General features: G+C 39.9%; 1 long non-coding RNA gene across 1 annotated transcript; it reads left to right on the top strand.

Annotated features, from left to right (window-relative positions):
* The first annotated feature begins 13955 nt into the window (after window positions 1-13955).
* Window positions 13956-37285, top strand: LOC138894990 (uncharacterized). Its single transcript, XR_011409176.1, has 2 exons — window positions 13956-14163; window positions 36931-37285. It is a non-coding gene; the product is annotated as an uncharacterized lncRNA (long non-coding RNA).
* Window positions 37286-72089: the final 34804 nt, after the last annotated feature.

Raw genomic sequence — 72089 nt, forward strand, 5'->3', positions numbered from 1 at the left:
TCTTTATCACATGCATGCAAGATGAACCACTCTCATACCCATGAAGTATTGCCCTAGTAACCCCATTATAGCTATGTTTGAAATTAAGAGCTGGGGTGATGAAATCTCACCTTTTTGGATGAAGAATTTGGTACTCTACTTGAGTATTTCCAAGCCTTGAGTGATTGTTGAAGATCAATTGATGAAAATTAGGCCCTCCCTCTTGAACCCTCTCTCTCTCACACTAGAAATATGAGAAATGAGCTTCAAAATGGACTAAATGGGTGTTTTAACGGAATGGGGGTCGGGTTTTAAATTAAGAAAAATTGTGCCCCGACACAGGTATGTGGTCGCATATGCGACCGCATAAAGGTTATGCGGTTCGCAAAGTGACCGCAGAAATGGCCCTTAGGGGCCTGGACTTACGGCCAAGGTATGCGACCAGTATGCGGTCCGCATACTAGTTCTGCGATCACATAATGCACCACAGAACTCCCTCCGCAAAAACTCAAGAGGGAATATGCGATCGAGATGCGGTCCGCATATCGATTATGGGGTCACATAATCGACCGCAAAACTGACCTCAAGTTGGCCAAACTTACTGCTTCACTCTGCGGCCATTATACGGTTCGCAGAGTGATTATGCGGCTGCATAATGGGCCGCAGATATGCGTTCTTCTGGTTAAAACTTTTACAGGTCCTTACATCCTCCCCCACTTAAGATCATTCGTCCTCGAATGAAGATCAAGGTATACTTAACACAGTTTCAGTTATGCCATATACCATCAGCCCCAAATTTGCCTAACTTCCTAACTTCGTAAAAATTTCGCCAGAGTTTTCCTTGTATTTAGGCCTATCCACATGCCAGAGAGCCACCAAAGCACACCTAAGCAACATATATAGAATTAAATGACACAAAAAAATGCAAAATAACACCAACCGAAGCCTCATGGGGGACATATAGCTAGAAAGGAGTGTCTTTATATTAGCCGAACAAGCAATACAAACTTTAGGGGAAACAACTTCATAGAACTATTACACGGCTTTTCAAACAAATAAGGGTACTTTTCTTTCATTTCATTCTCGGCTTCCCAAGTAGCTTCTTCGACTTGTTGGTTTCTCCATAACACCTTCACGGATGCAATTTCTTTATTTCTTAACTTTCGGACCTGCCTATCAAGAATAGCAACCGGAATTTCTTGATATGACAATTCTTCACTAACCTCGATGGTCTCAACCGACACAATAGCGGACGGATCTCCAACTACCTTCTTCAACATGGACACATGGAATACAGGGTGTACTAATGACATCTCAGGTGGTAGTTCAAGCTTGTACGCCACCTGACCTATCATTTGAATGATTTTATACGGCCCGACATACCTCGGACTTAATTTCCTTTTCTTTCCAAACCACACGATCCCCTTCATGGGAGATATCTTCAAGAACACCCAATCATCTTCTTTGAACTCTAAGTCTCTGTGACGAACATCCGAGTAGGATTTTTGACGACTCTGTCAGCTTCTCCAACCTCGAACCACCTAACCGGCGATCTACATCTTCTACCATACAAGGCCTCAAACGGCGCCATCTGAATACTAGCATGGAAGCTGTTGTTATAAGAAAATTCTATGAGGTGCAAATGATCATCCCAGCTACCTTTGAAGTTAAGCACACACCCACGCAACATGTCCTCTAGCGTCTGAATAGTCTGCTCTGCTTGCCCGTCAGTTTGTGGATGGAAGGTTGTGCTAAGATTTACCTGCGTACCCAAACCTTGCTAAAATTTCTTCCAGAAATTAGTTGTGAATTGGGCCCCTCGATCGGAAATGATAGAATCGGGAGTGCCATGAAGCCTGACTATTTCCTTGATATACTATTGAGCATATTGGTCTGCAGTGTCGGTGGATTTAACAGGCAAGAAGTGTGCTGATTTCGTGAGTCGATCCACGATCACCCAAATTGAGTCAAAATTATGCGGAGTGCATGGTAACCCTACCACAAAATCCATATTGATCATTTCCTATTTCCACATTGGAATTTCTATACTCTGTGCTAACCCACCGGGCCTTTGATGCCCGGCCTTCACTTGTTAACAATTTGAACATTTTGCCACAAAGTCTGCCACACTCCTCTTCATGTCATTCCACCAGTAAACTTCCTTGATATCATGATACATTTTTGTAGAACCTGGGTGCATAGAATATCTAGAAGTATGAGCTTCTTCCATGATTCTTTCCCGAAGACCATCTACGTTTGGAACACATAGTCGTCCTTGGTACCGTAATGTACCGTCATCCATGCCAAGAGAAAAATCTGTAGTCTTATGCTTATGAATCCCTTCCTTCATCTACACCAACACTGGATCAATGTATTGCTTCTCCTTGATCTCCGTCACAAGCGATGATTCTGCCCTATTCCGCACAATCACTCCCCCTTCACTAGAGTCCGTAAGACGAACTCCCAAATCGGCCAACTGGTGAACCTCCCGGGCCAAGGGCCTTTGACATGCCTCCAAGTGAGCCAAACTACCCATATATTTCTGACAAAGAGCATCCGCCACCACATTAGCTTTCCCTGGATGATACAAAATATTGATGTCATAATCTTTGAGCAACTCAAGCCACCTTCTCTGCCTTAAGTTCAATTCCTTCTGCTTGAAAATGTATTGAAGACTCTTATGGTGCATGAATACATCTACATGAACTCCATACAAATAATGACGCCAAAGTTTTAATGCAAAAACCACCGCCGCAAGCTCTAAATCATGAGTTGGATAGTTCTTTTCAGGATTATTAAGTTGCCTTGAAGCATATGTTATTGCCTTACCATGTTGCATTAATACACACCCAAGACCGATCCTTGAAGCATCATAATACACCACAAACCCCTCGGTACCCTCTTGTAGGGTCAATACCGGAGCCGAAGTCAATCTTGATTTCAATTCCTGGAAACTCCTTTCACAAGCATCGGACCACTGGAACTTAACCTCCTTCTGCGTTAATTTAGTCAATGGAAAGGCAAGAGTGGAGAACCCCTCCACGAACCTCCTATAATACCCGGCCAAACCCAAGAAACTGCGAATCTCTGTTGGACTAGTAGGTCTAGGCCAATCCTTCACCGCTGTAATCTTTTGAGGATCAACCTTAATTCCTTCTCCGGAGACGACATGACTCAGGAATGTGATAGATTCAAGCCAAAATTTACATTTCAAGAACTTTGCATACAAATGGTGTTGGTGAAGAGTTTGCAGAACTCCCCTGAGGTGATCGGCGTGATCCTCTTGACTTCGTGAATACACAAGGATGTCATCAATGAATACTATCACAAAGGAGTCGAGGAATGGCTTGAAGACTCGATTCATAAGATTCATGAAAGCTGCCGGGGCATTTGTTAGCCCGAAAGATATTACCAAAAATTCAAAGTGTCCATACCGGGTTCTAAAAACTATTTTTGGAATATTCTGTTCCCTCACCTTGAATTGATGGTACCCAGACTGCAAATCAATTTTGGAGAAGAACTTAGCACCTTGTAATTGATCAAACAAATCATCTATTCTAGGCAATGGGTACTTGTTTTTGATTGTGACTTTGTTGAGTTGCCGGTAATCAATACACATCCGCAGCGATCCATCTTTCTGACAAAGAGAACCAGTGCGACCCAAGGTGACACACTCAATTGGATGAAACCTTTCTCTAGCAAATCCCTTAATCGTTCCTTTAACTCTTTTAATTCTACCGACGCCATTCTATAAGGTGGAATGGATATAGGTTGCATGCCTGGCATCACATCAATCCCAAAATCAATCTCCCTATCTGGAGGAATTACAGGGAGCTCATCCGGAAAGACATCGGGGAATTCATTCACAATTGGTACAGATTCAAGGGTAGGCACCTCAACAGTGGTGTCAGTAACTCGGACCAAATGATAAATATACCCCTTCATGCTCATCTCTGTGGCCTTAAAGTAAGAAATAAACCTACCTTTAGGAATAACATTATTCCCCTCCCACTCAACAGCTGGCTCATTAGGAAACTCAAGTCTCATGATTCTGGCTCGGCAATCGAGTTTGGCAAAACATGAATAAAGCCAATCCATTACCATTATTACATCAAAATCAATCATCCCTAGTTTAATAAGATCGGCCATGGTATCCCGACCATGCACCGTGACAACACAATCTCTATAAACCCGCGCGACCGTAATTTTAGGGTAGATACAGAGAACGGGTCATGAAGTTGTTCTGGTTCTACCTCGAAGCTCGTAGCAACATAAGGAGTAACAAAGGACAAAGAAGATCCGGGATCAATAAGGGCATACACATCATGAGATTTAACGGTCAATATACCTGTGATGACATCTGGGGAAGCCTCCGCACTCTGTCGACCACTCATAGCATAGAATCGGCTGGGTCCTCCCGAACTCTGTTCACCACCCCTAGCTGTACCACGCCCTGCGGGTGCTGAAGAGCCTTGAGCTGGAGGGTGTGCTGAAGATGTGGCAGCTGTAGGACTGGATGACTGAGTTGTGCCCCTGCCTGTACCCTGGCGAGATGCACGACACTCCCTCTGAATATGACCTATCATTCTGCATCCGTAACATACTGGCATGTCTAGGTAGCAGACTCCCGAATGTATCCTCCCATACTTAGGGCATGGGGCCCTCTGCTGCTGCTGGAATCTCCCTCCTGATCGGGCCTGATGGTGGGACCCCCTGCTGCCCTGACCGGGCCTAAAGCGACTCTACTGCTGCTGACCGTGCCCCGATGGTGGGGCACTAGCTGAAGACTGAGCATAAGACTGGAACGGCCCTAATGATCCTCCCCGAAAAGCTGATCTCCCACCTCTGAATGAATTCCCAAGGTTGCCTGCTGATCAGGCCCTACTACTACTTTCCTGTTCCATCCTGAGCTTTAAATTTCAAGCCTCCGTAGCTTGGGAAAATTCCACCATACTCCGATAGTTCATGTCAGAATTTAGAGCAGCTGTGGCAGCCTCATTAATAACCAAAGGGCTAAGGCCCTACACAAATCGATGCACTCTTGCCTCCATAGTCAACATCATATGAACAGCATACTTCGACAGGCGCATGAACTCCATGTGATACTCCCACACATTCCTACTACCCTATTTAAGGGTCTCAAACTCCACAGCACGGTCTGCCTTAGTCTCGGCAGGCAAGAAATGGTCTATGAAGGCATCCGCGAACTCACTCCATCTCGCCGGAGGGCTCCCCTCCTCACGGGAATCTTCCCACATCTCAAACCAGGAATATGCCACCCCTTTCAGACGATAAGAGGCCAACTCTACTCCTTCTGTCTCCGTAGCACGCATAACTTGGAGAGTCTTATGCATCTCATCAATAAAATCATGAGGGTCTGCCTCGGGATCAGTACCTGTGAACACTGGAGGGTCTAACTGAAGGAACCTGTTTACCCAGGAACCAAAAGAATCCTTTTGCGAGCTAAATAAGGTGGGTGCAACATTTGACCTCTGGGCCTGAGAAGCTACTAATTGAGTCGGCATCTGAATAGCTCCCCATCAGAAATACCGGGACCTGGAGCTGGGGCTGGAGGTGGAACAGGTAAATCGGCGGGAGGGATTGTGGCATCCTTCGCGGGTGTAGGAACCACGGCAGTATGTTCTAGAATAGACAAATCAGGCAGTGTGATAGAAGGGGGATTATCCTCACCCGCATTATCAAGTAAGGGATCAACAACCACTCTTGGGGTGGTATTGGCTTCTTGGCCAACTCTCGCTCTCTTCTTAGGTACAATTTACTGAAAGTAAGAACAATGTACGAGTTAGGGGAAAACAACCTCATGTTCCGCTCTATCGCACGATATAGAACAACAATGAAGGGTATCATTCTTAGATGTCCAAGTAGCCCCCTAATTATAGATGTGGTCGACAACACACCGATAAGAAGGGCTCTACTAGACACGGCTCCGAGACATCCTAGGACACTTTAAAATCTTAGGCTCTGATACTAAGTTTGTCATGCCCCAACCTCGGGGAGTGCGATCGGTGCTCAACCGAGTAAACCCGGTCGAGCAAGCCTATTAAACCTTTCCTACCCGACTCATTCATAATCCAAAAAGGGATCGCATCACCATTTGTAAAACAGGGGGGATCAGTTATATAAATATATAAATGTTGCTAGTTTATTTTTCCTTATATACATTATGCCATAGTTGAGTTCCCAAAATACAACTCGATCCAACGACCACCCCAACATACATACATGACCCACATAAACGTCTACAAAGCCTCTAAGAGTACAAAAGAGCAACATGACAATGCCGACAACAAGGCCCCGGTTAAACCTCAAAATATGAAAACTTATACAAAAGAAGGACTACATGACCCCTGGGAGAAATGGGGCTCACCAAGACTGCTGTGAGGAGAGAAGGAGAGCACCACCTATCTGCGATCGACAATATTTGCAATGGAACCACCTATATCCATTCAAAGATGTAGCGCCCCCGGCAAAAGGGATGTTAGTACTGTCGAATAGTACTAGTATGTATGGCAAACACCAATCTTAGCAGAATGAATAGTGAAAGAAAGAGAAGGCAGTCATAATAATCAATAAGAGTTTCATAGAAATACAAAGAAAACACCAAGTAAGGGTCACATAGTTTCCAATTCAATCTTTCCATCTTCTTAGATTAATAATTTTTAGTGCCAAAGCCACAACTCACAATGCCACTGTGTTTTTACACAAAGTCCGGTCTCGGCCCGACCGGCTAAGCCATCTCAAGTGAGACATATCCATATCCACAATGTAATTCAATAATCCCAATACAAATGCCACCATGTGTACAGCATGGCATCCGATCTCGGCCTGATCGGCTAAGCCATCTCACTTGAGACATAACCTCTTTCAACTGTCCACTCAATTAACATCTCTTTCCCATCTTTTATTACATGGCACAAACAGCCTCATTTATTAAATAGTTCTTGACACTTGGGCACATTTTACAATTCAAGTCTTTCCCTTTTTATTCGTTCAAATAACGTCATCATTCATGTCGATAAGCACCATCACATAAGGCATTGCACACATAAGGGAAGGAGCTTGGAAAAATCATAGTTACGTTCTCAAATAGCATGATGTCATGGTAAATATCTAAAACAATTAGGGAACATGAATCTTTCAACCCAACACACTAAGGCAAACAATTCTAGTAAGATCAAGTTAGAAATTGCACCAATTATTCGGACACCAGGAGTTCGATTCTAGGAAGAAAAGAGTTAGCCATACATACCTCAATTGTGCTTCTTTAGACTCTACAATTATCCGGAACCTTTAGCAACCACAATCTATTTTAGCAATATACAAATTGAACCCAAAATTAGGAAAATATTCATAGTTCTAGTTCACTCTTTATTTTTCCCACACTCTTTATCACATGCATGCAAGATGAACCACTCTCATACCCATGAAGTATTGCCCTAGTACCCCATTATAGCTACGTTTGAAATTAAGAGTTGCGGTGATGAAATCTTACCTTTTTGGATGAAGAATTCGGTGCTCTACTTGAGTATTTCCAAGCCTTGAGTGATGGTTGAAGATCAATTGATGAAAATTAGGCCCTCCCTCTAGAACCCTCTCTCTCTCACATTAGAAATATTAGAAATGAGCTTCAAAATGGACTAAATGGGTGTTTTAACGGAATGGGGGTCGGGTTTTAAATTAAGACAAATGGTGCCCAGACAAATGCGACCGCATAATGGTTATGCAGTCCACAAAGTGGCTGCAGAAATGGCCCTCAGGGGCCTGGACTTACGGCCCAGGTATGCGACAAGTATGCAGTCTGCATACGCGCTCTGCAATCGCATAATGCACCGCAGAACTCCCTCCGCAAAAACTCAAGAGGGATTATGCGATCGAGATGTGGTCCACATATCGATTATGCAGTCACATAATCGACCGCAAAACTGACCTCAAGTTGGCCAAACTTACTGCTTCACTCTGTGGCCATTATGTGGTCCGCAGAGTGATTATGCGGCCACATAATGGGCTGCAGAAATGCGTTCTTCTGTAATCTATCTTGGCACCACGAAACCCGAGTATTTTGGTTACAATTTTCATGGGTCCTTACACTATCCCCAACCAGATCCTGATAACTCGTCCTTCTCTTAAACTATGTCTGTTAGCTCCCATAGGGCATAACTGAGATCGGTGTGGCCAATTGTACATACATTTGTCACTGTTGAAGGTAACTCAAAATACTTATAACTCCCTTCCTGAATGGTAAATAATAATAATCTTTATTAACTGGATACCTCGTACCCTTTTTCATCTTGCTTCTTTCACTTCTTGAAGTTTGTATTTATCTTCTGAATCTCTCATTGTCTTTCACCATAAAGATGGATAAATGTTCTTGCCTTAAGGTTCCTTATGAAGAGGCTTACACATCTTAGTGTACACATGATCTGCTGAATACCTCATATTTATCCATCATAAGAATGATGCAAAAATTGAGTTCCTCTGACCTGACTCTTTCATAGCTATATCTCTTACCAACTGTCTTTCTGGATGTAGGCATCGTTGTATTACGAATAAGATAAGAGTTTAAGAAATTGAGTTCTTACAACTGAGCTTTACCACACGATCTAGAGTAGGAAGAAAGGGTGACAATCCTAAATGCCCTGTAGCCTCCTGCTTTTAAGTGTGGTGCATGACACACCAATAAACAAGACTCTACTAGACACAGCTTGTAGACTCACTAGGACAGAACTGCTCTGATACCACTTTTCTCATGACCCAAACCGATGGGCCACGACGGACACCTGGTACCTTACTCAACCGAGTACAACCATAACGTATCTTTCTTATTACATCATCATATACATGTGACATACGGGCCTAATAGGCCAACATGATCATTTATAAACTCAAAACATAGGGCGATAAGGCCGTACAACCTTGCACGTACATGACATGTATCTACAAGCCTCTAAGAATACATAAATGTCATAAAGGTCGGGACAGGGCCCCGCCATACTAATCAGTACATGTCCTAATCATACTGACCACATAAGCAACTTCGCAGCAAATGGAGTGCACCAACACCTTCCGCTGAGCTGATAGCCTACTTGGAGGACTCTCAATCTGTCTATCAGGACCTGCGGGCATGAAACGTAGCATCCCCAGGCAAAAGAGACGTTAGTACGAATAATGTAACGAGTATGTAAGGCACATAAATAATTATATAATAGACATGAAAGAAATATAGAGTAAATGACTCAACCTATAAGTCTGGATAACTCTGTAAATAATGAAATAATTATAGTGTCATGCATATGCTTATGAATGTCTTGTCGTGCAGAGGTACATGTTTCATAACATCATCAGGCCTCTGAGGGCATCCCATCATATCATCTCGGCCACTATGGGCAAAATTATCAACGTATACCAGCTGATCAGGTGGTGGTACGTATATAAGGCCGTAACCTTTTCCCATATCCCATATCCACATAATATACATATATATGCGTATATAACACCATCTGGTCATGGGTTAATGTACATGTATAAATGCATAAGAAATACGTTAATAAAATTTTCTTGGAATGCCATAATTCAATATACCTTTCAGCTAAACTTTTTCAAATACGTATTTTTCTAAGACCCATAAACAGAAGATATAATAATAATTCACATATAGAATCAAAAATATAGACACCCCTAGTATTTCTATGAATAGATTTATGAAAGTTGCGTATTTTGCTCATTTCATTTATATTATTTGGATCATGCCCAAAAAAAAGAAGGGATAGCCTTAACATACCTGGAGTAGGGAAAATTCCGTATGATATTCTTGAAAAAGGTTGCACCGTACTCCTTTAGAACCGTAAAATTTTACGTTGCTACGGTTCTAACAATTCTCGTTGGAATTGTTTGGTTGCAAGAAGTTTGGTTGAAATCTCGTAAGAATTGCTTGAAAGAATTACCTTGTTAAGGTAATGTTTTAGAATCTGATTTTAGAGTTTTGGCAAGGAATTTTGTAGGAATCTGATGTAGTATTTTGAGAATGAAAATGTTGTTTTTGTTATTCAAAATCCAAGAATGAAATGTGTCTTGAACTCAATGTATTAAGTTGCCACCTAATCCAAAATAACCAAGAGTCATTGGTTTGGTTAGGGTCTTGCTGCCACGTGTGGGTGGGGTGGGAAATTTTAATCTTTATCTACTTATTAGATAATTAGGTAATGTCCCGTTATCCGATAATTAACTAATTACCCGCATAATTAAGAAATATCTCAAATTACTTAAAGTTCTACTTATTTTTAATAAACTTTTATACATCATACTATCATGGTCATATGTTACCTTATATGGTACTAGTCCATAAATACCAGGTATTTTAGCTCAAGCCGTATTTTATCCCAAAATATCGAACTTCGACGAAATTCAATTTCTTTGATTTGCTTACCCTTTCTCCTTCACGAACTTACTCATCATGTGTTTAAAATAGCATAATGCTTATAATCTCAAAATAATCTTATTCCCGTACTTATGTTGATTAACTTATGACAAAACTTTAACGTACGAAAATGCGGGATGTAATATCTCATTTCCAAGCTTTCATCAATTTACTATGGCGTATTTTTACGTACGAAAACATAGGGTGTAACACCTTTCTTCTTAGTTTCTTGTTGCAGTTTCTTTTCTCATCTCATCTCTATTTCCCTCAGTGTTGTTTGCTATTGTTCTGTGGACATTTGGTTATTGTAATTCTGTTTTGTGAGTTAATACAATCAGTTGGTTCGGGTGTAAACTTTAGTTCCTTATATTGGTGCTTTCATTGATTCAGACTCCAATGACAGTATTATTAGATCGATTCAGCGGTGGTGACCCAACGGGTTGGTTTTATTGGGCCGAGTGGTACTTCAATTTTTGTTGCTTCTCAAAGAAGGATTGGTTATCTCTAGCTTACCTCTACCTTGATGGCGTTGCACTTTTTTGGTTTGATTGGTTGTATCGAAACAACTAGTTTTGGGATTGGAAGCATTTTATAGAGAAATTAGTAATGCGCTTCCAGAAATAGACCATTGCCAATTCAGTGGAGCGTCTAGCCTATGTTTCACAGACTCGTTTGCAATATGTACGTTTCGAGACTAGGGTTCCTCTTACACCTCAGGGCCCTATCGTTGCTCCTATACATAATAGCTTCAATTATTCTGATTTGGACGATGGAGTAGATACGGATGCTTTGGAAGCCAAGTTGCAGGGGTCCCAGACAGATACATCTTTGGGATCGAAGGATGAGTTTTTAGCGAAGGATAAAGAGGACTCTAAGTTGTCTATAACAGCCAAATCCGCTCCTATCTATCAAGATGTCGTTTCAGAGTCTAACGAGTTTGTTAAGAGCTCGTCAGTAACTTTTGTGATGACCTAAAATGTCATCTTTAATTAAACATTCATTTTTTTGCTCTAAGACCTCAAAAAGTACTATTTATGATTCCTCGACTTATGGGCGCAGTTCGTAAATTTTTCGGTAAAGTTTTTATGTGAAATGGAGCTTCAAAACTCATTTGAGTTGACTTCGGTCAATGTTTTGCGCAAACGCACCCGGATCAGTATTTTGACACTTTCGGTAGGTCCGTATCGTGATTTGGAACTTGGGTATATGCCCGAAATCAAATTCGGAGGTCCCTACCTCGAATTATCGCCATTTAACGGAAACTAGAAATCTAAAGGCTAAAGATTTCCAAAGTTTGACTGTGAATTTGACCTTATCAATATCGGACTCGGGTTGAGATTTTGAGAGTTGGAATAGCTCCGTTATGTCATTTATGACTTGTGCGCCAAATTTGAAATCATTCCGGATTCATTTAATACGTTTCGGCACGGGTTTAGTAATGTGAAAAGTTTGAAACTCATAAGTCTGAATCGAAGAGTGAATTATAATTTTGACGTTATTTGACATGATCTGAGACCCTGAGTAAGTATGTATTATGTTAGGGACTTGTTGGGATATTTGGTTGGAGCCATAGCAAAAAGAATAGTCGAATTCGGACATCGTATGAGAGAGTTATGCCCATTTCCGTGTCAGAAAATATTTTCCGTCGTCGTCACCGTGCAGGGTAGCGTGGGGCACTATCCCTGGGGCTGGGACTGCTGGAGGTACTGGAAACGGCACCACAGGCAGCACACTAGGCCACCTGTGGTGCCACGGACATAAAAACCCCATAAAACAGGAAGTTTTGCCATTTTTACTCATTTTTGAGTTTGGGGAGCTCGGTTTAGGCAATTTTTGGGCGATTTTCACGGAAAATATTGGGGTAAGTGTTCCTTATCCTATATTGATTATATTTCATTATTCCATACTCATTTACATCATGAATCCGTGAATTTATGGAAGAAAAATTAGATTCTTATAAAATCTTCCAAAAATGTAAAATGAAGATTTGAAGGTCAATCCAATGTCGGAATTCGATAATTTTTCTACGGTTGAACTCGTATCGGAATGGGTGTTAGGATTTCATGAGTTTTTCCGTGATTCGAGACATGGGTCCCACTGTTAAATTTTAAAATAAATTTCATATTTTAACCCGAAAAATTAGTAAATTCATATGGAATTAATTCCTACGATTCGTGTTGAGTATATTGAATTGTTTGTGACTAGATTTGAAGCTTTCATACACGAATTTGCGAGGCAAAGGTTTATTGGAATCTTGAAATTGGTTGCGAAATGAGGTAAGTATCGTGGTTAACCTTGACTTGAGGGAATAGAACCCTTGAATTAATTGTTATGTGACTTTCATGTGAATGATGAATAGGCGAGGTGACGAGTATCTATACGTTATCAAATTAATTATTTGCATAATTATTTAAAAATCATAAATTATTTTAAATCATGAACTAATTATTATATTAATTATTTCTCTCATATTCCTTGTCTCATATTATGTCTTGAATCCATGCTATAATTGTTACATGTTTATTTGAATTATGTGTCTTAATTGCTACTTGATATTTAGCACAAAAAATATTAAATTGCCTATTTTCTCCCTGATTTCGATAATTAATTGCTACTTGTCATTACTTGTTTCCCAAATAAATTATAAACATTGTATGTCTTGTTGCCTAATAATTTCTTATTTAATGTGATATTTATCGGAATATTTAATTTACATTTAAGAATTTTTAAATTATATTTTTGGAGTTGGTTGCACGCCGCAATAGATCTATTTTAAGTTTATATTGTTGGAGCGGGTTGCACGCCGCAACGGATTTATTGAAAGTTTATATTGTTGGAGCGGGTTGCACGCCGCAATGGAATTTAATTGAAAGATTATATTGTTGGATCGGGTTGCACGCTGCAACGGAATTTATGTTAAGTTTATATTATTGGAGCGGGTTACACGCCGCAACGGATTTATTGAAAGTTTATATTATTGGAGCGGGTTGCACGCCGCAACGGAATTTAATTGAAAGATTATATTGTCGGATCGGGTTGCACGCCGTAACAGAATTTATGTTAAGTTTATATTGTTGGAGCGGGTTGCACGCCACAACTAATTTATTGAAAGTTTATATTGTTGGAGCGGGTTGCACGCCGCAACAAAATTTAATTGAAAGATTATATTGTCGGATCGGGTTGCATGCCGCAACAGAATTTATGTTACGTTTATATTGTTAGAGTGGATTGCACGCTGCAACGGGAATTAACTGAGGAACTATGACTGCTGAATTGACTTCAATTATTGATATGATTTAATAGTCTTACTTCTATTCATGTTATTATTATTATTATTATTATTATTATTATTATTATTATTATTATTATTATTATTATTATTATTATTATTGCGTACAGGTTGATGTAAGTGAATTGCCTTAGTCTTGTCACTACTTCGTCGAGGTTAGGCTCGGCACTTACTGGGTACATGGGGTTGGTTGTACTCATACTACACTCTGATATTGTTCCTAAAGGTTTTGCACTTACTCTGATATGAAGCTAAGCAATAAAGATGAACCCAAGCCTAAAATCCAAGCTACCAACCAAATTTTGATATTGTTCCTAAAGGTTTTTGCCTATCGGAGCCCGTGTGTTTATAATACTCTAAATTGCCCAACGAGATTTACTTTCTTGAACCTTGAGGACAAGGTTCTTTTTGAGGGCAGGAGTGTTGTTGTGAACCAAGTTGATTCCATAAGAGCATATATGTCACTGCCCCAAATTTTCTCCGTAGGAGGTCGTGATGGCACCTAGTCTCTAAGACTAGGTAAGTCTATCAATGCGGAATAATCATAAATATTTGAAATAAATAAACTACAATTCAAATAATTACAACTTCCAAAACCCGGTAGAAATAAGTCATTAAACTTCTAAAAATTTATTCTCAATGTTTCTATGTATCAAGGTCTAAAAAAAAAAGGAAGCAACATATAAATGATAGAAGGGGACTCCGGAGTCTGCGGACGCTGGCATATATACCTCGAAGCCTCTGTGCGCAGGTAAGTCACTGGCGTCTAGACTGGTAAGATGTACCTGGATCTGCACAAAATATATGAAGAAGCATAGTATGAGTACACCACAGCGGTACCCAGTAAGTGTCAAGCCTAACATCGTTAGAGTAGTGACGAGGTCAGGTTAGGCCCTACTAGAGAATAGATAATGAGATAGAAAAATGTTTAAACAATTTAATAAGATAAAATGACTATGTAAATGAATCAAATAGTATGTCATATTTAATGACACCAAATAATTGAAAATAATATCTCGTGGAATCAAAACAGAATTCCTTTCAACTTTATGAAAATCACAACAATTAATAGAAGGAAACTATGGCCATAATCAATATCAACAAGGGAACTACCGAAGTACCGCCTCGTAGTCCCAAATCATAAATAAATTCACAATATCTCATTTCCTTATCTCACCGCGGGAGCCTTCACAATTTATTTGAAAGAAAATATTTTTCTCGAAAAAGCATCCCGCATTTTAGCCATCCTTATCATACTGCATGACTTCTAGTAGTTCCACCTACTAGCCACGCGTATCAAGCCACCCTTATCTCACCGCATGCGTTTTAATACCCAGACCTTATACCACCGCATGCGTATCAATATCACAACATATCACAATTTGCACCTCAAGTGCTCAAATAATGTAACTTGCCAAAATAATTCAATAACAATATTTTTCCACAATAAAGAGCCCTCGGCTCATGCCAAAATAAATCATCAATAATAGTTTTCCACAATAAAGAGCTCACGGCTCCATCACAATGAGTACAAAAATCTTACAAAATATTCAAGAATAAATAATTCAGGAAAATAATATTTCAAAATCTTTAATACATTGTATCAATATCAAATTTAAAATGTCAAATACTTCATATTAATAATATTTAATTTAAAGAAAATCACCCTTCAAATAATGCACAGAATAAAAGAAACCAAGTTTCAACTAAACAGGTATAACAATTAGTAGGAAAAGGTCAAACAAATTTAAGGTATATATCTCAAATCAATGATGAAGAATATAACAAGATAAAATAATTTAATAAATGCGCAACAATGATCTAGACAATATTTAAAAAATATAGTCTTTCACATTTAGCTCGTGTACACACTCGTCACCTCGTATACATGACTTTCAACATATTTCAATAATCACATTAATATCAATTCTAGGGAAAATTTTCCCACAAATTTCCCCCACACAAGGTTAGACAAGTCACTTATCTCGACTTGCTCCAATTTAACCAAGTATTATGCTTTTTCCTCGATTTTTCGATTCCGACCGACTCGTATCTATTCATAATTAATTCGATACAGTCAACAAAAATTATACAATCAATTCCATAAGAAAATACTATATTTTTCAATAAAATTTGAAATTAACTCAAAAATGGCATGTGGGGCCCACGTCTCGGAATCCGGTGAAAGTTACGAAATATGAACGCCCATTCAACTACGAGTCCAACCATACCATTTTTACAAAAATGCGACATCAACTTGACCTCCAAATCTTAAATTCTCATTTTGAAATCCCTAGGCCCAAATCCTCAAATTTCACCTCAAAAACATGTAATCTATTCGAAATATTCAATGATAATCCAATATAATTGACTAACAATGATCACGTGTGACTTATCTCAAGTTTTCCCGTGAATTCTCTCTGAAAAATTGCCCAAAACCGTGTTGAAATTGTCCAAATGACAAAAATATCGGAACCCCTCTGTTTTTGTAATCTGGTCAGTGCTTTCGCACCTGCGGACAAAATTCTCGCACCTGCGGTCCCGCATCAGCGGTGAAATACCTTATCTGCAGAAATTGCTCAGCCCAGCTGCCTTCGCTTCTGCGAGCTTTGGACCGCATCTGCGCCTTCGCAGGTGCGGAAAATTCCATCGCACCTGCGGAACCTGCCCGCACCTGCGCCCTTCCTCTCGCTTCTGCGCAACATGAGCCGCATCTGTGGCTCCAACTGGGCAGCCCTTTGTCCGTTTCTGCGAGCCACAGCTCGCTTGTGTGAGTCCGCACCTGCGGTCAGTCCCTCCGCAGGTGCGATAACACCAAAAGCTGCAAATTTCAGAATTTGCCTAAGTCCAAAAATTGATCCGATTTCGATCCGGATCGCACTCGGGGTACTCGGGACCCCGTCCGAAAATACCAACAAATCCTAAATTATCATACGAACTTAGTCGAGTCTTCAAATCATATCCAACAACAATAAAACACGAATCACACATGGATTCAAGCCTAATGAACTTTGAAATTTCTAATTTCTACAAATGACTCCGGAACCTATCAATTCATGTCCGATTTACCTCGAATTTTACACACAAGTCATAAATGACATAACGAAGGTGCTCAAATTTTCAGAATCGGATTTTGACCCCGATATCAAAAAGTCAACCCCTCGGTCAAACATCCCAAAAATTTAACTTTCGGCATTTCCAGCCTAATTAACCTACGGACTTCCAAATACAATTCCGATCACGCTCCTAAGTCCAAAATCACCATACGGAGCTGTTGGGATCATCAAAATTCTATTCCGGGGTCGTTTGCACATAATTTGACATCCGGTCACTATTTGAACTTAAACTTTTAATTTTTCATCAAAATTCCATATCTCGGGCTAGGGACCTCGGAATTTGATTTCGGGCATATGCCCAAGTCCCAATTCATAATACGGACCTACCGAAACTGTCAAAATATTGATCCGAGTCCGTTTGCTCAAATGTTGACCAAAGTCAACTCAGTTGAGTTTTAAAGCTCTAATTCATATTTTAATCCATTTTTCACATAATAACTTTCCATAAAATTTTACGGACTGCTCACGCAAGTTGAGGAATGATAAATAGTACTTTTCGAGGTCTTAGAGCACATAATTAATTATTAAATTTAAAGATGATATTTTGGGTCATCATATTCTCCATCTCTAAAACAAATGTTCGTCCTCGAACGGAGTTAAAAAAAGTACCTGAGCTGGTGAATAAGTGTGGGTAACGGCTGCGTATATCATGCTCGGTCTCCCAAGTCACCTCCTCGACCGGATGACCCCTCCACTGAACCTTCACGGAAGCATTGTTCTTTGACCTCAGCTTTCGAACCTGCTTATCTAAAATAGCCACTGGTTCCTCAACATAAGATAGATCCTTGTCCAACTGAACCGAACTGAATTCTAACACATGAGATAGATCGCCGTGATATTTTTGAAGCATAGAAACATGGAATACCTGATGAACCGCAGAAATACTAGGTGGCAGTGCAAGTCTGTAAGTCACCTCTCCAACTCTCTCAAGAATCTCAAAAGGCCCAATATACCTAGGGCTCAACTTGCCCTTCTTCCTGAACCTCATCACACCCTTCATAGGCGAAACCCGGAGCAATACCCGCTCACCAGCCATGAATGCAATATCACGAACCTTTCGATCCGCATAACTCTTCTATCTGGATTGGGCTGTACGAAGTTGATCCTGAATCAACTTAACATTTTCCAAGGCATCCTGAACCAAGTCTGTACCCAATAGCCTAGCCTCGCCTGGTTCGAATCAACCCACTGGAAACCGGCACCGCCTACCATACAAGGCCTCATACGGAGCCATCTAAATGCTCGACTGATAACTGTTATTGTAAGCAAACTCCGCAAGTGGTAAGAACTAATCCCAAGCACCCCCAAAATCTATCACACACACACACACGAAGCATATCCTCCAGTATCTGAATAGTGCATTCGGACTGCCCGTCCATCTGAGGGTGAAATGTTGTACTCAACTCTACCCGAGTACCCAACTCACGTTGTACTGCCCTCCCAAACCGTGAGGTAAACTGTGTACCCTGGTCAGAGATGATAGATACCGGTACACTGTGAAGTCTGACAATCTCGCGAATATATACCTGAGCCAGCTGCACTGAAAGGTAAGTAGTAATCACAGGAATGAAATGAGTTGATTTGGTCAGCCTATCCAGAATCACCCAAACTGTATCAACCTTCTGCTGAGTCCGTGGGAGCCTAACAACGAAATCCATAGTGATCCGCTCCCATTTTCATTCTGGAATCTCTAACTTCTAAAGTAATCCACTCGGTCACTGATGCTCATATTTCACCTGTTGACAATTTAGACACCGAGATACATACCTCACTATGTCTTTCTTCATCCGCCTCCACCAATAGTGCTGTCTCAAGTCCTGATACATCATAGCAGCACCAGGATGAATGGAGTACCGCGAACTGTGAGCCTCCTGGAGAATCAACTCACGCAAACTGTCCACATTAGGCACACATATCCTACCCTACATCTGTAATACATCGTTATCTCCAATAGTGACTTCCTTGGTATCACCGTGCTGAACTGTATCCTTAAGGACAAGCATATGGGGGTCATCATACTGACGTTCCCTGATACGATCATAAAGAGAAGACTGAGAAACCACGCAAGCCAAAACTCGACGGCTCGAAAACATCCAATCTAACAAATTGGTTGGCCAAGGCCTGAACATCTAAGGCTAAAGGCATCTCTGCTACCGGTAAATATGCTAAGCTACCTAAACTCTCCCCCTTATGACTCAAGGCATCGGCCATCACATTGGCCTTCCCAGGATGATAGAGAATGGTGATATTATAATCCTTAAGCAACTCCAACCATCTCCGCTGCCACAAATTAAGATCCTTCTATTTAAACAGATGTTGTAGACTCCGGTGATTGGTGTAGACCTCACAATGGACACCGTACAAATAATGCCGCCAAATTTTTAAGGCATAAATAATAGCTGCTAACTCCAAGTCATGTACAGGATAATTCTTCTCATGCACCTTTAACTGTCTGGACACATAAAAAATTACCCTACCATCTTGCATCAACACTGCGCCAAGACCAATACGCGACGCATCACAATACATAGTATAAGATCCTGTACCTATAGGTAATACCAATATTGGGGCTGTAGTCAAAGCTGTCTTGAGCTTTTGGATGATCTCCTCACATTCCTCGGTTCACCTGAACGGAGCACACTTCTGGGTCAATTTGGTCATAGATGCAGCAATAGAAGAGAAACCCTTTACAAATCGGCGATAATAACTAGCCAAACCAAGGAAACTCCGAATTTCCGGTCTGGACCAACTCTGCGTTGCTTCAATCTTCTTTGGATCTACCTTGATCCCCTCGCACGAAACTATATGACTCAAAAATCCCACTGAATCAAGCAAGAATTCACACTTTGAAAATTTTTCATATAACTTCCTTTCTCTCAAAATCTGAAGCACAGTCCTCAGGTGTTGTTCATGATCTTCCCGACTCCGGAAATACACCAGAATGTCATAAAAAACACAATAATGAAGGAATCAAGATATGACTGAAATACACTATTCATTAACTGCGTAGATGTTGCTGGGGCATTGGTCATCCTAAAAGACATCACAAGGAACTCGTAATAACCGTTCCGAGTCCTGAAAGTAGTCTTCGGGATATCTGGCTCCCGAATCTTCAATTGATGATAGCCTGAACGTAAGTCGATCTTAAAGAATACTCTGTCACCCTGAAGCTGATCAAATAGGTCATCAATACGTGGCAATGGATACCTCCTCTTCACGGTAACCTTGTTCAGCTGGCGGTAATCAGTACACATCCGCATAGAACCATCCTTCTTCTTTACAAATAAGATAGGAGCACCCCAAGGCGATACACTGGGCCAAATGAAACCTTTATCAAGCAACTCCTGTAATTGCTCTTTTAATTCTTTCAACTCTGTTGGGGCCATACGGTATGGTGGAACAGAAATGGGCTGAGTGCCTGGTAACAAATCAATGCCAAAGTCAACATCCCTATCGGGTGGCATACCCGGAAGATCCACTGGAAATACATCAGGAAAATCCCTTACTATAGGAACTGACTCTACAGTAGGAGTATCAATACTAAAATCTCTCACATAGGCCAGATACGCATCACACCCCTTCTCAACTATTCATTGAGCTTTAAGAAATGAAACAACCCTGCTAGGAACATGATCCGAGGTACCTCTCCACTCTAGTCACGGTAGACCTGGCATAGCCAACATCACCGTCTTGGCGTAACAATAAAGAATAGCATGATAGGGCGACAACCAGTCCATGCCCAAAATAATATCGAAATCCACCATACTAAGCAATAATAAATCAGCTCTGGTCTCAAAAAAATTGATAACAATTAAACACGACCGATACACATGGTCCACAATAATTGATTCACCCACGGGTGTAAATACATAAACAGAAGAACTCAAGGCATCACGTGATACACCCAAATATGGGGCAAAATAAGATGACACATATGAATAAGTGGAGCCTGGATCAAATAAGACTGACGCATCTCTATGACAGACCGGAATAATACATGTGATAACAGAATTGGATGCCACAACATCTGTCCTAGCAGGAAGGGAATAATATCTGGCCTGGCCTCCCCCTTTAGGGCGACCTCTACCTGCCCGACCTCCACCTCTAGCTCGATGTGCAGGTGGAGTGGCAACTGGTGCATTAATCATGGCCTGAGAAGCCTGAGGACCCTGTGGAATAGGTGGGGCCTGAGAAATCCATAGAGGTGCACCCCTCCTAAATCTGGGGAAATCCCTCATGATATTACGAGTGTCACCATACTCAAAATAAGCCCTTGGAGTACGTGGCTGCTGAGACTGGCTCGGGCCTCATCAACTAGACTGCCCGCTGAAAGCACCCCGTACCGGAGGTACAGAAGACATTGGTGGTGCATAATATGGAACCTGAGGTTTGGGAGTAGCCGAAATACCACTGGAAGCTGGAAGTGTTGAATGAATAGGACGGCTCACATAACCCCTACCATGATGGGCTGCAACTGGGGCACGAGAATTATTATATGTGCCAGAATCTCGGGGTCTCTTAGCTTCTATCTCTTCCCTCTCCCGAGTCTGCATACCTTCCAATCTCCTAGCAATTGACACCACTTGTTGGTATGTGATATCCATCTCTAGCTCTCGAGCTATACTGTATCTGATACTAGGGTGGAGACCCTCAATAAATCTGCGAACCCGCTCTCGAACAGTAGCAACTAAGGCTAGTGCATACCTAGCCAAATCACTGAATCAGACCGCATATTCTGACATGGTCATAGAACCCTGGAGTAGCTGCTCAAACTTTGTGTGCCATGCATCTCTAATACTTTGAGGAACATACTCCCTTAAGAACATATCTAAAAATTGAGTCCAAGTAAGTGAAGCTACCTCAGCCGGACTATCCAACTCATATGCCCGCCACCACTAGTAGGCTGCTCCTCTAAACTGGAATGTCGTGAAAGAAACCCCACTGGAATCCACAATACTATAGCACGAAGGATACGGTGACATTCCTCTAGAAAACCCCGAGGATCCTCTAAAGCTAAACTGCTGAAAGTGGGAGGGTGGCACTTCTTATACCTCTCGAGGATGAGCTGCTCCCTCTCTGAAACTGTTGTCCTAATCTCAGACCGAACTGGGACAACTGACTACACTGGTATTACCTCTAGGGCACGGTCAACTTGGGCCCATGGTTCTGGAGTGTGGGCGACGGGAGTCTGTGCTCCTCCCCCGGCCTGAGATGTGGTAGGATGTAACGACCCGGCCGGTCGTTTCGAGAGTTATTACCCCGTTTTCCCCATTCTTACTTCTTTTTGTGTTATTCAGCTATATTATGTTATATTGGGTTAGTTGGTTCGAGTCCCGAAGGAACTCAGAGTGAAATGAGACACTTAGTCTCATAATAGAAAATTTTAAGTTAGAAAAGTGGACCGGATATGGACCTATGTGTAAACAACATCGGATTTGAATTTTGATGATTCCAATAGCTCTGTATGGTGATTTTGGGCTTAGGAGTGTGTCCAAAATATTATTTGGAAGTCCGTAGAGGAATTAGGCTTGACATGCCGAAAGTTTTATTTTTGAGAAGTTTGACCGGGGGGTTGACTTTTTCATATAGGGGTCAGAATCCGATTCTGAAAATTAGAATACCTCTGTTATGTCATTTAGGACTTGTGTGCAAAATTTGAGGTCAATCGCACGTGATTTGATAGGTTCCGGAGTTGTTTGTAGAAATTAGAAATTTCAAAGTTCATTAGGCTTGAATTGGGGCGTAATTCATGGTTTTAGCGTTGTTTGAGGTGAATTGAGGATTCTACTAAGTTAGTATAATGTTTTAGGACTTGTTGGTATATTTGGTTGAGGTCCCGAGGGCCTCGGGTGAATTTTGGATGGTTAACGGATCAAAAATTGAACTAGAACAGCTGCTGCAATTTCCTTCTGTTGGAAATTGCTTCTACCGAGATGTAAGCCTAGATCGAGCTCAGGGTCGAGGGCCACGACCAAAACCTAGATCGAGCTCAGGGTCGAGGGCCACAGTCGAAGCCATGATCGAGCCCTGAGTCGAGGGCCACGATCGAAGGCATGATCGAGCCCTGAGTCGAGGTCCACGATCGAAGGCATGATCGAGCCCAGGGTCGAGGGTCACGGTTGAAAGCCGGGTCGAAGACATAATCGAGGGCCAGGACTGAGAACCAGGACCGAGGACCTCGATCGAAGGCCAAGATCGAGGCAGAACCGAGGATATCTGGGCAGAATTATAAAAACGAGGACTTCGTCCTATTTGCCATTTTTGACAAATTGGAGCTTGAGGAGAGGCGATTTTTGATATATTTTCAAGAAAAACTTGAGGTAAGTCCCTTGTGATCATTTCTACTCCATAATATTGAATTAGCATCGAATAATCCGACTAGATTACATGATTTTGAGGTGTTAATCGGAGATTGGAACTTAGAAATTTGGAAATATGATTTGTAGATTTGAGGGTCGATTTGAGGTCGGATTTTGGTAAAATTGGTATGGGTAGACTCGTGGTTGAATGGGCTTTCGGATTTTATAACTTTTGTTGGGTTCCGGGATGTGGGCCCCACAGGCAATATTTGAGCCAATTTCGGGTTTGGTCTAATTTTGAAGCTTTTCTTCTGGAATTCATTCCATTAACGTATATTGATGGTATTATACTGATTGTGAATATATTTGGAGAATTTGGAGGCCGAGTACAGAGGCAATATCATTGCGGGTTAGAGATTTGACCGGTTTGAGATAAGTAATGATTGTAAATCTAGTCCTGAGGGTATGAAACCCCAGATTTTGTTCTACTATTTTTAGTGATGCACATGCTAGGTGACGGGCGTGTAGGCGTGCAATGTTGGGGATTTGTGACTTGGTCCGCCCCGTAGCAACTGTAAAGTTGCATACTTTGTTGAAACCATTGATACTTATATGTTTTAGAAAGATTTTCTGTAAATTGGGCTGAATGCCATGTTTGGGCCTTGCGCCAATGCTGTTTGGACCCTTAGGGGTTGTTTCTTACCATCCTCTCACTATTTTCGATTGAAAATCTATACTCATTCATGTTTATACTTGTTTACTGCATAACTCAGTTTTATGAATCTATTTTGATGCATATAAATGTTTTGGGCCGAATGCCCTATTTTACTGAAATGCTGGAGTGGCCTAATTTGTGAGGATGAGTGTGGATCGGGGCTGCCCGTCGACAGTATACTTTATGACTGAGTGAGGCCGAGGGCCTGATTTGTGAGGATGAGTGTGGATCGGGGCTGCCCGCCTGCAGCATACTTTATTATTATCGCACGTGAGTTGTCCGTGCAGATTATAGCGCTTGGGCTGAAGGAGTCCCTCAGAATTCTGTACATACCCCCAGTGAGCGCAGGTACCTACTGAGTGCTAGTGTCGAGTGCTGAGTTACTAGGAGGCTTGAGTGATTGTGAGGTATGCCCGAGTGGCAAGAGTGATTGTGACGTATGCCCGAGTGGCACGAGTGACTATGAGGTTTGCTCGAGGGGCTGTATATGAGTGATGTTTTGCCTGAGGTGTTGTTTATGATTTCATCATTTTTGCTCACTTTTGCATTGACCCTTCGTTTGAAAAAAAACTGTTGGAAAAAAATATCTTTAAATGATCTTTACTGGAACTAGGTTTAAACTAGATAATTTGATTCAAATCCTGATTTTTAAAGCATGTGGTATTTTACTAAGATTTCCTGATATGAACGTTATATGCTTTGTTGCTCGTCAATACTGCTCAGTCTTTATTTATTGTTGTTACTTACTGAGTTGGCATACTCACGTTACTCCTTGCACCTTGTGTGCAGATTTAGGTATAGTTGGACATGGTAGCGGTTATTGAGTGTTCTGGTTGCAGATTTTCTTGGAGATAGCAAGGTAGCTGTTTGGCGATCGCAGCCCCTGCTCTTCTCCCTCTTATCTTCCTCTAGTTGTATTTAGCTATTTTCCAGGCTGAGTTAGCCTTGATATTGTTAGACAGATTGTAGCAGATGCTCATGACTAGTGACACCCCGATGTCGGGCTTTTGTTTTCCGCACTTCTGTTTTTCTTTGATTTGACTCTTAAAATGGAGGTTTTATGTTAAATAACCTTGAAATTATCTTTGAAATGAAAATATCGGTTTTCTTTGGAAATGAGTCGACTTGCCTAGTTCCATGATAGGCGCCATCACGACAGGGGTTAGTTTTGGGTCGTGACAGATTAGTATCAGAGCCTAGGTTACATAGGTCTCACGAGTCATGAGTGGGTTTAGTAGAGTCTTGTGGATCGGTACGTAGACGTCTGTACTTATCTTCAGGAGGCTGCAGAACCTTTAGGAAACTTCACATTCTTGGATTCTTGTCTTGCGAATTTGTTGATTCTAGTAATTAAACATCTGTTGTTTCATTCTCTCACAGATGGTGAGGACTCGTACTACCGGTCAGGAGGGCCAGCTACCAGTACCACCAGCCAGGGCCGCGAGAGGCCGAGGCCGCGGTAGAGGCCGTGGTAGGGGCAGAGGTGCAGCCCGTACAGCAGTTGGGGTAGTACCTACAGATCCACCGGTTGTCCCAGATCAGGACCAAGTTTCAGTTGTTGATGCACCAGCTCGGGCACCACCTGCGCCTATTGTGATTCTAGGCCTTCAGGAGGCCCTAGCCCAGATTCTGACAGTGTGACCTGGCCTTGCCCAGGCGGTCTCTATTTCGACGGTCGTAACCACTTCTCATGCCAGGGGTGGCACTAAGACTCCCGTCGCTCGCACACCCGAGCAGGTTATTCAGGGACTTCAGACACCAGAGCTACCACCAGCCCAGCCGGTTGTTGTTGCTCAGGATTATGTGTTTCCTGCTATGCCTGAGGATGATCAACATAGGTTGGAGAGGTTTGGGAGACTTCAGCCACCACTTTTCAGTAGCATAGAGTGAGAGGATGCTCAGGACCTTTTGGACAGGTGTCAGAGAATACTCCATACTACTGGTATTTTGGAGACTTGTGGGGTCTCATTCACTACCTTTCAGTTTTCTGGGGCTACACTCAGATGGTAGGAGACTTACGAGAGGCGTAGGCCTGTTGGCTCAATACCCCTTACTTGGCAGCAGTTCTCTGTGGACTTTTTGGAGAAGTTCGTGCCTCGATCTCGCAGAGAGGAGCTGCGTAGATAGTTTGATCGGCTATGCCACGGTGATATATCTGTGATGCAGTATGAGATGCGGTTCTCTAAGTTGGCCCGTCATGCTATCTAGTTGGTTCCTACGGACAGAGAGAGGATCATGAGGTTTATAGATGGCCTCACTTATCAGCTACAGTTGCTTATGACTAGGGAGTGGGTTTTGGGTGCTACCTTTGATGAGGTTGTCTACATTGCTCGGCAGATTGAGATGGTTCACGGTCAGGAGAGGGTTGAGCGGGAGGCCAAGAGGCCTCGTGGTCAGGGTGGATTCAGCGGTGCTCCTTTTGGGGATCAGTTCCAGCACGGTAGAGGTCATCATTTCAGATAGGCTCAGTCAGCTCGGCCATTTCATCGGGGTGCATCATCTGGCCATAGTTCTCATAGTTCTCATCAGGGCCACTCATCACTTAGTGCCCTTCCAGTTCAGAGTTTGTCCCGTGCTTCACCTGTTCAGGGCTCTTGCATGCCAGGTTCTTCTACCAGTCATCCCGGTGCTAGGGGTTCCCTTCAGTTTCCACCGCCAGCACCAGGGAGTTGTTTTGAGTGTGGGGAGCTTGGACATATGTGGAGGCAGTGTCCTCGTCGTCAAGGTGGTCTACCTCAGCAGAGGAGTCAGCCTCCGACTACAGCACCAGCTACCTCACCACCCGCCCAGTCAGCTAGGGGTCGCCCTAGAGGGGAAGGCAGATCAAGGGGTGGTCATGCCCGTTTCTATGCTCTCCCTGCCAGACCAGATGCTATTGCTTCAGATGCTATGATTACAGGTATTGTCTCAGTTTGCCACAGAGATGCCTCAGTATTATTTGACCCTGGTTCCACATATTCATATGTTTCCTCGTATTTCGCCCATTTTCTGGATATGCCCCGTGAGTCCTTAGTTTCATATGTACATGTATCTACTCCTGTGGACGATACTATTATTGTGGACCGCGTATATCAGTCATATGTGGTGACTATTGGGGGCCTGAAGACCCGAGTAGATCTATTGTTGCTCAGTATAGTTAACTTTGATGTGATATTGGGTATGGATTGGTTATCTCCATGTCATGTTGTTCTAGATTATCACGCTAAGACCGTGACGTTGGCTATGTCGAGAATTCTGAGGGTTGTGTGGAGCGGTTCTATAGATTATGTACCAAGTAGAGTGATTTCATATTTGAAGGCTCAGCGCATGGTTGAGAAGGTTTGCCTATCTTATTTGGCTTTTATGAGGGATGTTAGTGCAGAGACTCCTTTCATTGATTTTGTTCCGGTGGTACGTGATTTTCCGGATGTGTTTCCTGCAGACCTGCCGGGCATGCCGCCAGATAGGGATATTGACTTTGGTATTGATTTGGTGCCGGGCACTCAGCCCATTTCTATTCCACCGTATCGTATGGCACCGGCGGAGTTGAAGGAATTGAAAGAACAGCTTCAGGAACTCCTTCATAAGGTGTTTATTCGGCCTAGTGTGTCACCTTGGGGTGCACCAATTCTATTTGTGAAGAAGAAGGATGGTTCCATGAGAATGTGTATTGATTACAGGCAGTTGAACAAGGTCACAGTCAAGAACAAGTATCCTTTGCCTCGCATTGATGATTTATTCGACCAGCTTCTGGGAGCGAGGGTGTTCTCTAAGATTGATTTGAGGTCCGGTTATCACCAGCTCAAGATTCGGGATTCAGATATTCTCAAGACAGCTTTCAGGACCCGATATGGCCATTATGAGTTCTTGATGATGTCTTTTGGGCTGACCAATGCCTCAACAACGTTCATGCATTTGATGAATAGTGTATTCCAGCCCTATTTGGACTCATTCGTGGTTGTATTCATTGATGACATCCTGGTGTACTCTCATAGCCAGGAGGAGCACGCTCAGCATTTGAAGATTGTATTATAGAGATTGAGGGAGGAGAAGCTTTAAGTTCTCCAAATGCGAGTTTTGGCTCAATTCAGTAGCATGCTTGGGGCACGTGGTGTCCAGTGAGGGTATTTAGGTGTATCCGAAGAAGATAGAGGCGGTGCAGAGTTGGCCCAGACTGTCCTCAGCCACGGAGATTAGGATCTTTCTTGGTTTGGCGGGTTACTACCGTCGCTTTGTGGAGGGATTTCCATCTATTGCATCGCCCTTGACCAAATTAACCCAAAAGGGTGCTCTATTCCGGTGGTCGGATGAAAATGAGGAGAGCTTTCAGAAGCTCAAGACTGCTTTGACCACAGCTCCATTGTTAGTTCTGCCATCAATTTCAGGTTCTTACACTGTGTATTGTGATGCCTCGAGGATAGGCATTGGTTGTGTTTTGATATAGGAGGGTAGGGTGATTGCTTATGCCTCGCGCCAGTTGAAGACCCATGAGGATAACTATCATGTCCATGATCTTGAACTAGCAGCCATTGTTCACGCCTTGAAGATTTGGCGTCATTATTTGTATGGGGTTCATTGTGAGATCTATACTGATCACCGGAGTCTACAGTATCTGTTAAAGCAGAAGGATCTTAATTTGTGTCAGCGGAGATGGTTAGAGCTTCTTAAGGACTATGATATCACTATTTTGTACCATCCGGGGAAGGCCAATGTGGTGGCCGATGCTTTGAGTCTCCGGGAAAAGAGTTTGGGGAGTTTAGCATATCTTCCAGTAGCAGAGAGACCTTTGGCATTAGATGTTCAGACCTTAGCAGGCCAGCTTGTCAGATTGGATATTTCAGAGCCTAGTCGGGTATTGGCTTGTGTGGTCTCCAAGTCTTCTCTTTATGACCGTATCAGGGAGCGTCAGTATGATGATCCTCACTTGCTCGTTCTTCAGGACAGGGTTCGGAGAGGTGTTGCTAGGGATGTGACTATTGGTGATGACGGCGTGCTTAGAATGCAGGGCCGGATATATGTGCCTAATGTAGATGGGCTTCGAGAACTGATTCTTGAGGAGGCCCACAGCTCGCGGTATTCCATCCATCCGGGTGCCGCGAAGATGTACCAGGATTTGAGGCAGCACTATTGGTGGAGGCAGATGAAGAAGGATATAGTTGGGTTTGTGGCTCGGTGTCTAAACTGTCAGTAGGTTAAGTATGAGCATCAGAGACCGGGTGGCTTGCTTCAGAGGTTAGAGATCCCAGAGTGGAAGTGGGAGCGGATCACTATGGACTTTGTAGTTGGGCTCCCACGGACTTTGAGGAAGTTCGATGCTATTTGGGTTATTGTGGATCGGCTGACCAAGCCCGCGCACTTTATTCCAGTTGGTACTACTTACTCTTCAGAGCGGTTGGCTAAAATTTACATCCGAGAGATCGTTTGCTTGCATGGTGTCCCAGTTTCCATCATTTTAGAGAGGGGGTACTCAGTTCACATCGCAGTTTTGGAGGGTCATGCAGCGAGAGTTGGGTACTCAGGTTGAGTTAAGCACAGCTTTTCCCCCTCAGATGGACAGGCAGTCCGAGCGCACTATTCAGATATTGGAGGACATGTTGCGTGCTTGTGTCATTGACATTGGGGGTTCATGGGACCAGTTTCTGCCACTCACGGAGTTTGCATATAACAACAATTATCGATCGAGCATTTAGATGGCTCCGTACGAGGCTTTGTATGGGAGGAGATGTAGATCTCCGATTGGATGGTTTGAGCCGGGTGAGGCTAGGCTCTTAGGTACAGACTTGGTCCAGGATGCATTAGATAAGGTGAAATTGATTCAGAAGCGGCTTCGCACGGCGCAGTCCAGGCAGAAGAGCTACGCGGATAAGAAGGTCTATGATGTGTCTTTTATGGTTGGGAAGAAGGTTTTGCTGAAGGTATCACCCGTGAAGGGTGCTATGAGGTTTGGGAAGAGGGGCAAGTTGAGCCCCCGGTTCATTGGGCGTTTTGAGGTGCTTCAGAGGATAGGAGAGGTGGCTTATAAGCTTGCCTTGCCACCCAGCTTGTCGAGTGTGCATCCAGTGTTTCATGTTTCCATGCTCCGGAAGTATATTGGAGATCCGTCCCATGTTTTGGATTTCAGCACGGTTCAGTTGGAGGGTGATATGACTTATGATGTGGAGCCGGTGGCTATTTTGGATCGGCAGGTTCGAAGGTTGAGGTCAAAGGATATAGCTTCAGTGAAGGTGCAATGGAGAGGTCAGCCTGTGGAGGAGGCCACCTAGGAGACCAAGCGGGAGATGCGGAGCAGATATCCACGTCTATTCGAGTCTCCATGTAGGTTTCTAGACCCGTTCGAGGATGAACGAATGTTTAAGAGGGGGAGGATGTAATGACCCGGCCGGTCATTTCGAGAGTTATAACCCCGTTTTCCCCATTCCTACTTCTTTTTGTGTTATTCAGCTATATTATGTTATATCGGGTTAGTTGGTTCGAGTCCGGAAGGAACTCGGAGTGAAATGAGACACTTAGTCTCATAATTGAAAATTTTAAGTTAGAAAAGTGGACTGGATATGGACCTATGTGTAAACGACCTCGGATTTGAATTTGATGATTCCAATAGCTCCATATGGTGATTTTTGGCTTAGGAGCGTGTCCGGAATATTATTTGGAAGTCCGTAGAGGAATTAGGCTTGAAATGCCGAAAGTTTTATTTTTGAGAAGTTTGACCGGGGGGTTGACTTTTTGATATCAAAGTTGGAATCCAATTCAGAAAATTGGAATACCTTTGTTATGTCATTTAGGTCTTGTGTGCAAAATTTGAGGTCTATCGGACATGATTTGATAGGTTCCGGAGTTGTTTGTAGAAATTAGAAATTTCAAAGTTCATTAGGCTTGAATTGGGGTGTAATTCATGATTTTAGCATTGTTTGAGGTGCATTGAGGATTCGACTAAGTTCGTATGATGTTTTAGGACTTGTTAGTATATTTGGTTGAGGTCCCAAGGGCCTCGGGTGAGTTTCGGATGGTTAACGGATCAAAAATTGAACTAGAACAACTGCTGCAATTTCCTTCTATTGGAATTTGCTTCTGCCCAGATGTAAGCCCAGATCGAGCTCAGGGTCGAGGGCCACGACCGAAGCCCAGATCTAGATTAGGGTCGAGGGCCACGACCGAAGCCCAGATTGAGCTTAGGGTCGAGGGCCACGATCGAAGCCATGATCGAGCCCAGAATCGAGGGCCACGATCGAAGCCATGATCGAGACCAGAGTCGTGGGCCACGATCGAAGGCATGATCGAGCCCAGAGTCGAGGGCCACGATCGAAGGCATGATCAAGCCCAGGGTCCTGGGTCACGGTCAAAGGCCGGGTCGAAGATATAATCGAGGGCCAGGACCGAGAACCAGGATCGAGGACCTCGATCGAAGGCCAAGATCGAGGCAGAATTATAAAAACGGGGACTTCGTCCCATTTGCTATTTTTGACAAATTAGAGCTTGAGGAGAGGATATTTTTGATATATTTTCAAGGAAAACTTGAGGTAAGTCCCTTGTGATCATTTCTACTCCATAATATTGAATTATCATCGAATAATCCGACTAGATTACATGATTTTGAGGTGTAAATCGGAGATTGGAACTTAGAAATTTGAAAATAAGATTTGTAGATTTGAGGGTCGAGTTGAGGTCGAATTTTGGTAAAATTGGTATGGGTAGACTCGTGGTTGAATGGGATTTCGGATTTTATAACTTTTGTCGGGTTCCGAAATGTGGGCCTCACAGGCGATTTTTGAGCCAATTTCGGATTTTGTCTAATTTTGAAGCTTTTCTTGTGGAATTCATTCCATTAACGTATATTGATGGTATTATACTGATTGTGAATAGATTTGGAGCATTTGGAGGCCGAGTCCAGAGGCAAGATCATTGTGGGTTAGAGATTTGACCGATTTGAGGTAAGTAACGATTGTAAATCTAGTCCTGAGGGTATGAAACCCCGGATTTTGTATCATTCTACTATTTTTAGTGACGCACATACTAGGTGACGGGCGTGCACTGTTGGGGATTTGTGACTTGGTCCGCCCCGTAGCAACTGTAAAGTTGCATACTCTATTGAAACCATTGATACTTATATATTTTAGAATGATTTTTTGTAAATTGGGCTGAATGCCATGTTTAGACCTTGCGCCAATGCTTTTTGGACTCTTAGGGGCTGTTTTTTACCATCCTCTCACTGTTTTCGATTGAAAATCTATACTCAGTCATGTTTATACTTGTTTACCACATAACTCAGTTGTTTGACTCTATTTTAATGCATATAAATGTTTTGGGCCGAATGCCCTGTTTTACTGAAATGCCCGAGTGGCCTGATTTGTGAGGATGAGTGTGGATCGGGGCTGCCCGCCTGCAGCATACTTTATGACTGAGTGAGGCCGAGGGCCAGATTTGTGAGGATGAGTATGGATCGGGGCTGCCCGCCTACAGCATACTTTATTATTATCGCACGTGAGTTGCCCGTGCAGATTATAGTGCTTAGGCTGAAGGAGCCCCTCCGGAGTCTTTACACACCCCCAGTGAGCGCAGGTACCTACTGAGTGCGAGTGCCGAGTACTGAGTGACTGGGAGGAATGAGTGATTGTGAGGTATGCCCGAGTGGCAAGAGTGATTGTGAGGTATGCCCGAATGGCACGAGAGACCGTAAGGTTTGCCCGAGGGGCTGTATATGAGTGATGTTTTGCCCGAGGGGCTGTTTATGATTTCATCATTTTTTCTCACTTTTGCATTGAGCCTTCGTTTGAAAAAAAACTGTTGGAAAAAAATATCTTTAAATGATTTTTACGGGAACTGGGTTTAAACTAGATAATTTGATTCAAATCCTGATTTTTAAAGCATGTGGTATTTTACTGAGATTTCCTTATATGAACGTTATATGCTTTATTGCTCGTCACTATTGCTCAGTCTTTATTTATTGTTGTTACTTACTGAGTTGGCGTACTCACGTTATTCCCTGCACCTTGTGTACAGATTCAGGTATAGCTGGACATGGTAGCGGTTATTGAGTGTTCTGATAGCAGATTTTCTTGGAGATAGCAAGGTAGCTGTTTGGCGATCGCAGCCCCTGCTCTTCTCCCTCTTATCTTCCTCTAGTTGTATTTAGCTATTTTCCAGGCTGAGTTAGCCTTGATATTGTTAGATAGATTGTAGCAGATGCTCATGACTAGTGACACCCCGATGTCGGGCTTTTCTTTTCCGCACTTCTGTTTTTCTTTGATTTGAACTCTTAAAATGGAGGTTTTATGTTAAATAATCTTGAAATTATCTTTGAAATGAAAATATCGGTTTGTTTTGGAAATGAGTTGGCTTGCCTAGTTCCACGATAGGCGCCATCACGACAGGGGTTAGTTTTGGGTCGCGACACAGGAGCAAGTGAAATTAACCCTGCCTGAGCTAGAGTGTCAAACATGCTCAAAAACTGGGCAAGAGTCTCCTGAAGTGCAGGAGTAGTAACAGGCATCTCAAGTGCCTGTTCTCCAACTGGAGCTACTGGTGGCCCTGGTGTAGTAGCTCGTGCAGGTACTCTGGCTGTACCACATGGTCTTCCTCGGCCTCTGCCCCGACCCCGGCCTCTTGCGGCTCTAACAGGGGGCGCGGGTGTCTGATCAACAGATCCAGTTGTGCATGTCCTCACTATCTGTGAGAGAATAGAAAGACAATTGTTTTGGAACTTTGAAATCAACAAAGGCGCATGATAAGGAATCAAAGAAGTGAATATTTCCTAACACTTCCATAGCCTCTCGAAGATAAGTACAGACGTCTCCGTACCGATCCGCAAGACGCTATTAAACTTGCTTGTGACTCATAACACCTATGAACCTAGTGCTCTGATACCAACTTGTCACGACCCTAAATTCCCTCTGTAGGAGGTCGTGATGGCACCTAATCTCTAAGACTAGGTAAGCCTATCAAAGCGGAATAATCATAAATATTTGAAATAAATAAACTACAATTCAAATAATTACAACTCCTAAAACCCGGTAGAAATAAGTCACAAGCTTCTAAAAATTTATTCTCAATGTTTATATGTATCAAGGTCTAAAGAAAAATAAGGAAGCAATATAAAAATGATAGAAGGGGACTCCGGAGTCTGCGGACGCTGGCAGATATACCTCGAAGTCTCCGTGCGCAGGTAACTCACTGACGTCTAGACTGGTAAGATGTACCTGGATCTGCATAAAAGATGTGCAGAAGCGTAGTATGAGTACACTACAGCGGTACCCAGTAAGTGCCAAGCCTAACCTCGGTAGAGTAGTGACGAGGTCAGGCCAGGCCCTACTGGAGAATAGATAATGACATGAAAAAATGTTTAAACAATTTAATAAGATAAAATGACTATGGAATGAATCAAATAGTATGTCACATTTAATGACACCAAATAATTGCAAAAAAATATCTCGTGGAATCAAAACAGAATTTCTTTCAACTTTATGAAAATCACAACAATTAATCGAAGGCAACTATGGCCATAATCAATATCAACAAGGGCACTACCGAGGTACCGCCTCGTAGTCCCAAATCATAAATAAATTCACAATATCTCATTTCCTTATCTCATCGCGGAGCCTTCACAATTTATTTGAAAGAAAATATTTTTCTCGAAATAGCATCCCGCGTTTTAGCCATCCTTATCATACCGCATGAATTTTAGTAGTTCCCCTTACTAGCCACGCGTATCAAGCCACCTTTATCTCACCGCATGTGTTTCAATACCCAGACCTTATACCACCGCATGCGTATCAATATCACAACATATCACAATTTGCACCTCAAGTGCTCAAATAATGTAACTTGCCAAAATAATTCAACAACAATATTTTTCCATAATAAAGAGATCATGGCTCATGCCAAAATAAATCATCAATAATAATTTTTCACAATAAAGAGCTCACGGCTCATGCCAAAATAAATCATCAATAATATTTTTTCACAATAAAGAGCTCACGGCTCCATCACAATCAGTACAAAAATCTTACAAAATATTCAAGAATAAATAATTCAGAAAAATAATATTTCAAAATCTTTAATATGTTGTTTCAATATCAAATTTAAAATGTCAAATAATTCAAATTAATAATGTTTAATTTAAAGAAAATCACCCTTCAAATAATGCACAGAATAAAAGAAACCAAGTTCCAACTAAACGGGTATAACAATTAGCAGGAAAAGGTCAAACAAATTTAAGATATATATCTTAGATCAATTATGAAGAATATAACAAGATAAAATAATTTAATAAATGCGCAACAACGATCTACACAATTTTTAAAAAATATAGTCTTTCACATTTAGCCCGTATACACACTCGTCACCTCATGTACACGGCTTTCAACACATTTTAATAATCACATTAATATCAATTCTTGGGAAAATTTTTCCCACACAAGGTTAGACAATTCACTTACCTCGACTTGCTCCAATTTAACTAAGTAGTATGCTTTTTCCTCGATTTTCTGATTCCGACCGACTCGTATCTATTCATAATTAATTCGATACAATCAACAAAAATTATAGAATCAATTCCTTAAGAAAATATTATATTTTTCAATAAAATTCGAAATTAACTCAAAAATGGTCCACGTCTCGGAATCCTACGAAAGTTATGAAATATGAACGCCCATTCAACTACGAGTCCAACCATACCATTTTTACAAAAATTCGACATCAGCTTGACCTCCAAATCTCAAATTCTCATTTTGAAATCCCTAGGCCCAAATCCTCTAATTTCACCTCAAAAATATGTAATCTATTCGAAATATTCAATGATAATCCAATATAATTGACTAACAATGATCACATGTGACTTACCTCAAGTTTTCCCGTGAATTCTCTCTGAAAAATCGCCCAAAACCGTGTTGAAAATGTCCAAATGACAAAAATATTGGAACCCCTCTGTTTTTGTAATCTGGTCAGTGCTTTCGTACCTGCGGACAAAATTCTCGCACCTGCGGTCCCGCATTTGCGGTAAAATACCGTATATGTGAAAATTGCTCAGCCCACCTGCCTTCGCTTCTGCGAGCTTTGGACCGCATCTGCGCCTTCGCAGGTGCGGAAAATTCTATCGCACCTACGGACCTGCCCGCATCTGCGCCCTTCCTCTCGCTTATGCGCAACATGAGCCGCATCTGCAGCTCCAACTGGGAAGCCCTTTGTCCGCTTCTGCGATCCATAGCTCGCTTGTGCGAGTCCGCACCTATGGTCAGTCCCTCCGCAGGTGCGATGACACTAGAAGCTACAAATTTCAGAATTTGCCTAAGTCCAAAAATTAATCCGATGTCGATCTGGATCGCACTCAGGGTACTCGGGACCCCGTTCGAAAATACCAACAAGTCCTAAATCATCATACGAACTTAGTCGAGTCTTCAAATCACATCCAACAATACTAAAACGCGAATCACACATGGATTCAAGCCTAATGAACTTGTAAATTTTTAATTTCTACAAATGACTCTGGAACCTATCAATTCATATCCGATTTATCTCGAATTTTGCGTACAAATCATAAATAACATAATGGAGGTACTTAAATTTTCAGAATCGGATTTCGACCTCGATATCAAAAAGTCAATCCCTCGGTCAAACTTCCCAAAAATTCAACTCTCGGCATTTCAAGCCTAATTCAACTACGGACTTCCAAATAAAATTTCGATCACGCTCCTAAGTCCAAAATTACCATACGGAGCTGTTGGGATTATCAAAATTCTATTATGGGGTCGTTTGCACATAATTCGATATCTGGTCACTATTTGAACTTAAACTTTTAATTTTTAATCAAAATTTCATATCTCGGGTTAGGGACCTCGGAATTTGATTCCGAGCATACGCCCAAGTCCCAATTCAGGATACGGACCTACCGGAATTGTCAAAATACTGATCCGAGTCCGTTTGCTCAAAATATTGACCAAAGTCAACTCAGTTGAGTTTTAAAGCTCTAATTCATATTTTAATCCATTTTTCACATAATAACTTTCTAGAAAATTTTACGGACTACGCACGTAAGTCGAAAAATGATAAATAGTACTTTTCGAGGTCTTAAAATATAGAATTAATTATTAAATTTAAAGATGGTATTTTGGGTCATCACACTAGAGGCTAGAAGAGATAAATGAGACTGGGTTAATTGAGATTATTTACCGAGTAAAATGTTGGAGAATTATATTTGGGATCCAGGCTCAGTTAGCAAGTGGATAAAAAGGACTACGAGGTTAGAAAGAAGGATTATGCGAATTATGTTGAAACTTCGGCTCAAGTGTGTACTTCTCATCTCCTCTTCTGAATCTGTATTTTATCCTTTTTCTTCTTAGTTTCCTATAGCAGTTTCTTTTCTCATCTCGTCTCTATTTCCCTCAGTGCTCTTTTCTATTCTTCTGTGGACATTTGGTTATTGTAATTCCGTTTGGTGAGTTAATACAATCAGTTGGTTCGGGTGTAATCTCTGGTTCGTTACATATTTTCTGTGTTTTACTTTAAATGAAACACTTTATTTATTAGCCTGTTCCATAAAGAATGACATATTTTTATATTTAGAAATGATTTAACTTTAAACTTTTTATTTTACTATCTTACCCTTAATGAGAAGTTTTTAAAGTCACACAAATATCATGACCCAACAAAGCTTTTGCCCTTTAAGTATTTAGGACCACATATTTCAAAAATTATTTTTTTTTTCTTAAACTTTATGTCAAGTCAAACTACATCACCTAAATTGAAACGGAGGGAGTAGTATGTAACTTTAATCTTTTAGTTTATGAGATAGAAAAATGGACAAAAAATCCTCAAATCAAACATGTGAAGTTGTTAATATTCGAATCCATCGCTCAAATGGGAAATCTTGGCCCTCGACCAGGAGAGTTGCGGAACTCTTTTGCCAAGTAGCGTCATTTTAACATTTATTTTGTTTTTCCTGAGATCAAATGGGAAATCTTGTCTCTTTTGATTTTCTTATATCATTACTCTCAGTAGGCCATTGGTTAGCATTTTCAGAGAGCTCATCAAGAATCACAACAATCTCCTCTGGAGTTTTCTTCATTAAAGGACCTCAAACTGCAGTATTCAGAGTCATCGTGAGGAAGGTTTCAGTCCATCCCAATAGTTCTGGAGTTGCATCCGCAATTCGATTCCATTATGCTGATACTTTCTCATTATTTTCTTGATTCTTTCTCAAGCTTCGAAGACTGTTTCAGTGTCCTTCTGGCATAAGTTGTGAATTTTCCTTATGAATTTCACTGTTTTTGCAATTGAGAAGTACTTGTCAACAAATTTTTAGTCATATCTTCCCATGTCCTGATCGACCCAGTTGGCCGGGCCGCCATCAAAATGGGCCTTAAAATAGCCAACCCAACCCAACCCTAAGAGGGTCACGGGCTAGGGCGGGTCGACCATTCAATTTTTTTAGAAAAATATTTCTTTAAATCTTTAAAAAAAAATTCGTGACATAATCTCTTAATCATTTGAATGACTTTTGTTTGTTTAGAGCGTACAAGAATCTTGACAAGGAATCACGTAATTGAAATGCAAATTCTCTATATCTCTTGCTCTTCTTTTTTAACGTTACATGAATATTTTTTAATACTTTTCCTTCATTTTTATCAGGTTTAGGAATTGCTTCAATAAGTTTATGTATTGAGGGTTTTTAATTTAGGTTTAACATCATTTGCTGATTTCATCATTATAATCCATAAAATTTTAAAATTCATAAAATTTGCTAGTATTGTCAATTTTTTTGTTGTTGTTAAACTTGAACCTTTTCTATACTGAAGTGTAGTTTAATTATTAGTAATATATTAAAGTAACCAAATTGATCATTGACCACTCAAAGTAATATTTTTTTTTAGAAAATAATTATTATTTGCCACTTAAAACTTTCCTAGTTCATTGTTAATTAAGCAAACGAAAAAATAATCTTGTCATACTACATGCATATCAAAAATCTTAATTCTATTTGATATGAAAGAGTAAATGAGCAATCTAAGGTTGGGGAATGAGGATTATAGTTAATAGTTTTTTTTTAGTTTTTACTTTTTAAAATATTAAATATTTAGATTTGAATTTAATTAATTTTTGGCCCACAGGCCGGCCCAGGCCCAACCTCGACCAAGCCTCAAGGGGCAATGGGTGGCTTGGGCTGGTCTTATAAGCCTCAATTTTAAATGGGCTAAAAGAATCCAAACCCAACCCTATCCAAGTAGCGGGCTGGGGGACTGGCCTCGCGGGCCAAGCCCATTTTGGCGGCTCTAATTCCAACTAAGGAGAGAATTCCATTCTTGTAGCTCCAAGTTCAACGCGCGTTCATCGGAGAAATTTCCATGTGATATATTCTTCTTCTATTTTCCTTAAGTTAAATGAGTACTCTTCGTCGACAAAACCAATTGTGAGCGTTTGAAAAAAATCTTTGCTTCATGCTTTAAGAATAGCTTAAGGAGCTCTTTTTTCTTTTTTACTCCGGTCCAAGTTGTGAAGTACCTCATTTATAGCTTATAATTTTTAACTCCAAATTGTTAATAGTTAACCTTTACAATTGTTTTTTCCTTTTATGTTCTTGATCTCTTTATCCATATAGTCTATTTCGAAAAATATTAAAATTTATAATAAATATCTAAAGGAAAATTAGCAAACCATCACAATGCAAACAATGCTCCCCTATAAGAGTATTAAAACCTGTCAAAAGAATATTTCAAAAACTATCCATAATCCAACTATTTTTCTATGAGCAAAGGAGAAGTAAAGAAGTAGTTGCCACGTGCCCAATTGATCACTTTATGTAGGAAATACGTTATATTTATACTATTTTTAGAATTATATTACCGTCAAATATAAAGTAACAATACAAGCTTAACACAATATAACATAACAACGACAGACCTAGTGTAGTCTCAGAAGTGGGGTGTGGGGAGGATAAAGTGTACGTTGACCTTACCCCTGCATTTAAAAGGCAAAAAGACTGTTTTCGGTATACACTCGGTTCAGAAAGGAAAAAGGGTAGAGGCAATAGCTTAACATAACACATGGGTAATTAAGTAATGAAATAATTAATAATGATGGTAAATTCGTGAAGAGGTAAAATTTCACGTTTGAATTAAATAAATGTTAAATTGAGGGACCAAAAATACAATAAATTACCAAAAAATATCAAAGACTACAATCAGAATTTAGCAATAATTGAGGGACCAAAAAATACTATTAACCTTTTACCAAATATGTTACAAAAGCAAAATATCAACGTTAAAATGATAGTGCTACTTTGACAAAAAGAGCTCTGTTCCTCTCCTGGTCAAGGGCCCTTAGATTTCCAAGTTGGGCGATGGATTCGAACACCGACAGCTGGTTTGATTTGTTTTAAAGTTTTTCTGTGACTTGTCCTATCCCAAGCGGTCATTGTTTTTCGGAGAGGGTTTTCTCTTTTTTAAATTTAGAAGAAGATCATTTTTTTAGAACGGATAAAAATAAAATAGGTTCACTCGAACGAAGATAATACACGTATTGTTAAATTTGTGGACCTGTTGGATTGTACAGGTATTCTAAACCAATAGGCTAAGAATCAAACTGTAAATTTGCTATACAATACTGTACTTCTTTTTCGATAAAGTTGATTAGACCGTTTGCATAATTGAATTAATGGTGAGCTTTTGAGAGCTTATCACTATCACTATAAGGACACATATTTTTATTAAGACTCGAAATTTTAATAATATAGTTAAAAGTACTTTTTTATTGCTAAAAATATATTTTTTCGAAGTTAAGTCATTTGACGAAACTTTAGAAGGAAAAATATATATTTTTGAATAGAAAAAGAAATAATTTTTTATAAGCACCAAAATTAACTTTTTTAATAGTACTTTTGAGAAAAATATACTTTAAGAATTTGATCAAACACTAATTACAACAACAACAATAACAACCCAGTATAATGGGGAGAGTAGTGTGTACGCAAACCTTACCCCTACCATGAGGTAGAGATGTTGTTTCCAATAGACCCTCGGTATCCTTCCCTCCAAGAACTCTCCACCTTGCTCTTGGGGTGACTCGAACTCACAACCTCTTGGTTGGAAGTGGAGGTTGCTTACCATCAGAGCAACCCCTCTGATGGTAAAAATATTTATTGACTAGGCAAATATAAACTCCTACTCACCAAAAATATTTATTGAAAAGCAATTAAAAAAAAAAATTCAAAGTAAGCTAATTTTAGAAATACAGTCAAACAACTATTAGTATAAGTTTTAATTAGATTCTCACTATCAAGCCACTTGCTTTTATTAAGTCTCAAAATTTAAGTATTCGCCAATATGTTTCCGATTATACAGAGGCATGTATTATAAACACTAGCATTAGTTTTTATAAGACTCAATTTTTTGAATACAGTAGTCTTATAGCTTTGGCCAAGTTTTTCTAAGGTCAAAAATACATTTTTTTTCTTCTAAAAAGGTTTTTTTTTTCCTAAAGTTGAAGTGTTTGATCAAACTTTTAAAATAAAAAAAAAAAATAAAAGTGCTTTTGTGTAGAAGTAGAAAAAAGTAGATTCTTCCAAAAATACTTTTTTGAAAGCACGTTTGAGAAAAATTCACTTAAATTTTTTTTTAAAGTTTTGTCAAACACTAATTACTACTCAAAAGTATTTTTTGAATTAATTAGCCAAGCACAAACTATTTCTCACCAAAAATACTTTTGAAAAAAAATACTACTCAAAATAAGCCGATTTTAGAAACTTGGTCAAACTAGATTTTAGAAAATTGGTCAAACTATGTATATATTTCAAAGAAGCTGGTTTCTAACTATTGAACCGCATAATAAAGCTTTTAGAAATCGTCTAAAATTTCACTACGATCTTCCTTGGATTTTCATTCTTTTTTCCTTTGTATTTAACTTAACAATCACTTCACTTTGGAGTAAAGTTGGATAAGGTCCAAATCTTCCCCCCCCCCCCCCCCCCCCCCAAAAAAAAATTACCTTGTGATCTCTATAATATCAAAAGCATAAATAAAATATTAAAAGATAAAAAGTTTTATTGTCAACAATAAAATCACAAAAGAAGATCTCTCCTTCAATTTTTGTGACTAATGCCAAAAATATAAATAATTACATGAAAGACCAACATGTGATATTAGTCATTGTAAATAAAAATTTAATCAATCAAACTTCGTTAAAATGAAAAATCCAAAAAATAAATACATAAATTTATATCTTCCTTAACTCCCCCCCCCCCCCCCCCCTTGCCCTCTTCATTTCTTCTTACCTGAATAAGTATATGTATCTCCATTCATCCACATTGTTTTTTAAGATGGAAGACAGTAACAGTCTTTGTATTTTTTAAATATCGGAACTACAATAGTACACTACTAAAGTTTCATTTAAATTTTAGAATGAATTAGAAAAAGAGGGTAAAACTGACTCAAATTAGACAAGACTATAGATGCAAATGCAAGAAATTTGTGAGTTTCTAAGAGTTTGATGCCGTAACTCAAAATAATAATAATAATAATAATAATAAGTATTTGACAAACCATGAATACATTTGAAAAGGCTCCTTTAAAGGGAAGAAAAAAAAAGGCCAAAGACATGTCCTCAAAATTAAACTTGTCCGACTTTTTTCAACTTGAATTTGTTCCTATTGAATATTTATACCACCTTAAATCCGGACCCATTTAATGGAAGAAAAAAAAAGGCCAAAGATATAGCGCATGTTGCTAAACGCTGTCTACACTATCAATTTACAACCAGAGGCGACTCAATATCATTGGTGCCTAAAGCTAAACCATAACGAAAGGCCTTAAGTTTTTGTTACAAAAAAAAAAACACTTCATATATATTTTATAGTTGACATTTTTAATGAAGTAAATAATCAAATATACAATATATAGCTATGAAGTAAACTTATCAAAAATAAAATATTTTAGATAAATGTTTCAGTAAAAGTCGAATAATAGAACCTGATTTGATTGATACGTTGATACATAGTGACATTTTGATGGTTTAATATTTTGAAAATCTGAAAAACTTAAAATACATGCTATAGCTTTTTATATTCAGTACTCTTCGATCGGGTCGTGCCATCAAAGTGAAGTTCTAAAAGGATTTAAAATTTTGACTCAAATTTATAACGAAAAATTCATTCATAGCCCATCGGCCCAAACATATATCACATGGTATCCCAAAATTGTAATATGCATTTTATAGCCCAAAAGTAATTCTAGTGGCTAGCCACAAGATCTGTTTCGTCGGCGGCAGAATAGTCCAAATTGAATCTGATTTTAAATATAAAAACAAAAAAAAAAATAGAATTTTCCTTCATTTCTCAAGCCCTAAACCCTAATCTCTTCTCTCTCCTCTCTCCTCTCTCTCCCTCTCTCTCGCCACCCTCTCCCCCCACGGCAGCATCGCCTTAGCTCCATCACCCGCTTCCATCGACCACCGCCAAACCCCATAAAAATTATATCACCGTTCTCATTTGCTCCTCCTCTTTCCATATCTACAATCCAAATCTTTCAAATCCTCACCAATCTCTCAAAATTCCAAATCCGAAAGCTTAGGCCCTTTTATTTCTTTTGAACTTCACGGAGTTTCAGCCATCACCACCATTCAATATCCACATGAATCGATAGATCTTGACGTTAGCCTCGTCCCTATACGACGGTGGCCGGAATCCGACAGAGTCGCCGGTGACCACAGAAGAAGCAACTCCGCCAACCACGACTCTCGTGACCTTGTCTTTTTTCTCTGATTTTCTCTTATAGTTTTGTGAATATGAAGTTAATACTTTTAAGATCTTTGACTGAAAATTTAAAACTCCGGCGATCTTGTTACCATTTTCGGCGACTGTGAGGCCATGGACCCCGGTGGCTGGTCTCTCAATGAGAGGAATATGAGAGGAGATAACTATGCATAAAGTTAAAATATATACAAAATAGACTGTCACTATACAAAAATTATAGACTGTCACTATACAATTTATATACAATAGAGTGTCACTATACAAAATGTATACAAAAATAGAATATCATTATACAAAAAAATATATTAAATAGACTGTCACTATACAAAATATATACAAAATATACTGTCACTATACAAAAATATACTACTAAATAGACTGGCACTATACAATTTATATACAATAGACTGTCACTATACAAAATATATACAAAATAGACTGTTACTATACAAAAGATATACAAAATAGACTGTCACTATACAAAACATATACAAAATAGACATTTCAGGCTACTAGATGTAATATGTTTGGACCGAAGGGCCATTTCGTGTTAATGAGAAAAAACATGGGCTATTAAAATTTTGATGGGCTATAGAGGGTAATTTTCTCATTTATAACTAGCTTCTATTGTGATATAGTCATATACTCCATATTTAATATTGTAAGTAAATTTAATACATCGTATAAATATTCTTTTTTGATCCTCCCTTAGTTGACTATCAAAATTAGTCCCAAGAACAATATATAGAGAAAAAGGAATAAGCTTGAAAATATCACAACCCGAAATTTCCACCCTCGGGGCCGTGATGGTGCCTAACATTTCACTTGATACGCAAGCCAACGTTAGAAATAATTTCTAGTCATTTTAACAAATCTAATTAATTGATACCAAGAAACCTAATAAAACTGAAATAAAATAGAATAAACCAAGATAACAGCGATGTCTAAATACAATCCCAGAACTGGTGTCACAAGTTCACGAGCGACTAGAATATTACAAATAAAAGTCTGAATGAAAGCATAACTGTCTTAAATACAATAAACATCTAGAGAGACATCAAAGGTGACTTCAGGGCTGCGAATGCCAAGAAGTTGTATCTTAAGTTTCCGTCAGGCAATCAATCCGAGCAATCTACTGACCGTCGCTAAGACCGACTCCAAAATATGCACAAGAAGTGCAGAGTCTAGTATGAGTACAACCGACCCCATGTGTTCTGTAAGTACCGAGTCTAACCTTGACGAAGTAGTGACGAGGTTAAGGCGGGTCACTTACAATAATCTGTACGCATTATAATTATAATAATAATAATAATAATAATAATAGGAAAAGAAAACAGAAAATAACGGCAAAGCCGCAAACTAATGAAAACAACTCAATCCTTGAAATTAGTGAATCCAGAAATATCATCCCTCAGAAGCTCATATGAAAGTACTCGAAGCTAACATAATACAACAACGAATACATTACACATAATCTGTTGCGGCGCGCAACCCGATCCCACCGTACAAACACAATCCTTCCTTATTTCACCATATAAATATCAAGAATAACATGTAAAATCCGTTGTGGCGTGCAACCCGATCCCACCATATAATCAGAATCAATATCATAATCCTCCCTTATTTCACCATATCAAAATTACATATAACATCCCTTGCGGTGGGCAACCCGATCCATATCAATATCAATCCTCCCTTATTCCACCCATTATGGCGTGCAACCCAATCCATAAACAAAATCAATAAAGGCAATCAATTCAACAACTCAATTCACAAGAATCTCTACTATTAAGGAATATGAAAGCAAAATAATAAGGAACCCGTACCAAATGAACGAATATTACGATTGATACAAAGTAACAAGACAAGCCAAATATATGATAGTTAAAGCGTACAAGTAAGACAATTAAGGCAAGTAGCAATTAATCATGGAATCATGGAAGAAACGAATATTTCAATACAAGAGTAATAAGTGACAAGTAACAAGTTAAGGCATAGGAAGCAATTAAAGCATGTAATATATAAGACATGGAATAAAATAATTAATGAAATACAGGAAATCATGGAAATAATTATTTTGACGGTGTATATACTCTCGCCACCTCGCATATACGCCGTTACACATGTATTTCACATAACATGTAGTTCACGGGTTCCTAATTTTCTCAAATCAAGGTTAGACCTAATACTTACCTCGCTCCGCAAGCAAATCAAAGCTCAACTAGGGCCTTTCCTCTAAAATTCGCCTCTGAACCAACCGAAGCCAACCAAAATCGACTTAATAACAAAAAACAATGCTAGGGAAATCAATTACAATACATAAAGTTAAGATCTTTACACTTTTTCCAAAAATCAACAAAAGTCAATCCCTGGCCCGCTTGGTCAAAACTTGAGATTCGTAGCACAATCCGATTATCCATTCACCCCCGAGCCCGATTATGCGATTAGTTTTGAAATTCGGCCTCAATTTGAGGTCTAAATCCCAATTATATAAATAAAAAAAACCAATTCTACCCAAATCCCTAACTTCTACCATGAAAATCCTAGATTTAATGTTGAAAATACTTGGAAAGTAATAATGGGTAATTGAAAAGAAATAGATTAAAGTTGCTTACCAATGTTTTAGGGAAGAAAATGCTCTTAGAAAATCGCCTCTAGGGCGTTTAGGGTTGAGGGTTTGTGAGAAATGAGCTAAATCCCGTCTTCTCAGCTTTATCGCAAATGTGACTTGTGGTTCGCAAATGCGAAGAAACCCACATCTCTGCTGTCATCTCAATTGCGATGATTTGTTCGCAAATGCGAACACTAAACTTCGCAAAAAGCGATCAATTGATCGCAATTGCGATCTCTACTGTTCCCAGACCCTATTTGCAATTGCGAACAAAATGTTTGCAAATGCGATCATGATAGACTTGGCCAGACGTCGCAAATGTGATCCCCCACCTCGCAATTGTGAGGTCTGCAAACCACACCAGCAACAAAGGGTCATCAACTATTCTTCTATGTCCAAAACCACTATGTAGCCTATCTGAAACTCATTCGAGCCCCTCGGGCTCCAAACCAAACATTAACATAAGTGTAATAACAGCATACGAACTTGGTCACGCAATCAAAACATCAAAATAACACCTAGAACTACGAATCTGGATTCAAAATGAATGATGTTTTCAAAGAAACTCAAGAACATGCAACTTTACAACCGGACGTCCGAATCATGTCAAATCAACTCCGTTTTGCACCAAATTTTACAGACAAGTCATAAATACATAAATGAACCGATTCCATATTCCGAAAGCGAAATCCGAACTCGGTTATAATAAAGTCAACCTACGGTCAAACTTAGAAATTCTTTTAACCTTCAAATTACCAGTTTTCAACCAAATTACGTTAAATCAAGTAGGGACTTCCGAATTCGATTCCGGGCATATGCCCATGTCCCAAATCACGATACAGATCCACCGAGACCGTCAAAATAATGATCCGGGTCCATTTATACAAAATATTGACCGTAGTCAACTCAAATGAGTTTTAAGGCAAGATTTTACATTTTTATCAATTATTAACATATAAATTTTCCGAAAAAGGACACAGACTGTGCATGCAAATTGAGAAAGGCTAAACAGAGCTATTCGAGGTTCTGGAACACATAAATGAAGGGTAAAACTATAAATGACCTATCATGTCATCACATTCTCCACCTCAAAAATAAATATTCGTCCTCAAACAGACACAGAAAGGTACATGGACTGGTGAAAAGGTATGGATATCTACTATGCATGTTCGACTCAGACTCCCACAAGGCTGCCTCGATCGGCTAACCTCTCCACTGCACTCGAACTGAAGGATAACTCTTAGACCTCAACTACCAGACCTGTCGAACTAGAATAACCACCGACTCCTCCTCATAAGTCAAAACCTTGTCCAATTAGACTGAGCTGAAATCTAACACATGGGAAAGATCACCGTGATACTTTTGAAGCATGAACACATGGAACACTAGATAGACTGTTGATAAACTAGGTGGCAATGCCAGCATGTAGGCCACCTCACCCACTCTCTCAAGAATCTCAAAGGGTCTGATATACCTAGGGCTCAACTTGCCCTTCTTTCCGAACCTCATCACACCCTTCATGGGTGAAACCCAGAGCAATACCCTCTCTCCAACCATGAATGCAACATCACAAACTCTACTGTCGGTATTACTCTTCTGCGTAGACTGAGAGGTGCGAAGTCGATCCTGAATAATCTTGACCTTATCCAAGGCATCCTGAACTAAATCGGTACCCAACAACTGAGCCTCTTCGGGCTCGAACCATCCAACTAAATCGGTACGCCAAATCTGAATGCTCGACTGGTAGTTGTTGTTGTAGGCAAACTCCGCAAGCGGCAAGAACTGATCTCAAGTACCCCTAAAATCCATAACGCAAGCACGGAGCATATTCTCCAATATCTGAATAGAGTGTTGGGATTGTCTATCCGTCTGGGTGAAATGATATACTCAACTCAACCTGCGTGCCTAACTCATATTGTACGGCCCTCCAAAAGTACAAGATGAAATATGTGCATCAATCAGAAATGATAGACACGAGCACACCGTGAAGACGGTCGATCTCGCAGGTGTAAATCTTAGCTAACTACTCTAAAGAATAGGTAACTGCCACTGGAATGAAATGTGCCGACTTGGTCAACCTATCCATAATGACCCTTATCGTGTCGAACTTCTTCTGAGTCCGTGGGAGTCCAACAACAAAATCCATAATGATACAGGAATCTCTAGTACCTAAAGCAAACCACCAGGCCTCTGAAGCTCGTACTTTACTTGCTGACAATTGAGACACCGAGCTACATATGTAACTATATCCTTATTCATCCTCCTCCACCAATAATGATGCCGCAAGTCCTGATACATCTTGGCAGCACCTGGATGAATAGAATACCGGGAACTGTAGGCCTATTCAAGAATCAACTCACGAAGCCCATCCACATTGGGCACACAAATATGACCATGCATCCGCAAAACCCCATCATATCCAACAGTAACCTGCTTGGCACCACCATGCCGCACTGTGTCCTTAAGGACAAGCAAATGGGGGTTATTATATTGACGCTCTATGATGCGCTCATACAAGGAAAACCGATAGATTATACAAGCTAGAACACGACTGGTCTCCGAAACATCTAACCTCATGAACTTATTGACCAAAGCCTGAACATCTGATGCTAGCAGCCTCTCACCAACTGGAATGTACGCAAGGCTACCCATACTCACAGCCTTTCTATTCAAGGTATCGTCCACCACATTGGCATTCCCGGGATGATACACAATGGTGATATCATAGTCTTTCAATAGCTCTAACCACCTCTTCTACCTCAAGTTAAGATCCTTTTGCTTGATCAAATACTGCAGACTCCGATGATCCATGAATACCTCACATGACACGCCGTAAAGATAGTGCCTCCAAATCTTCAGTGTATGAACAATGGCTGCCAACTCTAAGTCATGAACATGTTAAGTATTCTCATGAACCTTCAACTACCGCGACGCGTATGCAATCACCCTTCTATCCTGCATCAATACTGCATCGAGCCTAATACGAGATGCATCATAATACACAGTATAAGATCCTGAACTTAGGCAACACCAACACTAGCGCCGTAGTCAAAGCAGTTTTGAGCTTCTAAAAGCTCAGCTCACACACATCATACCATTTGAATGTGGCACCCTTTTGGGTCAATCTAGTCAATGGGGCAGCTATCGTTGAAAACCCCTCTACAAACCGGCGATATTAACCCGCCAAACCCAGGAAACTCCGGATCTCTATAACTGAAGTAGGTCTAGTCCAGTTCTGAACTGCCTCAATCTTCTTAGGATCCACTTTTATGCCCTCTATCGATACAACATGCCCCACAAATGTGACCGAGTCTAACCAAAACTCACACTTTGAAAACTTGGCATATAAGTGACTATCTCTCATAGTCTGAAGTATAATCCGAAGATGCTGCTTATGCTCCTTCTGAATGTGGGAGTAGATCAAGATATCATCAATGAATACAATCACAAAAGAATCCAAATAGGGCTTGAATACCCAGTTCATCAAATCCATAAATTTTGCTTGGGCATTTGTCAACCCAAATGACATCACTAGGAGCTCATAATGCCCATACCGAGTCCGAAGAGTTGTCTTAGGGACATCGAATACCCTAATCTTCAACTGATGGTAGACAAACCTCAAATCAATCTTTGAAAACACTTTGGCACCTTGGAGATGATCAAATAAATCATCAATCCTCGGCGACAGATACTTGTTCTTGACAGTGACCTTGTTCAACTACCAATAATCTATACATGTCCTCATCGACCTATCTTTCTTCTTCACGAACAACACGAGCGCACCCCAGGGAGAGACACTAGGTCTAATGAATCCCTTATCAAGCAAATTTCACAACTACACCTTCAATTTCTTCAACTCCGGTGGGGCCATACAATATGGTGGAATAGAAATGGGTTGAGTGCCCGAAGCCAAATCATTGCAGAAATCAATATCTCTGTCGGGTGGCATCCCCGACAGATCTATAAGAAACACCTCTAGCAACTCACGCACAACAGGTACTGAATCCATGGAAGGAACCTTCGCACTCGAATCACAAACATAGGCCAAATAATCTAGATATCCCTTCTCGACCATACGTCGAGCCTTCACATAAGAAATAACCATGTCGGTAGAATGGCCAGGAGTCCCTCTCCACTCTAATCAAGGCAACCCCGGCATGGCTAAGGTCACCGTCATGGTGTGACAATTCAATATAGCATGATAATGTGACAGCCAATCCATACCCAAGATAATATCAAAATCTACCATATCAAGAAGTAGAAGATTTAAGCTAGCCTCAAGACTCCTAATAGTTATCATACACGAGTGATAGACACAATCTAGAATAATGGAATCTCCTACAGGTGTAGAATTATACACAGAGTACTCAATGAATCACGAGGCACAACCAAATAAGAAGCAAAATAGTATGACACGTAGGAAAAAATAGAGCCCAGATCAAATATAACTAAAGCATCTCTATGACAAACTAGAAAAATACCTATGATAACGACGTTAGATGACTCGGCCTCAAGCCTAGCTGGAAAAGCATAAAATCGGGGCTGGGCCCACCACTCTGACCTACGTCTTTAGGACGGCCTCTAGCTGGCTAGCCTACACCTTTAACGGCCTGACCTCCACCTCTAATAGTCTGACCTCCACCTCTGGCTGCCTGGCCCTTGCCTCTAGCTGGCTGAACGGACAGTGGAGCAATCGGTGCCGGAACCATGGCATGAGAACTCTATTGTGGCATGCCGCCCAACAATCTCGGATAGAACCTCTTGATATGACTAGTACCTCCACATTCAAAACACCTTTCATGTTGTTGTGGCTACTGAAGCTGAAGATAACTCGAACGGGATGGATAACCACGTTGATAGATCTGAATTGGAGGCGCGCTGATATGAGCTGATGGTGCGCTATAGGCTGGCTGCCCAGAATGAGGTACATAAGGACGACAACTCCCTGAAGCACAATGAGATACCTGAAGCGCTGACTGAAATGGCCTGGGAGGATGGCCTCTACCAAAAATACCCCTGCCTCCAAATGAGGCACCAATGAAACTATCGGAATGATGGGGCCTCTTAGCAGGCACCGGCCCCCTCTCCTGAGCACGAACCATCTCGATCCATCTAGAAATATCTACAACCCTCTAAAAAGTAATATCATCTCCAGTCTCCTTGGCCATCTGTAACCTGATAGTGAAAGTGAGCCCATCAATGAATCTCCCCACTCTCTCCCTCTCAGTAGGGAGAAAGATAATGGCATGGCAAGCTAGGTTCACAAATTGAGTCTCCTACTGGGTAACAGTCATACTACCTTGCTGAAGACGCTCAAAATGCCTGCGGTAATCCTCTTTCAGAGTGACAGGGATGAACTTCTCTAGAAATAATTGTGAAAAACTTATCCCAGGTAAGTGCAGGCGCCCCAGCTGGTCTAGCCAACATATAATCTCTCCACTATCTCTTGCGGAACCAGTCATTTAAAACGCTGCAAAATCGACCCCATTAGATACACATGTTCCGCAATACCTCATAGCAGCGGTCTGATAATCCTGTTGGTTCTCAGAAGATGCACGACTGAAATGAATAGGAAAGGGCTTGGTAAACTTATCCAACCTCCACAAAGCCTCAGAAGATATAGCAAGCCTATCACCGGCCTGTGCCGCAACAACCGGCTGAACCACCCCAACTGGTGGGGCTGCTAGAGTATGATACTGGGGAGCTGCCTGCTCTGGGGAGCCACCTACTCTGGGGTGTGAGTAGCGGGATCATGTGCTCTTCCCCCAGCCCGAGAGACTGCTGGTGCCACTAGGAATGCACCGGTCTGGACCACACTCTCCATAAGGCCCACTAATCGGACTAGAGCGTCCTGAAGTACTAGAGTGGCTATGAACCCCTCCAGGACCTGAGCTAGTCTGACAAGTTCAGTCTGAGCTGGAACCTCCTCCTCACGATCAGTTTGAGGGTCCACTGCGGGTGTTGCTGCTCGAGCTCCTGGCTAAGCTCTGCCTCTGGCTCAACCTCGGCCTCTGCCCCTGGTAGTAGCTGCCACAGGGGGCTCCAACTCATGTCTGGCTGTAGATGTTATGTGTGTTCTTTCCATCTGCGAGAAAACAAGAATAGAATGGTTCAATCATCAATGATAAAATAAAATCGCACGATAGAGAAAAAAAGAAGTAAAATTTTCCTAAACTTCACAGCAGTTGGAAGATAAGTACAGACGTCTCTAAACCGATCCTCCAGACTCTACTAAGCTTGCTCGTGAGATCTTGGGAACCTAGTGCTCTGATACCAACTTGTCACGACCCAGAATTCCCACTCTCGGGACCGTGATACCTAACATTTCACTTGCTAGGTAAACCAACGTTAGAAATAATTTCTAGCCATTTTAACAAATCCAATTAAATGATACAAAGAAATCGAATAAAACTGAAATAAAACTGAATAAACCAAGATACCAATGATGTCTAGATACAATCCCAGAACTAGTTTCACAAGTTCACGAGTGACTAGAGTACTATAAATAAAAGTCTGAATGAAAGCATAACTATATGAAATACAGTAAACATCTAGAGAGATATGAAAGGGAACTTCAGGGTTGCGAACGCCAAGCAGTTATACCTCAAGTCTCCGTTAGGCAATCAATCCAAGCAATCTACTAACCGCCGTTAGGGCCGACTCCAAAATATGCAAAAGCGCAGAGTGTAGTATGAGTACAATCGACCCCATGTACTCTATAACTGCCGAGCCTAACCTCGACGAAGAAGTGACCAGGCTAAGGTGAGTCACTAACAATAATAACCTATATGCAGTATAATAATAATAATAATAGGAAAGGAAAACAGAAAATAACAGCGAAGCGGTAAACTAATGAAAATAACTCAATCCTCGAAATCAATGAACCAGAAATATCATCCCTCAAAAGCTCATATGAAAGTACTAGAAGCTAACACAATACAACAATGAATACATCACACACGATCTGTTGCGACGTGCAATCCGATCCCACCGTACAAACACAATTCTTCCTTATTTTACCATATCAATATCAAGAAAAACATGTAAAATCCGTTGCGGTGCGCAACTTGATCTCACCATATAATCAGAATCTATATCATAATCCTCCATTATTTCACCATATCAAAATCACATATAAAATCTGTTGCAGCGTGCAACCTGATCCCAACATATCAATATCAATCCTCTCTTATTCCACCTGTTGCGGCGTGCAACTCGATCCGAAAACAAAATCAATAATGGTAATCAATTCAACAACTTAATTCACAAGATTCTCTATGATTAAGGAATATGAAAGCAAAACAATAAGGAACTCCGTACCAAATCAAGGAATGCTACGATTGATACAAAGCAACAAGACAAGCCAAATATATGACAGTTAAAGTGTACAAGTAAGACAATTAAGGCGAGTAGCAATTAATCATGGAATCATGGAAGAAACGAACATTTCAATATAAGAGTAATAAATGACGAGTAACAAGTTCAAGCATAGGAAGCAATTAAGGCATGTAACAGTTAAGATACATAATAAAATAATTAATGAAATACGGGAAAGCATGAAAACAATTACTTTAACGATGTATATACACTCGTCACCTCGCATATACGTCGTTACACATATAATTCACATAACATATGGTTAAGGGGTTCCTAATTACCTCAAATCAAGGTTAGACCCAACACTTACCTCGTTCTGCAAGCAAATCAAAGCTCAACCAGGGCCTTTACTCTAAAATTTGCCTTCAAACCAACTGAATCTAACCAAAATTGATTTAATCTCAACAAACAATGTTAGGAAAATTAATTACAATACATATCTTTACACTTTTTTCAAAATTCAACAAAAGTCAAACCCATGCCCGCTTGGTCAAAACTCGAAATTTCGACCAAAACCCGATTACCCATTCATCCCCGAGCCCGATTATGTGATTAGTTTCGAAATCCGACCTCAATTTGAGGTCTAAATCAGAATCTTATATCCATTAGTAATGTAACCTTTGAGACGTCTCACATATGGCAGGGGACCACGTGACAAAGTGAGCAAATCTTCCATTTTCTTACTGTTATCACATTTGTACAATTCTACAACCTATCATAATCAATTATATAATTTAATTAGCAAATACTATATAAAAAGTTATATTTTAAAAAATAACAATAGTATATAAATAGTACTAACCTTTTTTTTAACCAACTAATGAACTCCCTATCTGAATGTTTTTGAGAGGTATCACCTGGAATTTGTGAAAACTCTCTACAAAAAATTAAAGAATAAAATGTCATTTTCATTGAAATCATGGATAAAGTATATGTGAATTATTATGTTGAATCAATACTTACTCGAGAAATGGTTGAATTTCATCACAGTTCTTCAAAATATAAATATGTGCTTGCTCTAATTCATCTGGATTAAGTTTGTCTAATTTTCCAGCTCTTAATTCTTTTCCAGGTTGACAAAAAATTATTAAACCTCCATCAGATTCAATAACACCACTATCATAATTCCGCTCAAGGCGATTAAACTTTGTTTCCATTGTATGCAAATACCTTGAGCGTAAAGTCAAACATTCAGTTTCCAAATATCCCTCCGCGATAGAACCTTCTGCCCTATTACCAACTAAAATATTTCAAAAAGTATAGCCATCGCTCTACTGAATACATCCATCGATATTGAATAGGTCCAGCAATAATAGTTTCATTAGCTAAATAAATCGGCAAGTGCACCATTACATCAAAAAATGAAGGAGGGAATACCTTTTCTAACTTGCACAGAGTTATAGGAATTTGAGCTGCTATCTGTTCTAACTCATCCATTCTTAAACATTTTGCTCCAAGCAAGTTGAAAAATAAAGACAACTCAATAAGAGGTTCACATACAGATTTGCAAAGCATACCACGTATAGCAAGTGGAAGTAAATATTGTAGAAGTACATGGCAATCATGACTTTTTAGGCCTAAAATTTTACGATCTTTAGTGTTGACACACTGAGATATATTTGATGAATATCCATCCGGTACCTTTAAGTTCTTTAGGAATCTGAAAAATTTGTTCTTCTCTTCATGAGATAACGTGTAACATGCTGTTGGTAGCTCATATTTATCCCCATTTTTAATTGGATGCAATTCTTTCCTTATGTTCATTGCTTGCAAATCCAATCGAGATTTTATGGTATCTTTGGTTTTTCCTTTGACATTTAAGATTTTTCACAAAATATTGTCACATACATTTTTCTCAATATGCATCACATCTAAATTATGTCGCAACAATAGAGTTTTTCAATTGGGAAGATCAAAGAAAATACTCTTCTTATTCCAATTATCGCCCCTACTCTCATGTGATATTTTAATCTTCTTCTTTAGATCCTTTGTTAGTGGTAAACCATCTAAATCAGCCACTTGATCAAGTATATCCTCATCGGATAAAATTTCGGGTGGTAGTCTTCACTCCTTAGTACCATCAAATGACTCTTTATCATTCCTCAATTTGTGATTAAGAGGAAGAAAGCGTCTATGATCCATATAACACTGCTTTTTATCATTTTCTAACCTAATTGAGGATGTTTCTTTATTGAAATATGGGCAAGCCAATTTTTCTTTTGTACTCCATCCAGATAAGTTTGCATAAGCCGGAAAGCCATTAATAGTCCATAATAAAGTTGCATGCAACATAAAGTTCTATCTAGTTGAGGCATCAAAGGTCTCCAATCCAGTTTGCCATAATTCCTTTAATTCATCCATCAAAGGCTGAAGATAAACATCAATTGCGTCTCCCGGATTTTCAGGACCAAGAATAAGCATCGACAAAATAAAATTCTCTTGCTTCATACATAGCCAAGGTGGTAAATTATAAAGAATAAGTACAACAGGTCAAATGATATACAGAGTTCTAGAACTTCCAAATGGTTGAAAACCATCACTAGCAAGTCCAAGTCGAACATTACGAGGTTCATCGGCGAAAGATTGGTGAAGTTCATCAAACTTTTTTCATGCCATTGAGTCAGCTGGGTGCCTCATTATTCTATCATCAACTCTTTTGTCATGATGCCATGTCATTAAAGATGATATCTTTGAGGACATAAATAACCTTTGGAGTCTTGGCTTTAAGGGAAAATAACGTAAAATCTTGTGCGCTATCTTTTTCCCACTCTTGAATTTAGTTTCTCCACTATGTTTATCCTCTTTCCATCTAGACGCTCCACAAACTTTGCAAGATTCAAGAAACTTGTTATCCTTCCAATATAACATACAATTATTCTTACACGCTTCAATCTTCCTGTAAGATAGTCCAAGATCCCGAATTATCTTCTTTGCCTCATAATATGAATCTGGCAAGTTTGATTCGTCAGGCAATAGATCTTCCTTCAACATCTTCAACAACATTGTAAATGACTCATGACTCCAACGCCCAATACTTTTGATATGAAGCAATTTAACCATAGTAGAAAGTTTAAAAACTTTTGAATGTTGGTACAATGGTTGCTCAAAATCCTTTAAAAGCCTATAGAATTTTTTTGCTTCAAGATTTGGTTCCTCCTCAAGAAAATCATCACCATCGGTGTTCCTATTGTCTACATCAAAATCAGGGTATAAATCTCTTAGGATCCCATGTATTTCATCCTCACAATCAGGTTCTTCAATGTCATCATCTTCTACATCTTCTGGAGTTGATTGTGGCTCACCTAGCTTTTTCCGTGGTGATACCAAAAAGTATAATTTTGAATTATTCCATGTACTATTAAATGTGACTTAACCATCTCACGTGTTCCCGAAGATGTGTTACAACATTTGATACATGGACAACGTATTACACGCGCATCACTTAATCTTGTAAAAGCAAAATCCAAAAAGTTGTCCACCCCAAGCTTGTAAGTATTACCAAGTTGGTCATGGACAAGTTTCATCCATTTCTTATCAGGTGCCATAATCTGGTGCATGTGTAATAAATATGTATATATGATTAAAATATATGTATTATCTAGAAGTAAACATTTATTCAACAAGCCAACAAATAAGCAAATACTTCAACTTGTATGTAGTACAAATGTATACTAAAGCAAAATCTCGTATCGACTTTTAAATCCTTAATTCAAATTGAAAAATCTAAAGTAAAAGCAAACATAGGTTACATATGTGAGCTTTCTAAAGTATCACAGCCACGATCAATCATTCATATATATATATATATATATATATATATATATATATATATATATATATATATATATATATATATATTATACTAAAAGTAGGAAGCTCCTGATGTCAAACTTGAATTACCAAAATGCCCATAAAAAATTGAATACCCATTTTATCCTCAATCAAAAACATTGTATAGTTTATAACGAAATGCTACCATAATAAATTTATAAGCTACTAAACTTCTTTTCATGTGCAACGTATATGAGCATTGAAAATGGAAATAGTAACAGAACTACGTGGGTAACATTGATTCAAGCAATCTTGAAGGATATATAATTACTACTTATTATTGTGATTAGTGATGGTAAGTCATATAAAAAGTAATTTTAAACTCTATATAGTAAGGAAATAAAAGATATTGACAGGCTCGGAGTCTCTTCTTCTCCTCCATTCTTAGAATTACTACGTTCAATGATGACCATCTCCTTTTACAAGTTATCTGAATGTTCTAGGATTGGTCTATATGGAGTGAAGAAAAGCAAGTAATTAGTGCAAGAGACACTACTGGGGAGCAATATGCGCTATGATTTTGGCGTTAATTCATCACAACCTTTGCACTTCTAAACTAAGTTTCTGTATACAATAGGAAGATCAATGTTCATTTTTATTAACTGAAATTTTTCCCCAGCCTGCTGTATCAGTTTCGAGAGGACTCTTCATAAACAAGATAAGTTTTGGCCCGTCTCTTTAATGAAATGTCTTTTCTATTCATGTAACGACTCGACCGATCGTTTTGAGCATTCACGCTCCTTTCAACTATTTAAAGTCTTGAATAACTTTCTACGAGGTATTATAACTTGTGTGAATTGTCGGTTTTAATTTTTAAGGTAATTCGGAGTTAGCTTGGAAGAATAAATTTTCATGTTAGAAATTTAATTGAAAAGGTTGACCGGATGTTGATATATGTGTAGTGACCCGGAGAAATTTTGCTAAGAAAATTAAGGTTTGGTGGTGCCGAGGTAGATCAATTAGCACAAAGATTATAGAAATTTCTCGCGGCTCAGACTTTTTGGGTTGAACAATGCACCGATATGTAAAAGAAAATTTTGTCGGAAAAGAGTCATTTCTGCGACCATTATGAGGTAACAGAATCACTCTGGGGACCGCATAATGGTCACAAAGTAGATCAGGTGAGGGGCAAGGTTTGAGAAAAATCTATAGTCCACTATGCGACCGCAAACCTGTTTTGTGGTGCATTATGCGACTGCAGAACAAGTATGCGGACCGCATAATGACCGCATACTGAGTTAGTAACGCCCAGCTTTGAAGGCCAAATTATGCGGTCGGTATGCAGTCCGCATACCTGTTATGCGATCGCATATGCGACTGCATAACTGCGTCGAAACTTCCATTCTTTCTAATTTTTGACCCGACCTAACTTCGATTTATAGCCCATGAAGCTCATTTTTTAGCCAAAATCTGATATTTTAGAGAGAGGTGAAAGCATTTTAGAGAGAGAAAGTAAAGACTTAGTCATTTATCCATCAATTCTTGTTCAAGGTTTGAAGATTTCACCAGGATCTTGCTAGGGCTTCAAAGAGGTAGGAATTTCTTTCCTCAATTCTTCAATTTCGGGTTTGGAGTAAAGATGCGTGATTAATAGTATGATTCTTGGGTGTAAGAGTATTATGTATACATACCAATAAGGTTGTGGAAGGATTGTTAAGTTAAAATGGGTAAGGATTGGATTGAAAATGGTAGAAATCTTCATAAACTTTAATTGAAGATTTGAGCGTCGAGTTAATATTGGATTTTGGTGAAACTTATATGGTTGGACTTGTGGTTGGATGGGCGTTCATATTCTGTAACTTTTGTCGGGTTCCGAGACATGGGCCCTACGAGCGATTTTTGAGTTAATTTCGGATTTTATTGGAAAACATTAGTATTTCCTTATGGAATTAATTACAATAATTTGTATTGACTGAATCGAATTAATTATGGCTAGATACGAGGCTTTTGGAGACCAATTTTCGTGGCAAGGGCATAGCGGAATAAATAATTATACGGGTTGAGGTAAGTAACAATTATAAATCTGCTCCCGAGGGTATGAAATCCCGGATTTTGATATCATGTGATTATTTTGGAGGTGGCACACATGCTAAGTGACGGACGTGTGGGCGTGCACCGAGGGGATTTTGACTTGGTCCGTCTCGGAAAACTGTAAATATAAATAATTTATTGTTAGCTATATGACCTCTATGTGTTGAAGACATTTGACTATAAATCATGCTTAGGCTATGTTATAGTACTGTTGAGACCCGTAGAGGTCGCGTACTTGTTGAATTATTTGCTAATTGATGTCGTGTACTCAATCATGATTTTTCTTGCGTATTATACCTCAGGCTTTCTGGATATTTATTGATATACTATGTTATCTTTGTTTGGGCTGATATTTGTGATTTCTGAGAGCCCGAGAGACTTGAGAGGTTGAGGACTGAGTAAGGCCGAGGGCCTGTCAGTGAGATAAGGATATTATGGCACGTGAGTTGTCCGTGCATGATATTATATCACTTGAGTTGTCCGTGCAGGATATTATAGCACGTGAGTTGTCCGTGCAGATTATGGCGCTTGGGCTGTAGGAGCCCCTCCGGAGTCTGTACACACCCCCAGTGAGCGCGGGTATCCATTGAATGTGAGTGCTGAGGGCTGGGAGCCGAGTGGTTGAGCTGTTGTGATAAGTTGAGTGATTGTTGCCTAAGAGGTTATACTTGCTTTGCATTTGTTGTTGCACTTGGTTGCTATCTGTCATTGTTGTAAAATCTCTGAAAGAATTTATATTCGGATTACTTGAAATTGAACTGTATAAAAATTGATTTGACTTAAACTGACGGATTTGAAAGCATGTCTATTCTTTGCTAGAACTACTGAAAGTGAACTATGACTGTGTAGCTCGTCATTATCTTTAGTTCCTTAGTTATTATTGTTACTTGCTGAGTTGGTTGTACTCATACTATACCCTACACTTCGTGTGCAGATCCAGGTGTTCCTGAACATAGCGGATGTTAATTATTTCGCGCAGTTGATTTTTAGGAGATTTTGAAAATCAACTCCTTATTTACTATATTTGGTCTCAGACTATTATAGACCGTATTTTTCATACTTATACTCATATTAGATGCTCATTTACTCGGTGATATCAGGTTTTGGGAGTGCTGTATCGGAAATTGCTAGATTTTTGGTATTGTATTAAATATTACGTTTTTTTTCCTTCTAAATTTAAAGGAAATCATGGGTTATTGATGTTGTCGGCTTGCCTAGTACTGAGATAGGCGCCATCACAACAGATTAGGATTTTGGGTCGTGACAATTCAGCACACAAACAAACCTCAAACCTCAAAAAGTCTCTATTGGACAAAGTGCTTACTCAAAATACATCAGTTTCATCGATCAAAGCAGTGCCCCCAATAAGAAAGTATACCCAAAAATAAACTAAGTAGATATCTTCTTATCTTCTAACGAAATTCATGTTGCATTTCTTTAGCATCACTACGTTTTTTTTATTACTGCACTTCTTTAGCATTTTATCCAAGCCAGTATTATTTTGTCAATTAGTAAGTTTAGCATCTACTATATAGAGTTCTAAAACAAATATGATTTTACTCCTTCTTCATACAGGCAATGCAGAGCCACATGTAATCAAATGATTCAATTGAATTCGCTATGCCGAAAAATTATACTGTGCAAATAGGAGATAAATTTTTTGTACATATATAAAAGTTTGAATTATGTGTAAATTCTGAATCCCCTTATAAGAATTTCTAGCTGCAACGTGTATAGGACCTCTCTCGCAAAAGTATAACAGATTAAGAATCCGAAAAGTTTACCTATCGTGCATTGAAATAAGAAGCATAAAATAGCAGAGAAAGCAGAAGATGAGGAAAACAACAACTTTGATGGAAAACAGTTGGTTCTGTGCATTGAAAAATTGCAAGAAATATACTGGAAATAGAACAATGATCATATAAATCTGAAAGGCGTCGATGTAACTATATATCTGAAAAATATACATGTAATTCTAAGAAGAAAACCAATATTTGAATAGCAGAGAGATAACAAAAAGACCCAATTTCACAATAATTACAACTACAAATTTAGCGACTTGAGTTTACCTTGACGAGAAGCAGGGGCGGATGTAGTATATTACTACCGGGTTCAATTGAACCCATAACTTTTGACACTGAGTAAAAATTTATGTGTAAAAATTTATTAAAATTGTAAAAAAATAGATATGAACTCATAACTTTAAAAGTTGAACCCATAAAATTTAAATTCTAGATCCGCCTCTGACGAAAAGGAGAACGGAATCCAACTATTAGCGTTGACACAGATTCACCACAAAGCACACAAATTATAAGCTACGTACAATAAGAAGACCAAATCTTTTTGTGACTATTTGTTGAGTTTTGCTCTCTCTCTCTCTCTCTCTCTCTCTCTATATATATATATATATATATATATATATATATATATATATATATATAGTATTAATCACTTGAGAACTTCGCCGATTGAGCAGTTACAGCGAGCGCCCTATTTGCTCGTGATTCTTTGCCTCTTCTTTGCTGAATTTGGTGTACGTGTTTTGGGATAACATTAGAGTGAGAGATTGTAGGGTTTTTTGATTAATTTGGGGGATATGGGCGGACAGTTGGTTGAGGAAAACAAGGAGGGAATAATAAGCGCTTATTTTTCATTTTATTCAGATTTAACGAGGGGATTGACACAATTTAAAAGACCAGAAATTGTTCCCTCATAATAAATAAAGTAAAAAATGACTTTAACGACCGGAATAAATATTGGCCGCTATAAGTATACATATAACGACTGTATTAATTTTCTTTCGTAAAGAAGTGGTCGTTAAAGACCTCTTTTCCTGTAGGTCAACTTAACAGAAAAAATATTTCAGTTTACCAACTCTATTACTGGTAGAGCAGCCTTCGGTAATGTATTCAAAGATCGACACGAATTTATGAAATTGATGAAGGAAGTACTCGAATTAGCAGGGGGATTTGATGTGGCTGATTTGTTTCCTTCTTGGAAGTTACTTCACAAAATGAGCGGTGTGAAATCTAGATTGGTGAATGCACATCAGAAGGTTGATGAAATTATGGAGGACATCTTAAATGAGCATATTGAAAATAAAGCAGTTGGGAACAAGGGAATTGGTGAGTTCGGAGGTGAAGATTTGGTTGATGTTTTCTTAAGAATTAAAGAGAATGCCGAACTTCAATTTCCAATCACAAATGACAACATAAAAGCAGTGATTTTCGTAAGTTTGCTCCCATATTCTCATGTCTTTTGTAATGACCCAACCGGTCATTTTGACTTTTAGAACCCCGTTCCTCTAAATAAAATTCTCCGTATATACTTTTACTAATTTATGACTTGCTGGGATGGTTGGTTTGGGTTTTGAAAGTGTTCGGGTTGAAATCGGAATACTTAGTTCCTTAATTTGGTTTTAAAAGCTCAAGTTTGACTTCGGTCAACATTTTGAGAAAACAACCTCGGAATCGGGATTTGACGGTTCCAATAGGTTCGTATGATGATTTTGGACTTGAACGTATGTTCGAATCGAGTTTTGGACAACCTGGAGGCGTTTAGAGCTTAATAGTGAAAAAAATAACTATTTGAAGGTTTAATGTTCTTTAAATTTGGTTTGGAGTAGGTTTTGGAGTAATTGAAATCCGTTTAGAATTTCGAGCCTGGAAAAAGCTCCGTATGGTGATTTAAGACTTTCACGCAAAATTTGGTATCATTCCGAGTAGTTTAACTATGTTTCAGCGCGTTCGGAGTAAGTTTGAAGAATATTTCTAAGTTGAATCAATTTAGTTTGAGGTATGATTCTTAGTTCTGGTGTTGTTTTACACATTCCGAGGGTTCGAGCAAATCCGTTTTATGATTTTAAACTTTTTGGTATGCTCGGGCGGGGCCCCAGGAGCCTCGGGGGTTAATCAGACGAGGCTCGGACCAAGTTAGAAATTGGGAGCCAAAGCTGAAGCTCCCAGCTGCTATCAGAATCGCACCTGCGCTTGGCCAGCCGCAGGTGCAAGTAATGCAGGTGCGAAGGAGCAGGCGCAAAAGCGGAAATAGCGCAGGTGCGAGCGCCTTGGCCGCACCTGCGGACGTGCAGAAGCGGCTCACTTCACCGCATGTGCGAAGCCAGGCCAAATGGAGAAATGCGCACCTGTGAGGCTTTCTCCGCAGGTGCGGCTAAGCCTCCGTAGGTGCGGAAATGACTGTTGGACAGAATGTTAAAAAGGGGGCGAGGCTCAGTCATTTTAGTCCGTTTTTCCTCCATTTTTGGGCGATTTTGGAGCTTTTTGAGAGGGGATTTCAACAAACAACTTGAAGATAAGTTAATTCTACACACTTTGAGTTAAATACATAGATTATGGGTAGATTAAAACCTGTAAATCTTGAAAATCAAGGGTTTAGATGAAAAACCTAGATTTTGACATAAATGAGATTTTAACCGCAAAAATGATTATGGAATTGGATGAAAATTTTATATTTAAGTTCTTGAGATTATAGGTAATGTTTTCCTTCAAATATTTCCAGAATACGGGCACGTGGGCCCGAGGTGAATTTTAGGAATATTTACCATTTTGGATAGAGTATTGAACATGTATTAATTATTGAATTTTAGGAATTTTATTGAACATGTATTAATTATTTTATATAAATTTTGGACAGTTTCGAATTTTTCGGCATCGAATTGAGGTTATTACGCGACATTTTGATCGGAAAGTGGGCTTTGAGACAAGGTAAGTCTCTTGCCTAACCTTGTAAGAGGGAATTTACCCCATAGGTGATTCACATTAATAATTGTTGCTAATTGTGGGGGCTACGTACGCACGAGGTGACGAGCGTCCGTGTGTCGCTACTAATTGTATTAAATGTCCGGGTAGTTTAGGACTCAAATCATGAATTGCTTGTGATAATTGCTCCTTTTATTTAATTAAATTACTGGAATTATATTGCAAATTGTTTGAGGAAATAGTAAAAAGATCGAAACTTCATATACTCAAAATTTTGTGTAAATTATTGAATTGTTAATAGAGATTGAACACCCTGCGTGTTAATATTATAATAACTTCTCATTCCAGAGGTTCATAAAAATATCCTCCTTTCTTGCGGAGCGGGCCGAACGTCTCGGCAGTATAGATGCATCTATGGATCGCGTCGCACGTCCCTCGGTAATGTACACGACACTCTGGATCGGGCCGTACGACCTTGACAGAATTCGTGCCTAATAATAATAATTACACGATACTTTGATATTTTAATTGCAGCTTGTTAAGCTAATTGATAAATTAGAAATTATTGAAATTTAATTAATTAATTATTTTTCCTTGTTGATAAAATTATTGTTGTTCACCTAAAAATAATGTTTAATTAATTATATTCTATTATTATATTATTGACCCTTAGTGAGTGTCAAAGTCAACCTCTCGTCACTACTTCTTTGAGATTAGGCTTGATACTTACTGGTTACTTGTGCAGGACCTGAGACAGGTACTATCGGAGGACCTACCGGAGCATACCCCAGATATCCCGAGACTTAGTGGTGAGCTGCTTCTTGAGTCGTTCTGCAACCCTTAAGTCTCCTTTTGTATTTGTATTCTGTCTATTTTATTTCAGACAATATTTAGAATTTTGTATAATCCACTAGATGCTCATTCACTTGTGACACCAGGTCTTGGCACACACACTAGTAGAATTGTGGATTTAATTATTTTAATTGGGATTGAATTTATCTTATTTTCTCATATCTTCTTAAGTTTTGAAATTTCGAGGAGTTTGATTATTCGGATAATTTTTAAAGAAATGAATATATGTTTAAATCATTAGTTGGTTTGCCTAGCTGGGATGTTGGGCACCATCACGACATATAGGTGAGTTTGAGTCGTGACAACATGATATTAGAGTACTAGGTTCATATAGGTATTACAAGTTATGAGCAGGCTTAATAGAGTTTTGCGGATCGGTACGGAGATGTCTGTACTTATCTTCGAGAGGCTATGGGGTGTTAGGAAAACTACCTTTCTTCATCTCCCATCCTGAAATAATGTAGTACTAAATATCTTTCTCGTATTCTGTCACAGATGGTAAGAACGCATTCTAACGAGGTTCCAGACCAGGGAAGGGCTACTCCCCCTATTGTTAGAGGCCGAGGAAGAGGCCGAGGGAGGGCTCCAGCCCGTGGTAGGGGATGAGGACGGCCCAGAGTTATTCCAGTTATGCCACCAGTAGGTCCATCAGAGGATCCTATTATTGAGGAACAGGACGAGGTGCCCGTAGCAAAGCCAGCTCCGGTGGATTTCAAGTCTGCACCTGGTTTTCAGGAGGTCATGGGCCGTATGCTGCAGTTCATGTACACTATGACTCAGGCCAGTTTATTTCCGGCAGACCCAGCCACATCTTAGGCGGGCGGGGGAGCACTGACCCCTACCATGCAGGCTCATGGGCAGGCAGCTACTGTATATCAGACCCAGGGTGCTCCGTAGGTGGAGTCCAGCCAGTGGCAGCAGCTACACTTGAGCCTAGACCTGCTGCGGCCGTCGAGCCGCATAAGTTATTGGATAGATGGACTAGACTACATCCTCCCGTCTTTGGGGGTGAGCAACATGAATGTTACAACCCATGTTTTCGAAAGTACGAGTACGTCGTAAGTCAATTGATGTAAGCTCAGAAATGAAATCATATTTGAAAAGTTTACAAAGTAAGATAATCATGTTACCTCTGAGGTTACAAATATTTAAGATCATGAACAACAAGTACAAAGAGGGTTGGACGGTTCAGAAGCTAAAGCAATTGAAGAAAACAATATTTCGTCGAAAGTCGACAAGTTGGGAATGTTATAACATGTACCTTTGGGGTGAGACTAGGGTGCTTAACATGATAAGGAGATTATGTTATGATTTATATTATTCGTATGACATCCGTGTGTTATGTTTTGAAGTCAAGCGAGTTGTGGAACAAAAGTCGATGAAAGTCATCACAAGTTACATTCATAAGTTTTACTGAAACTTTGGGTCCAATGTAACTGCAATTTTCTCCCAATATACTTAGAGTTATGGGGTGTTATACCCATCAAATTAAAGATCTATGAGTCTATTTTCCAACGCATTAAACCGTTTGTCAATACGACATCGGAGTAGAGAGATATGGTCATTGTTGCGATACTGCGCAAGCTGCTAGGTGACAAGTAGGTGTGTCACCTACTTGCTTAAATGAGAGCCTAAAAATGGGCCATTTCGGGTCGTCCAAAGAGGCCTTTTAAAGGACTATTTTCTTCATATATTAAACTTAAAATAGAGCATAATAACCAGATATAAGCTCTGCAAAATTTCTCCCAAAACTTTCCCACAAACCCTAATTGATTTTCTCTCTATTTCAAGTTCTAATTGAAGGTAAAGCCTAGAGTTTGAAGAACCAAGATAGGAGCTGAGTTATCCAACAAATAAGGTAAGTTTACTTCTCTCTTTCATCCATTTTTTCTGCTGTATATGCATAGTAAGTCGTTCTATATTTGTAAGAACTCACGGGACGGTGATCGGAAGCCGTGAGTTTGAGTTATTCACTTGTAGCAGACTGTTTTGTGGACTGTTTTGTGGTGCTGCTGGGCAGCGTGTTTTACTAATGTTTTGTGGAGTTTTGGAGGAGGAAGGGTGTGGAGAAACACCACATAAATGCAGGATGTTGGGCTGGTTGTTCATCATAACAAATTCGGGTTGTTGACACTACTACGGTGGTCGTTTTGTGTATGAAGAGATTGGGGTGTGTTGGGCTGTTTTGTAGTATTGTGTGGTGTGCATAAGGTTGGAAACTAATGTATATATTTTTTTATTGTTGTTTTTGGTGTTGTGGTGTTATCTTGAATTTGGAGGAAGTAAGGATTATAGGGGAGATGCTGTCCGTTTTAATACAAAATAAGCTTGTCGTTCGTTGTGCGATAGTTGTACCTTTCGTAACTTAACGATAGCATTATTATCATTCTTGTAGATTAAGGTGCAAAGAGGTGAGTTCAACTTGGTGATTGGAAAGATTGTGATAAGGTATGTTAAGGCTAAACCTTTCTTCATTTTGGCATAATCTCGTAACTACATGAGTTTGATAACGAAGCATAAAGAGAAGTTTGTATTCCTGAATTTATTCACATTATCCTAGTCTTAAAAGTTATAGTATTCTCCCTTATCGGGACTTCATATTCAGTTTAGTATTAGCTTATTTCAGCCAATAGAGCATAGAGTGTATATATATACAGTGTTACAGTATTTTTACCACCATCGAGCTATAATCGGTGGGCAGGCCCCTGTTGGGCAACCTCTGATCAGATGGTAAGTTATATACCGAGCCTACTGTGGCCGAGCGCCTATGAGCGAGCCCAGAATGGCCGAGATACAGAGCCTAGTATGGCCGAGCGCCTATGAGCGAGCCTACTACGCCAGGGCAGTTACACATACCGAGCCTTATAGGGCCGGACAACTATTTTACATACTATATGGAGAGAGTTGAGTCAGTATCAGCAGGTAAGCATATCTTCAGATTATTTGTGACTCCCAGTTACATTCCGTTATTATATCATCAATTCAGTTTCAGCTTTCAGTTATTTTGTTGCCTTATATACTCAGTACATTATTTGTACTGACGTCCCTTTGCTGGAGACGCTGCATTTCAGCCTGCAGGTCCTGATAGACAGCTGGATAGACCTTCCCAGTAGACAGAGCCAAATATCAGCTTGGTTGGTAAGCTCCACTTCCCCGGAGTTACCAGGTCTAGACCTTGGAGTCCGTTTTATATATATACAGGTTTGATGGGTAGGTCGAGGCCCTGTCCCGACCATGATATAGTTCAACTATCTCTAGAGGCTTGTAGACAAGTCATGTATAGTTTGTATAACACTATATAAGTTTTTGGGTATGTTTACCCCTTAGATGAGACAAATGATATTTCTAGATGATTCAGAATATGGCCTCATCGGCCTAGGTTGAGGGTTATTCCTCTAGAGTTCACATTTACAGAGTGGTACGCTCGGGCCGAGTATGGTACCGGGTGTCGGCCACGCCCCTTCAGGTTTGGGGCGTGACAATGAAGATCTTCAGGTTTGAGGATATAAGAGTCTCATGGGGTAGACTTTGCTACTTTTCAGCTGGAGGGCAGAGCCCGTAGACGGTGAAAGTCTTATCTTCTTGGCAGACCAGCATATTCTCCTCCTATGACTTGGGATATGTTCACCCGTAATTTCCTGGACAGGTATATTCCACCCTCCTAGAGGGAAGAGTTGCAGTTTCAGTTTGAGCAGCTCCAGCAGGGTCAGATGTCAGTGACCGGTTATAAGGCGAGGTTCTTTGAGTTATCTCGCCATGCACTTATGATACTCCCTATTGAGGCGGAGAAACTACAGAGGTTTGTTGCGGGTTTACATACTGGCATTCAGGCCACTATGGCTCGATAGGTTGAGATGAGGACTTCTTATGAGTTAGTTGTGGAGATAGCCCGAAGGATTGAGGGTGTGCGTCAGTGCAGCCGAGAACAGGTTATGAGGGATAAGCGATTTATTCTGGAGAGTTCAGAGGTGCTCCGTCTGGGAGTAGAGGTCAGTTTGTGAGAGGGCAGGGCGACCTTATATCTAGCACCACCACCTCCTCGGGGTGCCCTAGTGCGACCTTATTTCAGTGCTATGTTGGAAAGTTCTTATCGCCCAACAGCTATTCAGGATTCTTCTAGTGGGTATTCAGGTCCCTAGGGTCAGACTTCTAGTCAGCAGCCCATCGCACCGAAAAGTTGTTATGAGTGCTGGGATCCCAGTACCATGCGGAGATTCTGCCCCAGGCTTCGGGGTAGACCAGTGCAGCAAGGTCAGCAGCCTATGATTCCAGTTGCTCCACTAGTCGTCCGACCACCCAGAGGTGGAGGGCAGGTGGGTAGGGGCCGTCCTAGAGGTGGAGGCCAACCAGTTAGCGCTCCAGCTCGGTTCTATGCTTTTCCGGCCAGACCAGATGCAGAGGCCTCAGATGCTGTGATTACAGGTATTATTTATGTTTGCGGCAAAGATGCCTCCATATTATTTGATCCAGGATCTACGTATTCTTATGTGTCCTCTCTATTTGCTCATTTCTTGGGTGTTTCTCGAGAGTCCTTGAGTACTCCTATTTATGTGTCCACTCCTGTGGGCAATTTTGTTGTTGTGAATTAGATCTATCGGTCCTATGTTGTTACATTCTGTGGTTATGAGACTAGAGTAGATCTTCTGCTGCTTGATATGACCGACTTCGAGATTATCCTAGGCATGGCCTGGCTATCCCTATATCATGCCACCCTAAATTTCCATGCTAAGACTGTTACTTTGGAAATGCCGGAATTTCCTAGGTTGGAGTGGAAGGGTTCATCTGTCAGCGCATCTAATCATGTTATTTCCTTTCTAAAAGCTCGACATATGGTCGAGAAGGGTTGTTTGTCTTATCTAGACTATGTTCGAGATACTACTACAGAGACTCCGGCTATTGATTCAGTGCCTATGGTTCGGGAGTTCTCCGATGTATTTCCTTCAGAACTTCCAGGCTTGCCACCATATCGTGATATTGATTATTGTATTGACTTGACTCCAGATACCCAGCCTATATCTGTCCCATCGTATCGCATGGCTCCGAAAGAATTAAAGGAATTGAAAGAACAGCTTGAGGAGTTATTAGCAAAAGGGTTCGTCAGACCAGTATATCTCCTTGGGGTGCACCAGTGTTATTTGTGAAGAAAAAGGATGGAACTATGCGAATGTGTATTGACTATCGCCAACTGAGCAAAGTCACCACTAAGAACAAGTACCCGTTGCTGCGTATTGATGATCTATTTGACCAGTTGCAGGGTGCTAGGGTATTTTCTAAGATCGACTTGAGGTCGGGGTACCATCAGTTAAAGATTGGGGATTCGGATGTTCCGAAGACTGCTTTCCGGACTAGATATGGTCATTATAAATTTCTGGTGATGTCTTTTGGTTTGACTAACCCCCCAGCGGCATTTATGGGTTTGATGAACAAGGTATTCAAGCCATATATCGATTCGTTTGTTATTATCTTCATTGATGATATTTTGATTTACTCACGCAGTAAGGAAGAACACGAGCAGTATATGAGAATGGTGCTTCAGATATTGCGGGAGCAAAAGCTTTATGCTAAGTTCTCAAAATGCGAGTTTTGGCTAAATTCTGTAGCATTCTTGGGGCATATTGTATCGGGTGAGGGCATTAAAATTGATCCTAAAAAGATCGAGGCAGTTCAGAATTGGCATCATCCCACTTCGGCAACTGAGATCAGGAGTTTCCTAGAATTAGCAGGTTATTATCGTCAGTTTGTGAAGGGCTTTTCATCTATTGCAAAGCCTTTGACCAAGTCTCCGCAGGTGCGGAAATGACTGTTGGACAGAATGTTAAAAAGGGGGCGAGGCTCAGTCATTTTAGTCCGTTTTTTCTCTATTTTTGGGCGATTTTGGAGCTTTTTGAGAGGGCATTTTAACTAGCAACTTGAAGATAAGTTAATTCTACAAACTTTGAGTTAAATACATATATTATGGGTAGATTATAACCTGTAAATCTTGAAAATCAAGGGTTTAGATGAAAAACCTAGATTTTGATAAAAATGAGATTTTAACCGTGAAAATGGTTATGGAATTGGATGAAAATTATATATTTGAGTTCTTGAGATTATGGGTAACGTTTTTCTCTGAAAATTTTCAGAATCCGGGCATGTGGGCCTGAGGTAAATTTTAGGAATTTTTACCATTTTGGATAGGGTAATTTATTTAATAATTCAATTTCGAATTATTGAATATGTATTAATTATTTTATATAACTTTTAGATAGTTTCGAATTTTTCGGCATCGAATTGAGGTTATTACGCGATATTTTGATCGGAAAGTGGACTTTGAGACAAGGTAAGTCTCTTGTCTAACCTTGTAAGAGGGAGTTTACCCCATAGGTGATTCACATTAATAATTGTTGCTAATTGTGGGGGCTAAGTATGCACGAGGTGACGAGAGTCCGTGCGTAGTTACTAATTATATTAAATGTTCGGGTAGTTTAAGACTCAAAGCATGAATTACTTGTGATAATTGCTCCTTTTATTTAATTAAATTACTGGAATTATATTGCAAATTATTTGAGGAAATAGTAAAAAGATCGAAACTTCATATACTCGAAATTTTGTTTAAATTATTGAATTGTTAATAGAGATTGAACATCCTACGTGTTAATATTATAATAACTTCTTATTCCGGAGGTTCATAAGAAAATGTCCTCCTTTCTTGTGGAGCGGGCCGAATGCCTCGTCAGTATAGATGCATCTATGGATCGCGCCGCACATCCCTCGGCAGTGTACATGACACTCTGGATCGAGCCGTACGACCTCAGCAGAATTTGTTCCTAATAATAATAATTACACGATGTTTCGATATTTTAATTGCAGCTTGTGAAGCTAATTGATAAATTAAAAATTATTGACATTTAACTACTTAATTATTTCTGCTTGTTAATAAAATTATTGTTGTTCACCTAAAAATCATATTTAATTAATTATGTTCTATTATGATATTATTTACCCTTAGTGAGTGTCAAAGTCGACCTCTCGTCACTACTTCTTCGAGAGTAGGCTTGATACTTACTGGGTACACGTTGTTTACGTACTCATGCTACGCTTGCTGCACTTTTTGTGCATGACCGGAGACAGGTACTATCGGAGGAC

Source organism: Nicotiana tomentosiformis, chromosome 6 (assembly GCF_000390325.3).
Source record: "Nicotiana tomentosiformis chromosome 6, ASM39032v3, whole genome shotgun sequence".
NCBI classification, from domain to species: domain Eukaryota; kingdom Viridiplantae; phylum Streptophyta; class Magnoliopsida; order Solanales; family Solanaceae; genus Nicotiana; species Nicotiana tomentosiformis.